General features: G+C 45.4%; 2 long non-coding RNA genes across 2 annotated transcripts in view; one reads left to right on the plus strand and one right to left on the minus strand.

Annotated features, from left to right (window-relative positions):
• The first annotated feature begins 9535 nt into the window (after nt 1-9535).
• Nucleotides 9536-29062, plus strand: LOC101908046 (uncharacterized). Its single transcript, XR_808970.4, has 3 exons — nt 9536-9680; nt 21661-23694; nt 26308-29062. It is a non-coding gene; the product is annotated as an uncharacterized lncRNA (long non-coding RNA).
• A 37381-nt stretch (nt 29063-66443) lies between these two features.
• LOC101908095 (uncharacterized) overlaps nt 66444-72089 on the minus strand; it is an 8444-nt gene continuing 2798 nt past the window's right edge. The window contains exon 3 of the long non-coding RNA XR_235943.5: nt 66444-71989. This is a non-coding gene — a long non-coding RNA (uncharacterized lncRNA). The remainder of the gene's footprint in view (nt 71990-72089) is intronic.

Consider the following 72089-nt stretch of genomic DNA (forward strand, 5'->3'; position numbering starts at 1 on the left):
AAAAAAACAAACAAACTCCAGTAAACACATGATCGCTTCTACCAAAGTAGCCTAATTCCAGACAAATTGAAAAGACCTTGGCACTGCCAACTTTGTCTCCAGTGAAAAATGAGCCCCATTTGATGACTGACCTTCCAGACAACCGCGGCTTCCACAGAAATACACAGGCTCTGTGGGCCCACAGCTGTTACCTTAGAAGAGTCATTACTAGGGCTCTCAGGGGAAAACTAGCTCTGCTCATCAGGCTGTGTTGACAGAACCCTCAACAATACAATAAAATAAAACGGATGCCTGTAAACCCTGAGTGAGAGCTTTGATTAGATGCGAAGATGAGTGTTTGTGTTCCTGAAGACTGGCACAGTTGTGCCGTGCTCTAGAACACTGGCTAACATCCTCATTTACAGGAGAGACAAGAGAGATGCCTCTCGCCGCCCTTCCTCAAGATGCCTGAGAAAAATGCACGAATGACGATGTTTATAGAATAGAACTGTGGCTGAGAGTACGTTCGGTTGTTTGGAGAAGTGAGTTAGTGTCTGTATGTGGCCTCTTGTCAACGCTCACGTGGCGGGAAAAGGTGGTGTGTTTCCCAACCTATTTCTTTCCCTGTTTTTGGCAGGATGGCCTCTTATTCCCAAGTGAACAGATGCCCCTTATCCTTTACCATCCCCGAGCAGCCCTCTGCTACCCAGACATCAAGAAACAAACAGGTGCTTTCCTTCCTTATTTCCTTGAAGGGTAGGATGTTACAGGGCTTGATAGATGGGGGAAGTGGTTCCATCTATAACCCTCCAATTTTTTGATGTCTGCTGTTTCAACCACATTATGGTGGTCACCTTGGGAAGTTTGGGGGAAATGTTTAATGATGTGTTAGGATGAGAAATTTGGCTTAGTTCCTTGACAGTCTGAAATGAATTCCCTGCCTCTTGGGTATCATCTTCATGGGTAACTTACAGCGTCTGCCATTATGTCCCTCTTCCTGCCCCGTGACCAGGTTCCTCCTTGCCCCCAGGGGGCCACTCAAGTACCATTTGGAGAATTTGGACATTTGATTTTTCAGCTGCAAAGGTAAAGCCTAGGATGCAGGGGGTTCAAGGACGACATTGCTGGGCCTCTGACAATAAGCCCTAGTAGATAAGCAGAGAAAAAAAATTTTAATTAAAACTAATTAACATGAAATTGGAGTTTCTGGTCATTAATTGCACACAGTCTGATTTAGATTTCTGAAGCTCCTTGTGGGTCTTGCACTAGTGATTGAATCTGTGGGAAGAAGGGATGCTCACGGTTTTTGTCTTTGCAACTGACTTTGCTCAGAATTTCTTTACAACTTTTATTTCCGCTCTGGGATTAGACTGAGGTAATCCACCCCTGATAGAGGCAGGGGATGAGGTGGAATAATTAAGAACTCTGACTGTGTCTTCCTAGAGTATAGGATCCAAACCTTTCTAGGTGCCCAGCAATCTTTTCCTCCCTGGCAGAAAGGCGATTGAGTGCAGGACTAATGGCCTTGAAACTATCTCAGATAATAGCATTGGAGGCATTTTCAAGAAGAGCATTTCTTCCTTTGGGGGCCCCAGGCTCTCACACTGCTGTGGAGGAGGGTGGGGTGGCTTTAGGAGTACAGCACGCTGGTTGGGGGTGAGGAGCCACATGCCCTCAGTTCCTGGTCGTGGGGGATGTAGAGACTGCCGTGGTCAGGGTCCCGTGATGCCGTGGGGAGCTCTAGCTTGCAGGAGGTCACTCTCTCCAGGCAAGGATCTGGGATTCGAGGGACTCACTCAGACTTCATGAGCCTTATTTTTATCACCAGTGACATGGAAATGATAATTTTTGTGCTTTTTATCCCAATCAAGTCTGACCTACCCCGTGGGTTCTGCTGGAAACAGAGGGATTTGTGCCAGGGTGGTTTGAGGACAAATGAGTGGCGGGAAATGCTGGTTCTGGTGAAGTTTAGGAGTCCAGGTTCCCTAGAGAAACAGGACCAATAGGTTGTATTCTTTGTCTTTACAAATTATTTTTATTAATAGTCTTCTAATCATAAATGTGATGTATGTTAGCGTACAATATTGTTAAACACAATAAAAGCATAACAAAATAAAATCACCCATGACCTCTCCCCCCAGAAAGTACCATCCTTTTATGTTACGGTGTATTTTCTTCTAGATTTTCTTATGAAAAGTTAATTTTGGTGTCCCCTAAATAGTTCTATACAAGTCCTGCTGGAATCTTACTTTTAGCAATTTTGAATTCATCAAACTTGAAACGTATATACATACATATTAGGAGAGAAAGAAGAATAAGAAGGAGGAGAAAGAGAAGGGGAAGCAGGGGGAAGGGGAGGATGAAGAGGAAAAAGAAACGGATTTGGCCCATGAGCCCATGGACCTGTCCCGGTGAAATCTACAGGGCAGCCAGCATGCTGGAGACCAGGGAAGACTGGATGCTGCACGTGGAGTCCAAAGCCCGTCTACAGGCAGAGCTCCTTCTTCTGAGGAGCTCAGTGATTCTTCTAAGGCCTTCTGCTGCCTGGATGAGGCCCGCCAGCATGGAGGAGGGTGATCTGCTTTACTCAGAGCTACTGATGCAGATGGTAACCTCCTCTCAAAATATTTCACAGCACCATCCAAAGCGTGTCTGATCCAATTAGGGTACTGTGGCCTGGTCAGGTTGACACACCAGGTTAACCGCGCACCCGGTGAGGACCGAGAAGGGGAAGCCTGCGCTGTGATTGGCTGGCCTGGAGGCAGCTCTGCCCTGAGGGGGGAACCTGAAAGTCAGACATGGGGGTGGTTCTTGGGAGCAGAGGGACTGTCTTGCCCTGGCCCCTTCTCCCCTCCATGCTGCTGACAGCGTGCTAGCAGACATCTGGTGGAACCTTGGCTCAGCGCATCACCTGCACCCGCCTCTCAGGGCGTGGGGAAGTGGCCCGAGGGGCTGTCCTGGGAGGAACCCAGGAGTGTCCAGCATGAGCTCCAGGTCGCCAGGGAGGAGTTCTTGGGGGCGGTTTGCTCACCAAACAGAAGTAGGAGCTGACTGTGCTTAGTTTACGGCTCCAGTTCCCTCCGAGAGGTCCCCTGACTGCTCACCCTGAACACAGTTTCCTTGGTAAGAAGAGGGGAGATCAACTCTGGCAGAGGAGGGTCTGTCTGAGGCTCTGTCCTCAGGAGGGGTCTCAGTTCTTCTCCAGCACTTGGTGGGGGAAGATCCATCCTTTGTTGTGGAACACCAGGTTTGCTTAGCAAGAAGGAGATGCTTCAGTTATCTTTAAAACAAAGGAATTCACTCCCACGTCCGTTTCTCTTTCTAGTTATAGATTCTAGTTGTCACTTAAAAGCTACTTTATTTTTAATATCTTAAGAATTTTATTGTTATCACTTGTTTTCCCTTAGGATTATCATATGTCATGAATTAAATATTTTGTGGTTCATTTTATCTACTCTATCATCTTTTTCCTAATGGACACGTATATCCTGCCACATTTGCAAGTTTAAAATCATGAGATGTAGAGTTGCTAAAGGTAACCTCCAGCAGTACTTACAGAGACTCATTTATATGATGTCAACATTAATTAATAAGTAAAGGCTCATTAATTAATTAATTGACGTAAGCAAAAGCTAGAAGAAAATGCAACCCCATGGACTATAGCCTGCCAGGCTCCTCTGTCCATGGAATTCTTCTGACAAGAATACTGGTGTCGGTAGCCATGCCCTCCTCTGGGGGATCTTCCCAACCCAGGGATCAGGTCTTCTACATTGCAGGCAGATTCTTTATCATCTGAGCCACCAGGGAAGCCCAGAAGAAAATGCATCATAATGTAAAAGGGTGGTAAGTTCTGTGTGAAGGGATTATAGGTGATTTAAAATATTTTGTTATGCTTCTAATGTATCTAACTAATGTCATACATTAGCATGTATTACATTTATAATCAGAAGAGTGTATTAATCAAAATCAAAATAACTCAAAGACAAAGAATATGAAATTACATTACAAGCAGACATTATCTGTGTAACAGGTCTTTCATAACTTAATGCAAAGAGATTTCTGTACTTTGCTAAGCTTGTCTTACCCATACCTGAGGTATGGGAACTAGATGGCAAGTCTCTGGTGGTAGAGATGAGAACGTGTATCGGATTCTGGGGTGGACAGCAGTCTCCCTCTCATAAAGAGCTGGTTTTATCTTTTGTACTTCTTGGCATTTGATGTTTTCGAACTGTGGTGCTGGAGAAGATTCTTGAGAGTCCCTTGAACTGTGAGGAAATCAAACCAGTCCATCCTAAAGGAAATCAGCCCTCAATATTCATTGGAAGGACTGATGCTGAAGCTGAAACTCCAATCCTTTGACCACCTGATGCAAAGAGCTGACTAACTGGAAAAGACCCTGATGCTGGGAAAGATTGAAGGCAGGAGGAGAAGGGGACAAATGAAGATGAGATGGATGGATGGCATCACCGACTCAATGGACAAACTCCAGGAGATGGTGAAGGACAGGGAAGCCTGGTATGCTGCAGTCTGTGGGGTCACAGAGTCGGACACGACTGAGCAACTGAACAATAACTTCTTGGCAAAGCCTTTGTGCACGTCCTCGGGTGCACATGCGAAATCACCCAAACCCATTGCTGTCCAAATCCATCCTGGGCCAGCGGGGAAACACTATGGCTTCTCTGAGCCCCGCGTCTCCCACTCTCTGCAGTGGGTCCCGTCGTGCAAGGGAGAGGGGACACAGTGTTCTGGGCTGTAACATCTCACCACAAACGCACCTCTTCAGCCCTTCCTGTTGGAATCACTCCCCACTCCCTGTGCATCAGGTTTGTTATTTTTACACTTTAGAATTCCTCATGCTTTGATTTATTCACTTGGCAATGTCTTATTCCCTTATTGCATGGTAAACAATTTGTCGGTGAGGACACTTTGATTTTTCCCTGTGTTCTCTGGAGTTGCTGGCACTTGGCTTCCTGTGCAGCAGATGTTGCACTGACGTTTCAGCAGTGCTACTGTGGATAACAGAGTACTTGTCTGAGGTCTCACCAATGTCACAACGAGACCCCTGGGCACAGATATCTGCTAGACACCGTCTGTGGGACTGAGTCTGGGGAGCTGAGTCAAGGCTGTTCGCTGTGAGCTGCTTGGCTAAGACCCCCCAGGCCAAGGTCAGAGGATGAACTCAAGCCCAAATCATCCAGTCCCTGCGCTCTTCAATTCAATCAAGATGAGTGGTCAATTTAGAGATTAAAATGGATTCCAGCCATAAGGGACCACTTAAGTCTTTTAAATGAATTATCCATGAGATCCAAGCCAATAAGAGGAAAAGCAACGCGAGCACTGTAAAATAACCCCGGAACATTTAGAAATGAAATTCACTCTCTTTGACATGAGGAGAGTCCAGTCCCTGCTTCTCGTTCGCTTGACAAGACCACGCCTGATGAAACACAAAGTTCTGCTCAAGAGCAAGGAAGAACAGGGCACTGATAAAAACACGAATATTAATAATTGGCACTTACATAGCTCTCACTACATGACATCCAAGTGTCTTTGGTAACTCATGAAGCCCTTCTGAGGGTGACTCAGCTTCTGGCTTTGTGGCTCCCTTCCCCAAACGTCTGTGACCCGAGTTCATACCTTGGTTAGAGGTGATTGGCTTTCCTTGGATTTTTAAGGATTTCTGATTTCTCTGAAATGATTTCTGAGCATCAAAGCTTCAGCAAAGAGTGTGTGAATCAGATTTCATCCATCAAGTTTACCTGATGGTTTATATGTTTATGTTAGAAGGCACTTCATGTGGGAATTTTTTTCCCCTTACATAAGGAGGCTCATAAGATTTTGAAAGAGAGACAGACACCTTGTGAAGATAAAAAAAGATGAGGAGGCGATGGAACTGTCATTAACAATTAGAAAAATGGTATTAAAAATAATAGATTTTAAAAAGACATTTAGATTCATGGTGGTAAGAAGAAAGAACCCTACAAATCTCAGCCCTTTATCAGCTGTACAGTGGCTTTTACAGGTTGCTGGGTGGTAAAATGTGCTTTCACTTGGCAAGAAAAGACAGTGAATCAGAGTCTTCTAACCATCTGGGTTTAAAAGAGAGAACTGGAGAGGGTCTGATACGGGGGAGGGCGGCAGTGAAGCAGAGGAGGAAATGCCCCCTAAGTACTAATGTTCTGGAAATTCGCTTCATTTTAGCCAAACTATTTTCTCTCTTTCTCTGTCTCAAAGCCTCTCAAGGAAAACACAGTCTGACCAGGAGTGTGTGTTCCCAGAGGTGGATGGAGGGGCTGTGTGGTGGGATGCAGGTTCCCTTCATCCTCTGAAGAGAGCAGACCCAGAGAAACACAGCAGGATGGAGCCTTACCCCGCGGGCTTGGCAGGAGACCTCAAGCATGTCTTACAAAGGGCTGACTTGAGAGGACTGGCTCTCCAAGCCAGCTTTGGTCATGTTGGCACCCAAGCCTGAAATGTTCTCAGTTATTCTGGGGATGGCACATCACGGCTAGAAATGTTCTCAAGTGCAGTTTTCATTAGGACTTCCAACTAGTCCAACATTTTGTTTTCTTAGATGTGTACATCATAAAAAATATTTAACAGTCACATGAGTTGAGATTTACTCAGTCAGATCATGTTCTTCTGAGTCCTAAGCGGGTGGAGGAAAAACAGCAAACATCTGTGGTGTATGAAGATCTGTTCTTCTCACTGGTGTGAAAAGGAATTATTTGTGTACAGACACTTGGAATCTGGGCATATTGCATGGGTGCTCCCTTGATATTTTGACGCAGATGGCAGCTGGCTAAAATTAGATAGCAGCACACACTAGTGGGTTCTAGGAGTGTGTGTGAGCATGTGAAGCAGAATTCTGGTGAAAGGTAAGGAGGCTTCGGGACCACATCACTGGCTTTGTTGTTGTTTGTTCAGTGTCCAAGTCGTGTCTGACTCTTGGTGACTCCACGGACTGCATCACGCCAGGCTTCCCTGTCCTTCACCATCTCCTGGAGTTTTCTCAGATTCATGTCTACTGAGTCAGTGATGCTCTCTAACCATCTCATCCTCTGTCATCCCCTTCTCCTCCTGCCCTCAATCTTTCCCAGCATCAGGGTCTTTTTCAACAAGTCAGCCCTTCGCATCAGGTGGTCAAAGGATTGGAGCTTCAGCTGCAGCATCAGTCTTTCCCAAGAAATGTTCAGGACTGATTTCCTTTAGGATTAACTGGTTTGATCTCCTTGCAGTCCAAGGGGCTCTCAAGCATCTTCTCTACTGCACCACAATTTGAGAGCATCAAACCACTAGCTAGCTAGTCTCAGTGTTAAAGATAGAAGAGGAGTTTGTAGGATGATTGTATGTGCATGCCTGTGTGTACGTGTGTGTCTGTGTGTTACACACACAAAGCCCTAGTGGTTTGTTGGTTTGCCTGCTGTCATGCTAGCTCTGCTCTTGGTAGTGCGGTCCTCTCCCAAGTTCAAGGTCCAGGACGCCTGACGTCACGGGCCTTGCCCCATGGGTGGCCTTTATGAGGCTGTGGAGCACCACGTTTGTTGTGACGGCTTTTCCACAATCACTTACCCTGTTGTCTTCTTGAGGTCCTCTTGGAGTCAGATCTCAAGAGCACAGTGGACTCTGGAGCATGGTGTTTAAACCAGAGGGATGGCCTGGGTGGTTGTCTTAACTGTGGGGATTCAAGGAAAGAAAGGAGCTTCAATGAACAACCTAAGAGCTTTGACACCATTTAAGAGAATGAGGATCTTGACATTTTCATTCTTGCTATAAATTAAGTTTCTTAATTATTGCTTTGGGGGAAAAGAAATTGCCGTAGTTGGGGTAATAGATACAGTAAAGTGTGCAAATTTTACCCAGGATATAGACACAGGCTTACGGCAATTATAGTTTTCATTTCCTTTTTCCTACACTTGATCCTCTGAATAAAGGCTGAGAGTTGCTCTTGGCTTTGACATTTAATATTCAGCTGATTCTCAGGTCATTTTCTTCCCGTCCGTCTGTGTACATACCCATGAACCCAGACAAGCTTGCACGTACCCACACACACCTTTTATTGTTATTCTGCAAGTTGCCCACAGTCAGAGTTAAAGGTCTGGGAGAAAGTTCCAGAGTTGCATTAGTGCAAGCCCCTGCCTCAGGCCATGCTAGGCACTGCACAGTAAAGATGGCAGTCAGTCCTGTGAGTGGAGATTTCAAGGACCGGAACTCCCCTCGCTGGCTTGGGCTGAGCACTTAATCATTTAGACAAGAAGTTTGCCTTATAGCGGAACAAATGTCCCTGTATTTGACACAAATTTACATTATTTAGGGTCTTTCTTTAAAGACGAGTCAAACAAACTTTATTTTGAGGGATGCTATGCCGATGCTGATGCTAAGTCGAGTCAGTCGTGTTTGACTCTGTGCGACCCCATAGACGGCAGCCCACCAGGCTCCCCCGTCCCTGGGATTCTCTAGGCAACAACACTGGAGTGGGTTGCCATTTCCTTCTCCATTTCTCTTCTCCATTTCTTTTCTTATTTTGAGGGATAGGGATTCTCAAAACTCTTAAGCCCGTTTGCAGATATAAGCTTAACAGACTGCAGAAGCCACCGACACAGGCCGGTCATCACAGGGCCTGACTTTACGATCTTTGCAAAGCATCTGTCTGCTCCACCCTCTGATTTCTCATAAAAATAAGACCACATTAAGCTTTATTGGTTTAGTCTTTTACTGCATTTCTTACCTGAATCTTCAGCTCACTACTATTTTCAACCTAACGTTTGCTTACTTCCATGCTTGTCAAAAATGGCATTCCATGAGTATTTGCGGAATGGATGAATGAATAAGTCTCAGTATTTCACGACTGTCATTAATAGATGTTGGGCAGAAATAGGGTTCCATTAATTTAGGATGTTTCGTATTAAACAAAGTTGTGTAGGTTCGTTTGCTATGGCGCCCGTCAGAGTGTAAGCGTCAGTGTGTGTTGTGTGTGGATAAGAGGAGGCAGGTGCGCCTGGCTTCCCAAGTAAACTGGTTCTTAGAACAGTGCCTGCCGTGAAGTAGTGTGTGTGTGTGTGTGTGTGTGAGTTGTTGTTAAGGTTATTATTTGTTATTGCATTTGTCATGGGAGACATCAAACTTTCATTGACTGGCTTGTCATTGCCACGGAGATAGGTCTTCCTCCCTCCTTATTCATATGGGTTAAGTTTGTCCCTTCCTAGGCCTCGGAGAATTTCCCATCTTCTCTGTCAAATATAATAACCGATGGCCCTTCAGTAGCACTTGCCTACCCGCCACCGTAACACACAACAGTGCAGACCGCCTGCCGTGTTCTCATAAATCTGGCCAGAAAGAGAGGCTTTCTGTTCCCTGCATTTCATACTGGTAGCCCCAGCGAAAGTTTCAAGTTCATAAACACACATTTTCAGTAGGGTTTTTGGCCCAGACTTTGAGTTGTCTAATGGAAGAAAAAAAAATTCAAGTCGAGTTTATTGCAGTTTGAGAAGATTTGGAAAAGGATTCAAGACAAATATTTCTGGGCTGAGAACATGTGTGAGGGCACCATGCCCTCCCAGAAGTCTTCTGCTGGTGATGCCGAGCAGTAATAGGAGACGGAAGTCTGCTGGCTATTCCTGGAGCTGCCTGACTCATCCCCCTACCCGGGAAGCGATTCTTATTATTTCTGCATTACTTGTCCATCTGTGAGATGTGATTGCACGGTAAGGCTGTAACCTTCAGGCATCCTTGAATTTGGGGTTGTCTGCTGGGATCTGTCCTTCAGCAACTTCCTGGAAGCAGCTGGGGGAAATGTGGGCGGGGTGGGCCTAGGCACAGAAGGACGTGGATTTGCTGGGTTGGGATGTTGGCAGCAGAGCCTGGGTAATCGCAGAGACCAGAAATGTTCGTCATATTATGCCCAAAAGGTTTTTTGCAGGACAGGAAGGCTTGAAATACCTCCCAAGTTTAGGGTCTGGGTCATATGCCAAGGGATTAGCTGTATGGTTTTCATAATGGCTTAGAGAAGCTGAAGACAGATGTGTTTTAAAGCCTTTACAGGGTAGTAGTTTCCTTTGACTTAAACTTGGGAGGTTAGGGTTAGCAGATGTAAGTTTTTATGTACAGAATAAACAACAATATCCTCCTGTATAGCACAGGGACTGTATTCAATATCCCACGATAAACCATAATGGAAAAGAATATACAAAAAGCATATATATGTGTGTGTGTTCGTGTGTGCTCAGTCAGTCATGTCTAACTCTCATATATATAGAGCCATCCCCCATATAACTGATTCCCATGTGGCTTGGTGGTAAAGAATCTGCCTACCGATATAATACAGGAGACACAGGAGACCTGGGTTCGATTCCTGTGTCGGGAAGATCTCCTGGGGGAGGAAATGGTAACCCACTCCAGTGTGCTTGCCTGGAAGGAGGGCTGCAGTCCATGGGGCCATGAACTGAGGCTCCGACTGAGAGACTGAGCATGTATATAACTGAATCACTTTCTGTACAGCAGAAATTAGCACCTCATTGTAAATCACTTCAATAAAAAGATTTATTAAAGTGATAACATGAAGGAACAAACAGCAAATAAGTAAAAAGCTTAGATGTAAGAGACATGTCTGCATTCCTGTAATAAAGTCATATTTTCTGCAAAAAAAAAAAAAAAAAAGAAACTTGAGTAGGGTGGCGGGGGAGGGGCCTCCAGGCCCTTTCTAGATCAGTTGTCATAACATCCTAGTATACGCGCTCAGGTATTCCAGATCAGCCAGGTGGAGTGCAACTGGGTTTCTTCATGCAAAGACTGAGCTCTTTGCTGGGCGTCTCTTCCTGCAGTCATTGTACCTGTGGTTCTGTTCGGTGCTGAGAGTGAGGAAGCTGGGAGTCGGGCTGAAGAGGCCGTGATGAGAGGGACCATCGGATATGTCAGGAACAAGGGGTGGGGGACGTGCGAGTGGGCGTCAGTCCTGTGCACATGTTTAAAGATGGCTTGGCAGCGAGTGGCTCCTCTGACATGCAGCAAGTTTACAACTAAAGCATCAAATAACCCTCATGGAAGAGACTAGAATGTTCTGTAACTTTAAGGTGTGTGACCAGACACTGCAGTAATATCTGTTCTACTAAATGAACAGTCTTACAGTGCTTACCAAAGGAAAAAAATGTCCATGGTTTAAAAACAGCTCTTCATCCTTCTATTTAATCCATTTGGTTAAAAAAAATCGGGGGGGGGGTGGTGGTGAAATCAGCATTTGTTATTTTCCTTGAATTTCAAGAAGCCGTGATTGAGCACGAGTCAGGACTGAATCCCCATTCAAGGCGCAAAGATCGAGGATTCGTCCGCAGGTTCCAAGTACTTGTTCTGAGCAAGTGATGTATCGTAATTAAGCCCTGAGATGTAGAGGACCCAGAGCTGAAAATGATTTTTGCCAATTAATTCTGATTAGCTTGTGAAGACAGTGAGGGCAGGAATCATTAACTATCCTGCTCGGCCAGCATGTAGCGGCTGCCCACCCAGGTCACGTCACACAGGGTCACCTTGAATGCGCGCCCAGCCTCTCTCTGGAGCTTTCTTCTCTGGGGCCATCTGAGCTCGAAGATGCACGGAAGTCTGCACTTGGCTTGGCAAAGTAGTTCAGACGTCACTGTGTCCTGAGGGGGTCGTGACCTTAGGACAGACGGATGGACGGTAACAGGAGTCCCAGGAAAGATCCGTTCTTTCTTATCTCTTCCTGTAGCCTTTTACAGGAGGTTTAACCACAGGGGCTCATATTCATTGAAAACTTACATTGTATGGAGTAAAAGAGAAGCACTCTACGTATGGGGTCACAATAGACCCCTGACACTGGTATTGTTAAAACCCATGTGGCGGCTATCTTGTGTGGGGACTCAGAGCCAGATTGCCTGGATTCGTTTCAGCGCCACCATCTACGAGCTGTGTGACTTCGGGCACTTTCCCTAACCTCTCTGAGTCCTAGCTGCTCATCTAGAAAATGGGGATATCGGAAGCTCTGGGTCTCATAGGTCTGTTCTAGTGATGGAATGGTAAGATGTATCAAGTCCTAAGCTACTTTGCTGTCTTTTTAATATGAACTGGTAACCTGACTCTGGCTAGGCTAAAGAAGATGAATTCAGAGGAGAAGGCACTGTGGCATTCTGTCACTGTTGGCTTTTCGAGGGTTTTAGGGGACCTGAGTGGATGTAAGCTTGTTGCTGTGGGTTCCAGCTGAGGATCACGCTGTTGGAAATGCCCGCAGTGTCTACTGACACATCACACCCAGGCCATCCTCGTGGTGGAGGATGCACTGGGTGGAAATCGGTTTGGGTTATGTGCAGAGTGAGCCGGCTTTTGCTGGCAGCAGACTTGCTCTCGGGGCTGAGGAAGAAGGTGGACGAGGTGTCATTTGCTCTCGGGGCTGAGGAAGAAGATGGACAAGGTGTCATTTGCTCTCGGGGCTGAGGAAGAAGATGGACGAGGTGTCATTTGCTCTCGGGGCTGAGGAAGAAGATGGACAAGGTGTTATTTGCACAGACTTTGGCTCCGCTCAGCTTGGACACTGTGGTCCCGAGTGTGCAGGTGATCTACACGCCTGTAACGTGATCAGCGTTTGTTAGAGTAAAGAACATCCATTTCAATTTCTGCTGAGGAATGCCCTTCTGTTGGACTAACAGATGCTGCCCAGAGCTCGGGCCCATATATCTCCCAGGAGCCCGGGACCCCGAACGTTAATGCGTCTTAACATCGATAAGATGAGTGGGAATGCGTAAAAAGTGGGCAGTGAGGAATGTGTGCGATGCAGCTGCTTTATTGAGGTAATTTTTCCTTTAGTTGAGTTATCTTCAGCAGCTTTTCAAGTTGAGCAAAAAGACAAAAATAAAATCCAATGAGCTTTGGGGGAAATATACTAATTTATCAATTCTCTTATTAGTGTCATTTGTAGCAATGTGGAAGGATCTAGAGATTATCATACTGAGTGAAGTAAGTCAGACACAGAAGGACAAATATATGATATTGCTTATAGTGGAACTGAAAAAAACGGTACAAATGAACTTATTTATAAAACGGAAATAGAGTTACAGATGTAGGAACAATCTTATGCTTACCGGGAGGCAAAGGGACAGGGGATAAATTGGAGGATTGGGGTTGACAGATACACACTGCGTATACGATAGATAACTAATAAGGACCTGCTGCACAGCACTCGACTCTATACTCTGTAATCACCTATATGGGAATAGAACCTAAGAGTGAATATATGTATATATATGTTAACTGATCCACTTTACAGCAAAAAACTAGCACAACATTATAAATCAACTGTACTCCAATAAACATGCAAAAAAAAACAGAAAAAACAAAAAAAATCGTTCTGATTATAAAGGAATGAATCTTCACTGAAGAACATTTAGGAAAAAATAGAACTATAAACAGAATAAATTAAACAAATTAAATCAACACTGTTAATGGATGTATATACATATAAGTGTGTGTAGAGTGAAAGTTGCTTGGTCACGTCTGACTCTTTGTGACCCCATGGAGTGTACAGTCCATGGAATTCTCCAGGCCAGCATACAGGAGTGAGTAGCCTTTCCCTCCTCCAGGGGATCTTTCCAACCCAGGGACCTAACCCAGGTCTTCTGCATTGCAGGCGGATTCTTTCCCAGTTGAGGCACACGTGTGTAAAACAGAGATTATGCAGTGTGAAGAAAAGTGTGTCTTTTTTTCCAATCTTTAGCATATGCAGTGAACATTTCTCCGTACCATTCAGTACTCTCCTTAAAGTGTGGTTTTGCATGCTGCCTTAGAGTCCATTGTCTATTTGAATGTGATTTACAAAATGATTGACCTGATATAAAATAATATTTAAGTGTCTCACTATTATAGCCAAAGTGGCAATGAGCATCCTATTTTATACATCTTTGTGTATCTGACTGGTCCCTTAGGATAGATTCCTTGAAGTGTATTTAGCACATCTAAGTATATAAATCCTTCAAGGATGTCCATACTTTTGCCAAGGGTACCCTCCAGTGACGTGCCAAGTTCTCGCCTCACCCCCGCAGTGGGAGAGTGGCCGCACGTCCTCACCAGTACTGCGAAGGCGCTTGTTTAGGGCTCTGAGTTCTACTCTTTGTGTCTCGTCTTGTCTAAACTTCTAATATTTCTCCTTAATTTCTAATGTTAGACAAAAGGTGATCTTCCTCCTTATATAAATTCAATCTCACTGAAATAGACTAAGTGAGAAGGAAGACCCCTTTCTCCTGTTGATTTCCAGCGACAGCTTTAGTGAGTCATCTTTCCTAATTCTTGCTCACATTTATCACACTGTACATATGCACAGGCAAATGTAAGTATTTGTGATACAATTAGAATCACATGGATACACTATCAGGTATCTTGCCTTTTTCTTTTCATTTAAAATAAAGACATCTTTTCTTTATTTTCTCAACATCATTGTGTTGAGACAATGTTTCTTTACATAGATGTAAAATGATTGTCTGTATTACTCCCTCATCAAAAAGGAGACAATGGGCACCACTGTAATTCTTTTTTAATTTTTGGACCATACCACAGGGCTTGTGCTATCTTTATTGGTTGCCCAGGGATTGAACCTGGGCCCTGGCAGTGTGGACCACCAGAGAATCCCCTATACATTCATTTTTGATTCTGCAGGATAAATTTCACATGAAGTTGTTTGATCTAACTGCTTTTGATAGCTGTCTCCAAACTGAGTCCAAAAAAAGATTGTCTACTAATTTGAGGTTCTTCCAAAAGTACACGAGCAAGCTCATTTCCCCACATCTGTATCAACACTGGGTGTTATTTATATTTTTTGCTTTTTCTTCTATGTTGGGTGAAAAATATTATCTCATTCTTTTTCTAATTTGCATTTCTTGTGTTTATTACAGCTAATTGTTCTATGTCCTTGTTGTATCAGAAATGGCTATGAGTTGTGGGATATATTTGTGGCTTCCCCACTGTATTTGGGTGGAGAAAATTATGTCAGAATATTCCAGTATTTCTGGTCTTAAGACAAAAAAGTTCACGTCTGCTTCCAGTTACTGCCTTGTTTTTCTGTTTCTCTTTCAAAACAACTTCTGTGTGTGTTTATGTGTGTATTTCTTTTTGGTATCTAATCGCTATAAATACGATAATCTGAAACTTAATTTGGACAAAGTAGAATGTTCCCCCTAAATTTACCCTCACACCGGCATCCCCATCTCATAAACTAGACCCATCAGTTCCTTATGGTAAAAGTCTTGGGGTTTTCTTTCATTCTTTTCCCCTCGGTGCTCAAACCCAACGTCATCAGCAAATGCTACCAATTTGAACTCAGAGAACCTCCTTGACCATTTACTTCTCGTCTCTGATCCCAACAGTGCTTCATCTGTATGTGCCCTTAACAGCTCTCCCCTTTTCTGGAGTCCCGGCTGCCATTCTCGTCACCACGCATCATCTCTGTCCTCCCAGGAGCCCCTCTCCCATTCCGTCTCTGTTCCAGCCACGCTGCCCTCTGCAAACAGACAAGGTCATGCCCAACTTGGGGCCTGGCTCCAGCTCTTTCTTCTACCAAGAGTCCTTCCTTCCCATGGCCAGCTTTGTAATATGCAGATCTCATCTGAATGTCACGCTCTCTCCAGTTGCCCTGTTTTGACTGTGACATTTTTAAATTGATGGATGTTGACTTATCTCTAAAGCTCCAGGAGTGTCTGCTCCATTCATGCCTCTGTTCCCAATGCCTGGAGCAGTGCCTGGTGTGACAAATGTTGACTTAACCAATGACTTGGCGGATACATTCCCATTATACCTGCATTTTCTTGTGACCATGCCTTATTTATGAGGTTACCCAAGGCTGAAGATGGCTAATCTGTTCTGTTTTTGAGATAATTCCTAAACTTCTACCCTTCAAGGCCTTTCTCAGTCCTTAACCTGACGAGGTCTCCCCATTCTCTGAATCCTTGCAGCATCTTAGGCTTCTCAATGACACTTACGCTTTGCTCCGTATTTCATAGTTATTCATGTCTGTGTCCAATTACTCCAAGAGAATTTAAGCATTTTAATGGCTCGAATGATGTGTTTCTTAACCTGGTCCTCTCGCAGCCCCCAGCAGAGCCTCATATACAGAGGGGGTTTCTCTAGGACTATGTGCTTAATTGAGCCCATTCTTGTTATCAAAGGATGGCCTAGTATTTTCTCTTCAGTTCAGTTCAGTCGCTCGTCATGTCCAACTCTTTGCAACCCCATGGACTGCAGCACGCCAGGCCTCCCTGTCCATCACCAACTCCCAGAGCCTACTCAAACTCATGTCCATTGAGTCAGTGATACCACCCAACCATCTCATCCTCTGTCATCCCCTTCTCCTCCCGCCTTCAATCTTTCCCAACATTGGGGTCTTTTCAAATGAGTCACTTCTTTGCATCAGGTGGCCAAAGTATTGGATTATTTTAGGGCTTATAAAAATATACTACTTCATGAAACAGGCTGTGATCTGGTTCTTGATTTTAAGAAAAATATCCCGACCTTGGCAGTAGTTAGAGCTTTACAGACTCTGAACTGGAGCGAGGTTGGGAGGTGGCGGGTGAGGTCATCGGAGTCCGCTACCACTTAGATGTGAGAGCCCTGGCTGGCGATTCTCTCTAAAATCATGGCCACTCTCTTCCCAACTCAAAACTCTCTGGAAACAGTCCTCCCGCCTCTCTTTTTCTTGATTTGGCAACCCCAAGTTGGCCCTGCTTGTCTCTGCACGTATCTCCAAGGGGTGTCGTATTTCTAGTCTCCTGATGAATCTGGCTGCTGGTAGCTGTGACCTCTGGACTGCCATGGCTGGTGACATCACCGCAGGCTGTCTGCACTCTGTCTAAGTGACAAGGCCTGCCACCGGCTCCGTCTTCCCCTCTGGCTTGGAGGGTTGAGGCAGGGAACGCTTGCAGGCAGGAGCGCGGAAGGCGAAGAGACGGGGAAGGCTGCATTTCGGGGCTCCCAGGGTGGCTGAAGTGGACAGCGGGCTGTGAGGGGAGGGGGAGGACCTGCTCTGACATTTTTATGAAACGCCATCCTGGGGGCAACGCCCTCCTGGGCCCACGGCTGACCGTGGCTGCGCTCAAACTTGAACACCTTGCTGCCAAGTCATCTTTTGCCTCACAAGTCTCAGAGGCTGGGCTGGACAGCTGGTCCTAAGTATATCTTTGAAAAAGCAGCATAGATTAGAAACAGAGGTATCCACCCCCCTTTTCCTAATTTCCTTTGTTTTACTTATCTTCAAGTTTCCAATACTATAATTTTATCTGCTACCAAGATGCCAACAATAAGCCATTTTCCATGATACCATCATTATCCTAGAGCTTCCTATAGAATTTGCTCATGTTGTAGGATTGATCTTTGCTTTTCCTCATGCCTCAAGCTTTTTGCTTGCAGTTCCTTTTCTAAAGGAGCAGAGACTAGACGGCGGACCTTGCCTTTGTGGTGGGGGTCGGCTGTGGAGAGTGGCAAGGATGAGTGCAAGGGGACAAAGATGCATGGGAGGGGGTGAGGCTGCTGTCATTCTACAGTGTTGGTGGACAGTGACCAGCAAGTCTCATGAAAGTACTGGAAGGAGATGAAAGTTTTTCTTTGCTGTCATTCATCTGCTTAAATTTTCACCTTTGGAGAAATAATTTTCGTTCCTAGGAGCACCATCAGACTGGAGAGAATGGGCAGGCTGGCGCATAAGAGAGTTAAATAAATGCACCCCTTGATGACGGGGACTGACTAGGGGGCATGTGACTGTGATGAATGGGAGGTGCGGATACAGGAGCAGAAGGCAGTTCAGCCAGCTCTAGCATGGGAGGCTCTGGGGTGCTTGCAGAGCTTGGAAAGGACTCAGATGTCTTGCCTTCCTTGGAGGTGGGAGTAAGAGCCCTAACCACAGAGACTCCAGCTCAGCTCATGTGTGTTGAGCTCCTTTCCAAGGAGGCAGTTCCCATTTCTAGCCCATCATGGAAAATAGGACTTTGTAAAGAGACTGCCTGCAATCCAGGACACCTAGATTTGATTCCTGGGTCCAGAAGATCCCCTACAGAAGGGATAGGCTACCCACTTCAGTGTTCTTGGGCTTCCCTGGTGGCTCAGATGGTAAAGAATCCACCTGCAATGCAGGAGACCTGGGTTTGATTCATGGGTTGGGACGATCCCCTGGAGAGGGCATGGCAACCCACTCCAGTATTCTTGCCTGGACAGAGGAACCTGGCGGGCTTCAGTCCATGGGGTCGCAAAGAGTCAAACATGACTGAGTGACTAAGCACAGCACGCAGCACCAAATTCACAGTCACATGTGTCTCCTGCTGACATTCGAGGGGCAATTCTAGCCTATTGTGTCTGGCACAGTGAGGGACAGACATGGCTTTCTGGGTTACCTATATAGTGGGGTTTAGTCGCTCAGTCATGTCCGACTCTTGTGACCCCATGGACTGTAGTCTGCCAGGCTCCAGTCTGTAGAATTCTCCAAGAAAGAATACTGGAGTGGGTTGCCATTTTCATCTCAGTGGGATTTTCCTGACCCAGGGATTGAACCAGGTTTCCTGTATTGGCAGGAGGACTCTTTACCACTGAGCCAGAGGGAAACCCAAATACACATGTGCTCAGTCACTCAGTCGTGTCCGACTCTGTGCGACCCCATGGACTGTAGCCTGCCAGGCTCTTCTGTCCATGGGATTCTCCAGACAAGAATACTGGAGTGGGTTGCCATGCCCTCTTCCAGGGGATCTCCCCAACCCAGGGGTCAAATCTGGGCATCCTGCATTGCAGGCAGCTTCTTTACCATCTGAGCCTCAGGGGAATATGTACACACATGTGCGAGTGATGATGAATCTGTATTCTCCATTGGAAGACTTCCCAGCAGCAGCACTGTTAACTTTTGAGGCCCGATCATTGTCTCTGTGGGTCTGTCCTGTGCAACGTGGGGTGCTTAGCAGTATTCCCGGCCTCTACTCACTGAAAGTTAGTATCACTACCCAGGGAGAATTGCCTATTGGAAGGGAGCTGTTGGAATGCTTTGGGGATGTTGGTGGCTCTAAACAGAACAGGGCAAGGAAGTAGGACTGGGGCAAGTGGGTTTGCAGGGTGGAGCCAAGGCACCTTCACCAGGTGGGAAGGAAGCGCCAGAACACAGAACTAGAGATGGAAGTGGACTCAGAAATAAGAAGTCATGCCTTAAGTAAAAATAGCCACTGTTTATTGAGCACTAGGTTTCTGTCAAAAGTTTTAAGTGCATTACCTCATGTAATCTTCACACTCACTCACTGAGGGTCAGAGAGATGCAGAGACCTGTTCAAGTTACTATTTTGGATTGGAAGACGTAGGAGTTTTTCTATGGGCTCTGAATCAATCAATATTCTATAACTCAATCTAACCCTGTGCCAGACGATTGCCCTGTTCCCTCTTTGCATTGTCAAGATCCCAAAGCAGTGAAGGTCAGGGGTGGGAAACTCTACCTCTAAGACAAAGGCGTCATTTGTCATTTGGGAGATGGAGGTAGGAGGGAAGGCTCATTGGAGAAACAACACATAACTGTTTTATGGATATTTGTGTGTTTCCTTGATGGGAATGCCCCTGCTCATAATCTCTCAGAACGCTTACTGTCTCACTCAGAAGAAAAGTCAAAATCTTCCCAGTGACTGCCCTTCCCCAGCTCTCAGACCCCTGCTTACCTACCCACCCCGCAACTGGTCATGAGAGTCACTGCTGCCGGGGTCCTGGAACCCCAGCCATGTCAGACCTTTGCACACTGTGATTCCTTCTGCTAGAATGTTCTTCCACAGTCAGCTGTGTGTCTCGCTTCCTCACCTCCCTTGATGGCCTATCAGCACCTCTCTTAGGACTGTCCCTGTTCTCCACACAAGTGGCCTTCTAACTTGCTATGGATTCTACTTATTTCATTTTCTGTCTGACTTCCCCTTCTAGAATGCAAATCCCATAGAGATGAGAGGCCCTGTCTGTTATTCTCACAGCTGTAGACCTTAGAACAGTGTCTGGAATGTGAGGATGTACATGTTGGATACTCAGTCATGTCTGACTCTTTGCGACCCCATGGACTGTAACCTGCCAGGCTCCCCTGTCTGTGGGATTCTCCAAGCAAGAATACTGGAGTGGGTTGCCATTTCCTTCTCCAGAGGATCTTCCTGACCCAGGGATAGAACCCGGGTGTCTGCACTGCTGGGAGATTCTTTACTAAGCTATCAGGGAAGCCTCTGGCACTTGGTAGATGCTATTAATAGTAGTTTTGAGTAAATTTCCTGGCTGGGCAGGTTGGTGGGATAGAATGAAACATTCATGTGAAAGATACATTCAAGCGCGTGAAGAAAGCTGAGCACCATCTCGAGAACCTCGTTCAATGTGTCTCTTCGAGCCCCTCTGCCCACCCGCCCAGTGAGACGCTGGTCTTGGGAACAAGGCTGAAAGTGTGGCACGGTGCGTTTTTTGAATAGTCACGGCCTGCTGGATTCTTGTGAATCTGAGGGTACCTTGGCATGAAAAGAATAATCACATTTAGGGGAATAAAAGTAATTGTTCCATATTGCTTAATACAACTAATAACTGTTTAATAAAGGATATAAAAATTTCTCTGCCTTTCACCTTAGTAAATGTCACTCAGTCTATAACCTAATTACTTCAATTTTCCATTTAGGAAATTAATTCATTTCGAAGGCATGAAAAAGCAGCTGAGAAATTTTTCCTTCTGGCCAAAGACTTAGAGACTCAAATGGGTTCAAAGACCTCCCAGTCCTCCGAGGTCAAGAATAGAGCTTTCAAGTCGGCTAAATGGACTTCCACTTACGTCCCTGCTCCTTGAGTTTGACCTGAAGTAAATCAATTAAAGCAGATACGGGGTTCTCAGGTTTCTCTCTGTACCTTTCTTACTTTCTGTTTCTTCCTGCGGGGGACTTGCGAGATACAGAGATGGCTTAGCAGCAACATTAAATAAGGTGGAACGGACCTGGTACCTCCGGATCTTAGTTCTCTAATTGTGAAAAGGAGACGAGAAATAAATTGTGTTTAGTGCCTACTGTGTGGGAGACATTCAGCTAGGCATTTGGCACGCCTTTTATTAATTCCCATACCTTTTGAGCTGAATAAATGAACAGGCAAATATTGAACACACAAATCTTGTCTAACATTTAATGGATGCCTATTATGCTAAGTATTTTACCTAAATTTTCTCAATTCACAGAAGAATTCTATAAGGTAAGAATTGTAATTCTATCATTAGCTCCATCTTCTAGATAAGAAAGTGTTCAGTGAAGGTAAATAATTTGCCCAAATCGCTTAGTTTGTAAGTAGTAGAGTTGGATTTTGAGGTGGTGTTTTTCCGCAGGTGGTTGCTATCTAGCAGCTAAGTGGTATCCGACTCTTTGAGACCCCCAGGGACTGCACCCTGCCAGGCTCTCTGTCCGTGTGATTTCCCAGGCAAGAATACTGGAGTGGGTGGCCATTTCCTCCTCCAGGGCATCTTCCCTACCTCGGGACCGAATCTGCCCCTCCGGCACCTCCTGTACTGGCACCTCCTATACTGGCAGGCAGATTCTTTGCCACTGCACCGCCTGAGAAGCCCCCTTCCTAGGCTCAACAAGGCTCAAAAGCTTTCGATACATTTTTCAAAATCACCAGGCTCGTGCGTGGCGGGTCGGGCTGCAAAGTGCGTCTTCATTGCCTGGCTTGCTCTTCTTCCAGGTGGCTGCGAGCAGCGGTCAGGATGAGAGACTCCCTGATGGAACCGGAAAGGATCCCCGGATGTAAAATTGTGACCGGCTGCAGAGAGGCCCGCCTGCGGTGAGCCGGCGTGTGAGCGGAGCTGAGGGCTGTGGCCGCCTGCACCTCCGCCCACAGCGCGGCCTTCCCAGTGCAAGCTTCCCCAGCGTGCGGCCCAGAGCCCGCGGCTGAGGTTAGAGCCGCGTCACCGCGACCGCCTCTGAGTTCCCGCTCCGGAGCCGGGGAGCCTAAGGAATGTCTCTGGGAGCTGGGCCTCCAGAGACACAGAAATCCCTTCAGAGCAGGGCATTTCCTGTCTGAAATGAAGACATTCCTCATGGGTGACCAAACCCCAGACAAGCCCGTTTCTTTCTTCTTTTTATTTTTTTATTGGAATGTAATTGATTTACAATGTTGTGTTAGTTTCTGCAACTTTGAAAAGAGAGGTATTCTCTCTTTGACAGGACCTCTCTCAACTGACTTCAGAGGCTAAGCTTGGCCCAAACCACGTCCCTGGTTGAGGCTCCTTGAGGCTGGGACTGACAGGGGGGAGCGGGTGGCTGTGGACCGGAGGGGTCTTATAAGATGACCGTAGGCAGCCTCTGCATAAAAACCTGCTCCTGTACGCATGGGTGCTCAGTCGCTCAGTTGTGTCCAACTATTTGCAGCCGGATGGACTGTAACCTGCCAGGATCCTCTGTCCATGGGAGTCTCCAGGCAAGAACATCCACCAAATACTAATAATTCCTAGTTTTCTTTGAGTAAGGAGACTCATAGTTCTGTGGCTTTTTGTTCTTTTCTTTTAGAGATAAATACGGATTGTGACTAATCTGGAGGAGGAAATGGCAACCCACTCCAGTATTCTTGCCTGAAAGATCCCATGGACAGAGGAACCCGGCAGCTACAGTCCAGAGGGTTTGCAAAGAGCACACAGCACAACTGACTGATACTTCTCTCCTTCCCCTGGCTGCCCCTCTCTCCCATGGCAAGGGCACAGCTGCCCAGAAGTGAACCTGTGGGTCTACCTGGTTCTACATCAACATCTTTCCCAGGGCCCAGTCCCTGCTGTCAACAGAGAGCATCCTTAGTCAGTGCCTGTCACTCACCCCGGGAGGTGGGGCCGTCTAGTCGTCCAGAATGATGCTCTTTTCCTTAAACCGCCTGACACTGCTCCCTGGGAGGGTGTACAGACTGAGGAGTGCAGGAGGGCTGCCAGCAGATTGTTCAGACCTCACAGGCTTTGTGGCTAGAAGGGGAAGGCTGACAGCTGAGGGAATTCAACAGGCAGTGCTCAGGGGACTGGGTATGTTTCAAGAATCCACTGATGGAGATACAAGCACCACCCCCCTCTCCCTCCTTATGTGCCAACATCAAATGCAGACAGATCAATGGGCTATCGTTATTAAAAATAATCGTCAAAAGGATTTTCCTCAAAGAGGACATTCTTTTCAAACTATGTTGGATCATTCCTTTCTAAAACCTAGGAGTTGCCGGTGAGAAGATCAGGGGCTTTCCCCCTTAATCTACGGATTTAGGAATTCAGACTCTTGTGAGGCTTGTTGCAGGAGGTGGAGGAATAGGCTCTGGGATTCTTGATGTGAACCGGTGGGTTTGTCCCCAGTTCATACTGCTGACAGCAGACTCTTCCTGCGCTCTTCATCTGGTTTCCCAAGATTCTCCACTGATGATGTTCACCACTCGAATTTAAAGGATTAAAAAAAAATGCACAAAATGATGAGACAAGGCAAGCTGAGCTTGATGAGCAAAAAAATGTGTCATTTACTGAGGTGAGGATGTATGTACAATGCATATCTTTAACAGTTATGTTTCAGGTGGAGCATATGCCCAACAGTTATCAGGTTTAATATTTTAAGAGTCAGAGAAAGAATTGTAATTAATTTCTGTTCATCAGGATTGGGAGCCTCTCAGGAACACGTGTAGTGCTGGGAAAAGCAGTTCGCTGAGGTAACAAGAAATTGGCCTTTGGTTCTGCATAAAGAGGAACCAGGAGGCTGGGTGAGTGTCTGGCATGGTTAGTGCCTCAAATGCCGCTTATCTGCTGGAGAAGGGATGGGCTACCCACTCCGGAGCTCTTGGGCTTCTCTTGTGACTCAGCTGGTAAAGAATCTGCCTGCAATGCGGGAGACCTGGGTTTGATCCCTGGGTTGGGAAGATCCTCTGGAGAAGGGAAAGGCTGCCCACTCCAGTATTCTGGCCTGGAGAGTTCCATGGACTGTATAGTCCATGGGGTTGCAAAGAGTCGGATGCGACTGAGTGATTTTCCCTTTCACACCATTTCTTGGACACATCAAGACTATGTTTTATTTATTTTCTATGTTTATGGTGAGAGTCTGTTGGTTTTCAAGAGAATGATTTGTTTTATAAAATACGCAGTATGTATTTTGCATCCTCTTCAAAATGTGGTGCCCCTTGCTGTACCGATGTCTGCTCTTAGGAGGGACGAAGGCTCAGCGATGGAGGCGGAGACAGGTGGACAGCACGCAGCGTGGAGCCGGGATGTGGCAGGGACTTCAGAGGTCAGAACTAGGCCAGCTCTGCGGTTTTATTGGCCTTCTTAGTTTGTACAAAATATCGTGCATTACAGTCAGTTGAATCACTTGAACTTGGTCATATTTGCTTCTCTGTGATCTACGAAAATGTCAATTTCATACAAATCACCCTCAGAGTAATAGGTTATTATAACAACAATATGGATCTCAGTAATCATAACCTCCTAATAACAAGTTATCTGTGATTGCCGGGTCCAAGGAGTCAAGGCAGGAGCGGGGAAAACCAGATCCGAGGAAAGTGTGGAGCAGTGATGGAGGGGCTGGGACTGTCAGTGGGGTGGAGTTCTTTATGAGTTCTTCTCCAACTCTTCCACCCCCTTGCCTGTCCTCGGGAACCTCAGGAGTAAGACCGGAGCAGGCGTGGTTAACTGCTTATTCCACTGCAGCAAGGAGAGCCAGATGCCTCCTGGGGCCTGTGAGACGCAAACAAGTTTCCAAGTGAGGGAAAGCTGAGGCTCCCTCACTGCTTCTGGTCCACGGTAGACATTTCACAGCCTGCGCTCAAAGCCCTTCAAGAAGGCGCTTCCTGTGTGCACGCTGCCGCTCAGTTGTATCCAACTTTGCAACCCCATGGACTGTCGCCCGCCAGGCTCCTCTGTCCATGGGATTTCCCAGGCAAGAATACTGGAGTGGGTTGCCATTCCTCCTCTAGGGGATCTTCCCGACCCAGGGATTGAACCCATGTCTCCTGCATTGCAAGCAGATTCTTTACTGCTGAGCCACTGCGGGGGGGAAGCTCAAAGCGGTCCAGCAAGATGCTTCTGCTGTTTTAATTATCTCTGCTACCTTTCAAGCCTCATTACTTGCTTGGAGGTATTTTGCTGCAATGGTAATTCCCCAAACAACCTCCCCACCCCCAACAACATTCTAAAGCTCAGCTGATGTCTATGAAGTTCCACTGAAGAATTATTTTTTCTCAATCTATATGTTGCAAGTAGTACATACAGAGCTATATTTTCTTACAAAAAAAAAAATTCCCTATACTTTCTTGTGGCGTATTTCTGAGTTGAACTTGGGAGCTTTTTGAACCATTTTTAGAAAGTATTTTCTATAAACAAGAAGCTCTTTCCCTGAAAAGGTCCTGCAGAATCAACACGGATTCTTAGGGTGAGGCATACAATACACACCTTCAGAGTCTTTTCTGTGTCGAAATCAATTCCACGCCAACACACACACCTTTGAGCTTTAAAGATTGGTGACCTTAATAACTTTGGCAAAATGCCTTGTGAGAAGCTAGTGTGGAGGATTCTTTATTGCTACAGACCACCCATGGAAATGGCTCCACATTGCCCTTCCAGGTACTTATCAGTATTGCTGCCAAAAGCTGTAAGACATGCTCCTCTTGACCTTTTGAATGCATGTTTTGATTATGATAATGCTACCAGCTAGCTGTAACAGGTTTAACAAGACAGACCCTGAAATTCCAGGGACTTAAACACAACTGAACCCATTGCTTACGTAATCGTCCAACACTGTGTTCAGCAGACAGTCTTCCACACAGTGACTCAGGGGCCCCAGCCCCTTCCCTCATGTGGCTCCATGTTTGCTGGGGAAAGGGGACACAGCAGTAGTGAGAGCACATTGACCTCCTAATTCAGCCCAGAAAGGGCTTCCCTGGTGGCTCAGATGGTAAAGAATCCCCCCTGAATGCAGGAGGCTGGGTTCAATTCCTGGGTTGGGAAGATCCCCTGGAGCAGAAGATGGGTACCCACTCCAGTATTCCTGCCTGAAGAATCCCATGGACAGAGGAGCCTGGTGGGCTAGTCCATGGGGTCGCAAAGAGTCAGACACAACTGACTGTACTATTCTATAACACTATTCTACACTTGGCACAGAAAAGACGAGGTGACTTCTGTTAATAATCTCCATTGGTAAGAGGTAGTATCGTGATGGAGGTGGTTTGGTTGCTCAGCCATGTCTGACTCTGTGCGACCCCATGGACTGTAGCCCGCCAGGCTCCTCTGTCCATGGGATTCTCCAGGCAAGAATACTGGAGGGGGTTGCTATTTTCTCCTCCAGGGGATCTTTCTGACTCAGGTATGCATCTCCTTCACTGCAGGTGGATTCTTTACTGCTGAGTCACGAAGAAAGCTCTAACAGCTAATATCATGGTCCCATCTAAATGTAAGAGGACCTGGAAAATTCTTTTCCTTGCAGTGCTACACTTTGGAAGAGGAACACACATCTCTTTGGACAGCTGACTGTGTGATACAGTAGAGTATCATTCTTCTGTTTCATTATTGTTAAAGAATCAAGATATTCTAATGACATGTGCTTGGATTTTTTTCCCCCCAAAGGATTTGTAAGAGTATACATTCTTGAAAAGTTGCTCTTCTTGCAGAATCTGCCTTCTCCTTGAATGAGCAAACTGCCTTTGTTTGACCGTCCATAGCCTCCACCGAGGCTTCTTCACTTTGCTCCATTGACCCTCTGAAGGAGTCACCTGACATCGTGTTGGAGCTATTATTTCTATTAGAAATGACACTTTTGATTTCTGTGGCATGCAGTGATGTGATACCATTAGGGAGATGCTTTTCTTGGGCCATTATAAATGTCAAATTCGGTTCAGTCTGAAGGTATTGTTGGAGGAATTCACTGTGAATGCTGCATGCAAGGCAATTCCACAAACTCATCTAGGAAATCTCCAATATTGCATGGCCGAGACAATTGACACGGTTTTTCAATGACTCGGGGACATGGTCACTAGGTTCTTGATTTCATTTGTATAAATTGAATCTCTAAACAATGACTGATGGCTTTGGTTCACTGTGTGCCATAATTCGACTACTGGAATAAATACTTTATTCTCTAGTTTCCCTGGCAGCTCAGATGGTGAAGAATCTTCCTACAATGCAGGAGACCTGGGTTCAATCCCTGGGTCATGAAGATCCCCTGGAGAAGGGCATGGCAACCTACTCCAGTATTCTTGCCTGGAGAATCCCCTTAACAGAGGAGCCTGGTGGGCTACAGTCTGTGGGGTCACAAAAGAATCAGGCATGACTTAGCATCAATAACAACATAGCAGAAGCATGGAGGGATCTTCATGGATAAGCAGTAGCGGATGGGAGCTGGAGCTTTGAATTCAGCTTTATAACCTTTTAAACTTCAGTTTGCTCTTCCAATGGGAACCACAATGGGGCTCATGTCCTAGGAGGACCCCAAGGTGTGAGGGAGGTAATGCAAGTGAAATGCTCAGCCCAGGGTTTGGCACCTCGTACCTGCTCAATAAGGACTTCCCAAGTGGTGCTAGTGGTAAAGAACCCACCTGCCAATGCAGGAGATGCAAGAGATGTGGGTTTGATTCCTGGGTCGGGAAGATCCCCTTGAGAAGGAAATGGCAACCTACTCTAGTATTCTTGCTTGGAGAATCCCATGGACAGAGGAGCCTGGTGGGCTACAGTCCATGGGGTCCCAAAGGGTTGGAGACGATTGAAGTGACCTAGCACGCATGTACTTGCTCAATAAATAGGAGCTCTTCTTTTCTTTTTGTGCTAGTTTCTTACTGATGCTTCAACAAACCACTTCAAGCAAATGCATTATCCTCCAGTCCCCTGAGCTGGAAATCCAACATGGGTTTCAGAGGGTTGAAGTCAAGATGTGGGCTTCGGTGCTTCCTTCCGGAGACTCCGGGAGAATCTGGTCCCTTACCTTCTCTGGCTTCTGCAGGTGCTCCTGCTCCTTGGTCTGTGGAGACTTCTTTCATCTTCAAAGCCAGCACCAGCAGGGAGGATCCTAGCACAGTCATATCCCATGGCTACAGCCTACCCTTCAACCTCCCGTGTGGAAGGACTCTGATTACTTTGATAAGCCTCGATCATCCAGAATTAACTCCTCACTTTAAGGTCACTTGATTAGATACCTTATTTCGTTTACCATCTTAATTCCTCTCTGCCCCTAACCCTAACCCTAACCCTCTCTGCTGGACATATTCACAGGTCTTGAGTATCAGGATGTGTTCATCTCTAGGGGCTATCATGCTGCCTGCCACACCTTCTCTTTGTTTTTAAAATGTTTGAACCTTTTAAATGCTGACTCACTCGGTACATTGCTCTTTTTGTCTTTTTAGAGTACACTCCTCTCACTATTGGAATCTGCTGAAGCAGTTTTTTGATGTCTAATTCTTGTCTTTGCTCCCCAGCAACTATTTAAAGCACAGTGGGCCAGAAGAGAGGTCGAGTTCTATTGTTTACCCGTAGCTATTAAAAGCAAAATAATAATGCGTATTAGAATTTATCCCCCTCAGAGGTGCTCGCATGGCTGGAATTCACGTCAAGTTCTGCGGGCGCCAATAAAAACCAGCAGGGGATGAGCAAACATTTGATAGGCAAGGCGTGAGTTTCCACTAAACAGATCTGGAATGATGCCACGTGAGCTCAGGGTGCTATGTAGGATACTCGAAAGGACAGAGCCAAAAATTAAAATAAGAAAAACCTACGGCTGTTGAACTTGCTATTCTCTCCCTCACAGCCCCTTCTCAGGGTATTTGCATCTGCACAGTCATCCACATGTTGGGCAAATCCAAGGGCGACTCCGATGGTGGGTGTCCAGGCCAGCAGGTAGGGGAGGAGGCAAGGGCTGGACGGATCATGTACCAGGGCTAGAACTGCTGTTGGTATTCACGCCCACTCCTTCCCTCCTCCGCATCCTTTCATGGGGCTTCAAAGGGACTTGAAAGGTAGTTCCTTGTCCAGGAAAGACACCCTGCTCAGTGGGAAGGGAGGACAGTTTATTAGCCCCGAGCATCTCCCCAACACCTGACATCCACACGCCGCAGCAGCCGCCCCGGGATTGTGTCCAGTTTGCTCAGGCTGGGCTGGGCTGCGGGCCCCTGCCCGCCGCTGTCTGAGGTTTGTCCAGCCCCAGGCCTCTGTGCCTGCAAACGGGCTGCTGGGCTGGAGCGGGAGGTGGGAGCCGCGCAGCCCCGGGCCTGGCTGGGAGAGAAACCCGCCGCCCTCCGAGGAGGCAGAGCACGGCCGGGGAATTGGAGAGATGTTGATCAACTCCATTTAGCAAATGACACAATACGTGTTCAGGCACAATGGCCTTTTCGACAGGCGGATCAGTCCCGCCAGAGGCACCGCTGTGTGAAAAAGGAGAGGAAAGAGCGCTGGAGGGCTGCAGAAAGGGGGGCCGGGCTGCGCGGGGCGATCAATGGCGGCCTTTGTGCCTCCTGACATTTGAGGGGCTTGTTATCGGCGATTGCGGCTGCTTTATCTAAATGTATCTCCCCAGCTGCCAGCGCGCTGATAGGTGGGGGCGCGCGATGCCCGGAGATACCGCGCCTCCAGCGGGCGGCCGCTGTCACTCTCCCGCTTTGCTCTCAAAGGCGAGATGCGACGCGTCCCTTCTCTCTTTGTTCCTCCTGTCGGCTCGAAGAAACAGCCAAACAGAAAATGCCCACCCCAAACCACGCTGCCACCCGGTCCCAAACCACCCAAGCCTACGCGGCGGGCCACCAGGGTCCCGAGAGGGGCAGACGTGCGAAGGAGGCCTGCGTTATTTCTCCGTCGGAGGAGATGCCGTTCTTTGCGTCTGTCCTTGCGTCTCCGGCTGTCTGAGTGCACCCAGCTCCTCTCTCTGCCCTTCAGACCCTGAAGCGAGGCTCTACGGAGGACCACTCTGTGCAGTTTTGACTTTCCTTCATAAGGTCTAACTTTTGTTCAGGCCCTCGTCTGCCTGACCCAATGTCCAGCACACACCACTGGTGACCAAGTCACTTACAGGTGTTTGAGGGGCACACAGGCCGGGCACCTAGGGTGACCCGAGGCCGTTGGCACCAGGGACATCTCATAATGGTTAGAATGACTTCTGACTAAAATCAAAAACAAAGATGAGAATTGTTGAGGATGTGGAGAAACGGGAAACCTTGCACACTGTTGGTGGGAATGCACAGTGGAAAGCAAAATGTGTGCGTGCCAAGTCCCTTCATCTCGTCTGACTCTGTGCAGCCCTGTGGACTGCAGCCCGCCAGGCTCCCCTGTCCATGGCATTCTCCAGGCAAGAATCCTGGACTGGGTTGCTGTGCCCTCCTCCAGGGGATCTTCCTGACCCAGGGATGGAACCTGCGTCTCTTGTGTCTAGGTTCTTCACCGCTAGAGCCACCTGGGAAGCCCTGGAAAACAATATAAGAGCTTAAAAAATTAAGACTAGAGCTACCATGTAATCCAGCAATCTCATTTATGGATATTTATTTCAAATAATTGAAATCAGGATCTTGAAGTGATGCCTGCATTCCTGTGTTCACTGCAGCATCACTTACAGTAGCAAAAACATGGAAACAGCGCCAGTGTCCATCAGTAGGTAACTGGATAAAGAGGATGCAGTGCAGACATACAATCGAATATTAAAGTGAAGTGAAGTCGCTCAGTCATGCCCGACTCTTTGCGACCCCATGGATAGTAGCCTGCACCAAGCTCCTCCGTCCATAGGATTTTCAAGGCAAGAGTAGTGGAGTGGGTTGTCATTTCCTTCTCCAGGGAATCTTCCCAACCCAGGGACTATTACGCGGCCATAAAAAAGAAGTCAGTTCTACAATACGCAACAACATGGATGAACCATCAGGACATCAGGCGGAGTGGTTTAAGCCAGTCACAGAATGACAAATCATGTCTGATTCCACTTATATGAGGTCTTTCAAATAGATAAATTTAGAGAACCTAAGAGTGGCATGGTAGTCGGGGGTGCTGGGAATGGGGAGGGCTAATCAGTGGGCATAATATTTCAGTTGTGCAAGATGGATAAGTTCTAAATATCCTTTGCACCACACTGTGCTTACAGCCAACACTGACATCATGTCCACTTAGGAGTTTGTTGAGATCTCATGTGAAGTGTTCTTACCACAACAACATAAAGTTAAACAAACAATACTGTGGTCTCTAGCCCCAGGCAGGCGCCCACCTTCCACTGTGACCTCAGGCAGTGACTTAGCCTTCTTAGTCCTCAATAGTCCCATCTGTAAAGCGGCAGCAGGGCCCACACTTTAATGTCATTGTGGAAATCAGATGAATCATCACTGCCTATTGCAGGCTGAATGGCTGTTTCTCAATGTGTTTAATTTTATTATCTTTTATTTTATTATTTATTTATTTATACTTTTTATTTATTTATTTTTAATATTAGTTTAATTTTATCTATTTATTTATCTTTTTAATTTTATTTATCTTTTATCCTAATATAATTTTAACATCTGATCTATTTTCTTGCACTTCACAGGTGGCACAGTGGTAAAGAATCTGCCTGCCAGTGCAGGAGATGCAAGAGATGTGAGTTAGATCCCTGGGTCGGGAAGATCCCCTGGAGAAGGAAATGGCTACCCACTCCAGTATTCTTGCCTGGAGAAGCCCATGGACAAAGGGGCCTGGTGGGCTACAGTCCAGGGGGTTACGAAGTGTCCAGCATGACTGAGCATACATGCACACACACACACATACACACCATTTTCTTAGAAAAGGTTGCATTAAAAGTATTTTAAGCATACAGTTGGATGTATCTTTATCATTTGGATATTTACAAAAAATGAAGTTCTTCCCAGGACCATATGGATGAATTAATGTGTGGCTAAAGTAATAAGTTCTCATACTGATCTATTTTTATGCCCCCTTTCTTGGCCCAAGATTCAGACACATCCCTCCCTACATTTAAAATTTGTTTCTCCTGTCATCAATCTATAAGTTCTTGCATTATGCATGCTGTTATCAAAGAAAAATAAATAGGAAGAGTAAAGAAGTATCATGTTTAGAGAAGCCCTGTGTGGAGTGTGCCCTTTGAATGGATGGGGAAGGCAGCTGGCAGCCGGCGGGTGAGGTGTCCTGCCACTGACTGCCCCAAATTTACAGATCTGCAGATGCGATTCCTCCACGCCGTGCCGGGCTCTTTTTTTGAAGACAAGATTAAAATTACCACTGTTGCCTAAAAAGGTTTGAGGAGCTGTGTGGGAATGTCAGCTCCAGCTGAACATAGATTTACACTTGCTTAGAGGTAATGAATCTGATAGGGTGAGCATTACTGATGAAATAAATCATTTTCCTCCTGATGTGAATTTCTGCTATTGCCTTGTCTGAGAAAAACATCACTTAATGCCAAAAAAAAAAAAAAGTTTTAACGTCGATAGATGGAGTGATATTCATCATCTCTATTATCTGCTTAGCTACAAAAGGTTCTTTGCCAAATATGATAATTAATTAGCTGCATACTTCAACTGCCAGTTGATTGTCTCTCATTAGGGGCTGAAGTGGCCCCTGTGTGTGGCCGCTCAGCTGGCTGGGCCGCTCAGCTGATGGTGCTTAGGGATGCTAGATACAGAGAACAGCATCAGTATAATTATAAGCAGAAAAAAAAAAAAAAGCCAGATGCTTATGATGTGATTTAAAAGCTTGGTGTTTTCTTTTTTTTTTTCTTGACAGATGTAGTAAATAGAAGACTTGAGACTGAAATTCGGGCTATTACTGGAATAAGAAAGCAGTCCCCTTGTGTTCGTATCATTGACAATTCTGAACGCAGGAGAAAACGGAAACTCGAGCCCTTTAAAATACATCTGGCATTTTAAAACGCAGCGCTGCACTTTGCTCTCCTGTAATTCGGTTTTCGACGTGGTTGTAGGGTCTGATTTGGTCCGGAGTGGCTGTCTGCGCTCTTTGGTTCCTGTTAATGCTCTGCTGCGGAGATGCCAAGCGTAAAAGGCCATCTTTGTTCTCAGGGCAACAATGGTTTCTGTATCCTGAAGGTCGAAGGAACACGGGGGTATCTTGTTTTGTCCTCTGGAACACCCCAAAGAATCAGATAGACAAGTGGTGAAAACTGTCAATGCGGGGGGGGGGGGGGGCGCGGGGAGGGGGTGTTTAAAAAGAGAGACCGGCAGGGTGTGGTCCCCTCAGCAAAAAAGTCGCGTGCGCCCTGCTTGGTCCTGCCTGGGTGCCCGCAGGGTCCCCCATGAGCGCCCTTCCCTCCGCCACCCTCCCCGGTGATGCGCGGGCGTCCAGCCACACACGCATGTGCAATGTTGCCTTCGGGAGATTTCTGTTCCTGCAAAGCCGAGGAGCTCCAGGGAGGCAGCAACTCCCAAGACATGTTTCCATCAGTCCGAACTTCACGGCAGCTGAAACATTCATGACTTTTCCGTGTATTCCAGGAAGGATCGTACTAGCTCCGGGGGCAGCAGATGGAGTTGGTGACCCCCACCGACCCTGTTCCTGTTCCGGGTCCCCATCCACCTCATGCACTGACACCAGACATTCGTCCCCAAGCTTTTCTTAATGCTGTAATATAATTCACGAGGACAGCCTTAATGAGCTGATCACTAGTCTGGTAGGAGGAGGTATAGAGGGAGGGGGCCAAAATGCCAGACTCGGAGAATGTTGAGCTGGTGGGCATCTGGAAGGGACCAGAAAGAGCTTTCTATCAACCAAACAGATTGGGCTTACAGGCTGTAAAACTTTCAGATGACCTTCACATCAAAATATTAGGCTGCTATGTTTCGCTGGATGGTAGTTTCATAAACATAAAAAGCACACACATCATTCAGAGTGCAGCAAAATGTGTCTCAAACAGGTGAAGCACCCCCTTTTTCAGAAAGACTGATGTGGGCTGTGTATCGTGGAGAACATGATGCAACGTGCCCGCCTCTCGCTTCGGCTGAAATAGGTTATTTATGGCCGTTCCTCTGGCTCTTCTTGTTTTTAAAGGAAAACTCTAAAGGATGTACACGGATATATATAGAGAAGAGATAGATGTAAATCCTAGAGAAATTTTGCTTATTTTCATTCAGGAAAATTGCCCACTGAGTTCTGCAATTTACGGAAAAAGCGAGGACATTAATATTCCACTAACAGCCAGAAGACAGAGTTATGATGAACTGTTCAAAGTAACTCTTCTTAATGGGAGAAACAATTCATCGCAACTATGAACAATAGATATCTTTACTTCATTGAAATAATTTTCTTCTCAAGGTTAAATGGCAGGAAGGCAGATAGATGCTCGAATTTGCACAGTTTAAATGAGAGCAAGTGTAAATATGTTCCTAAGAACCTGTAGCCTCTCTTCCACTGCAGCTCTGCTGAGCTCCCTCACCTGGGGGTGGCCAGGGATGGGGGACACACAGCATCTGATGGGGTAACAGGACCGCTGAGGCTCTGGGAGTCCAGCTGCACCATCAGGTCGAAGGAGCCAGTCCAACAGTATGTCACCAGGTTTGGGGGATGATTGAAGAAGGATGGGAAATCCGGTTACTCATAGAGATCAAAACAGTAATTATGAGTCATTTTCAAATAATTCCCTGGTTACCAGTCAATAAAGGGAATGCACATTAAAAGTGCTTTTCCAAGACAAATGCAATAAACAAAGGTTGTGCTCTAGCGTTGCTCTCAGAATGGAGAGGTGATTACGTCCTTGCGTTTCTGTGGTCCAAGGAACAACTGGCCCTGCCTTTTTCTGTTGCCTCTGACATCCTGGTTTAAATAGAATTTCTTCCTGCACTTAAGACTTGAATTAACCAAATGTACTGCTAAGTAAATCCTGAGCCACAGCCTTCACAGTTGGGAGCATTTGTGAAAGCAAGGCTTCCTAACACATCCACCTAACTGACCGCTTGGCAGATAAATGGCTCTTTGCCATAGCCACCATCAGCTGAGCTGGTGACGTGGCCGTGTTGCCGGGTGACGTCCATGGAGTAGTGGATTTGGGTCTGGGACCCTCGGTCTCCTTTCCTGTCGAGTGCTTGTCCAGTGCTGACGCCCATAGGAGTGACCAGCAGCGAAGCTGGGAGTCGGAGGGTCTGCATCTCTACCGAGCTCTCAGGATGCCACCGCTGCAGTCCAAGGACAACAAGCATCTGCTGTTGGCAGTCACCTGATGGGTTTCGTTTCACAAGACCACTGTTTCCGAGACCGTTGTCCATCCTGCAGGCTTCAGCTGCAGTCTGAGCCCCGACCAGCGGGCGACGGAAGGGCACATGGCTGGAGGGGGCATGGGAGTCACAGCTCCAAATAATAAATCAGCGTGAGCACAGATTCTTCACCACAGCCCTGTTGCTTCTGCTTTTCTAGAGCTTTGATGCAGTAAGGCCTTGTTTATTCTCCCAATCTCCTCTCAGGTTTCACAGAGGCAGATTCCTTTTCTTTGATGGACATGGTGAAACTCTTTAAAATAGAGTATGACGCAGTTTCTAACGTTAGAAATAGATACACAGAGCCGTTTCTTCACTCCCCAAGGGAGTAGCTGACTTAGGAGATGGGCTGGGGCTTGGTGGGGTGGGGCCTGCTGGGGCGGGACTCAGTCTAAAACCGGGCCTTCCCTCGGAGAGCTGGGCCTCCCAAAGGACCAATTACGGTTCTAGTCTGACAGCTTGGGAGCCAGTCCAGACTTGCAACGCTACTCGCTGGTTGAATTGTTTTATCAGAAAAAAGTTGTTTTGTGCCTGAGCAACACCATACAGTCCTCCAAGCCATCAGCATGCCACACGTCTTTGGGGTTGTTGTGGTCTGTGGTCTGCAGCATCCGCTGTGGTCTGCTTCTGGGATTCAGGGTACCCTGGGCAGCCTCTCATCCCTTGGAGCCGCTCTCAGGCTGTCTAAAGGGAAAGGGCTCAAGGCACCTTCCCTGGGTGCTGCCTGGCCATGGGTCATGGTCTCTGCAGAGTCAACAGACCCATGCCGCGTGGCTTCTGTCCTCTGTGGCTGACTATCCAGTCACACTGTTTTCAAGCTCTAGAACAATCTAGTTCCTAAAAAACAATTGGATTGCCCAAACACATCATTTTATTCATTGAAGCAATTCACTCCAAAAATCTGAGTAGTCAACATTAGCAACCTGGAAAGGTGTAAACCTGAAAATAATACATCTTCATATCTTGAAATAGAAAAAAAAACAGATTTTCCTCCTAATTCAGACTAGCCATCTTTGATTTGTCTGTACCAAGCTCTGTTCCTCTCAGGATTGCTGACGTGGCCCATTGGGCCGAGAATTCTGCTATTTCAGTAGTTCTTCTGACCAACTGGGCTCAAGAGAATTAACTCTGGATCTTAAAGTTTCCAGAAAGCTGGAAGATGTAAATGTTTAAGTTTAATCAATTGAAGTGAGTTGGAAAACTTAAGCAAAATTGAAAATTTTTCTGTTTGATATGTAAGGTGATCAGCTCTTCTGGTTTGTGCAGAAAGATCGCAGTGTTTGCACTGAAAGTCCCACATCCAGGAAACCACTCAGTCTTGGACCAACAAGGATATTAGGTCTAGAATATCTGTGTCCACAAATAGATAATACTCAGAAGAGCTGGTGGTTCTAGCCATCTTGTCAAATCAACATCATAGTGAGGTCCACTGTGATCTCTTCTGGTGGTGGACAGTGTATCAGCTGAACTCATCTCTGCCTTGTTCTTTGTCTCTTCCAGAGCCACAGTGGGCCATCTAGCTGCTCATTGCCTTCCAGGGGAAAGGGCATGCTCATTAATATGCCAGCTGGGCATGGGATTGGGGAAGAATGCGCTCTTTGTGAGGACTGATTCTGGAAATCGGTCCATATGCTGTTGGGGGTTCATATGTTGGGCTGCCAATCCGTGGTCTAGACCTGTCAACAATCACGTCCGATCCATGGTGGCCCAGTCTGATCTCTTTTGGGCAATGCCTGCTCTTCGGTTTATTCACACTGATAGGAACTTGGCTTGTCAGGCTGTTGTGTTGAGTGAGGAACGCTGTGCGAGAGTATGAGCAGGTAGGACCAGGCACTTTTCTCCTGATGGCCAGAGTAGATCTGCCTACAGTTTTTAAAATTAGGTCAGAGGTTGGTTCCAAGAAAATTTTTCTCTGCAATACCTATTGTAATTAATCTTTCCTCCGTCCCCAGCAAAGAAAGTCAAGCAAGGAAGAAAACCCCCAAACCCATGGCACCAAGTTCTGACAGCCCTTCCTCTACGAGGTATGTCTGCTCACGTCTCATCCTCTGTAGCCAAGACCCCATCATGGCCCAGAGCTGCTCCAATCATCACCTCAGTGGAGTCTGGTACCCAGGCTGTCTCTCTCACAAACACCCTCCTTGTAAGTTTATCCTGTAGAGTCTTTTGACATTTAGCTTCATAAATGGTCACCTTGGTCATATTCCACCAGTGACCCAGAATGTTCTCTGCTTCCTTCCACATTTAAGTTCTGAGCCTTTAGCTTGATTAACTGAGGTCTGGAAGGCAGTGAGAGCACGGTGGTACTCAGAACTCCCTGGTTCCAAGCTAACGCAGGCAGGTAGTGAGCTGGAACAATAAAGGGAGTGTCCTGATTTTCTGGGCAGGGAAGGAAGCTGAGGCCCTCACAGGAAGGCAGGAAAAGCCCCAGATCCAGGTCCTGAGGCAGAAGCGAACACTTGGGAGCTGGCCGTTTTCATCAGCCTTGGGCCACTCGAGTAATGATACACCCTCAGGGTGAGGTAGCCCATCTCCTTGGTCACCTCGAATCTTGTTTGCAGTATTTCTATTCTCCACAGAATAAGTTTCTACAGAAATGGCTAAGGTTATCTTTCTATCACCATTTTTCTCGTACATTCCATTTGTTGAGATTTTATCACGGTTTCTGCCACTATTTTTTTCTTCATCATTTGTACATTATCTCCTTCCTTCCTGCTCTGACGCCTTCCCTCTTCCCCTACCATCTTCCCCACGCTTGCTGTACCCCTTCCAGAGCCCACTGCCGGCCACCCGCGCACAGGCTCTTCCATAATCTGCATCATCAACCAGAGGGCACACTTGTTATAGCCGATGCAGCTACACTGGCCCGTCACAATCACCCGGAGTCCATAGTTCCCTCTTGGTGTTGCATGTTCTGTGGAAACGTGTACCGTGACCTGTATCCATCATCACAGAATCACACAGAGTATTTTCACTGCCCTGACACTCCTGTGTGCCCCACCCACTCCTCCTTCTCCCTCTCATCCAAACCCTGAGGCAACTACCGATCTTCTTAGACCCCATGGCTTAGACTTTTCCAGAATGTCGTATAGTACGTAGACTATGCAGGTGTCTCCATAGACTATACGGGAGTCGTACAGTACACAGAGCTTTCATGCTGGCTTCTTTCACTTAGTAACATGTATTTAAGTTTCCTCCATTTTTTTTTTTCTTCATGGTTTGATGTGTCATTTCTTTTAGCGCTTAGTTATATACCATTATCTGGATATACCGCAGTATATTATTTATCCACTCACCTTCTAAAGGATATCTTCCAGTTTTGGTAATTATGAGTAAAGTTTCTGTGAACATCTGTGTAACAATTTTTTGTGTGTGCACTCAAGTCTTGTGGTGCTGGAGAAGCCTCTTGAGAGTCCTTTGGACTTCAAGGAGATCCAACCAGTCCATCCTAAAGGAAATCAACCCTGAATAGTCATTGAAAGGACTGATGCTGAAGCTGAAGCTCCAGGTCTTTGGGCACCTGATGCGAAGAGCAGACTCATTAGAAAAGATGCTGATGCTGGGAAAGATGGAGGGCAAGAGGAGAAAGGGGCAACTGGATGAGATGGTTGTATAGCATCACCAACTCAATGGATGTGAAATTGAACAAACTCCAGGAGATAGTAAAAGACAGGGAAACATGGCTTGTTGCAATCCAGGGGGTTGCAAAGAGTCAGACATGACTTAGCAACAACAACACAAGTCTTCAACTCCTTTCAATAAATACTAAGGAGCACAATTGCTAGATCACAGGGTACAAGTGCATTTAGTTTTGTAATAAATAGCCACACTGTCTTCCAAAGTGACGGCACTGTTTTGCATTCCCACCGGCAGTGAATGGGAGTTCCCGCTGCTCCACACCTTTGCCAGAATTTGCTGTGGTCAGCATTTCAGATTCGGTCATTCCCATAGGTGTGTAGTGATATCAGCTTGTTTCAATTTGCATTTCTCTGATGACATATGCTGTGGAACATTTGTCCATATGCATATTTGCAACCTGTATATCTTTTTTGGTGAAGTGTCTATTAAGGTCGTTGGTCCATTTTTCAGTTGGATTGTTTCTTACTGTTGAATTTTAGGAATCTTTGTACATTTTGAATTAGTCCTTTATGAGATGTGTCTTTTGCAAGTATCTTCTCCCCATCCATGACTTATCTTCTCTGTTTTTGACATTGTCTTTCACAAAGCAGAAGTTTTAAATTTTAATGAAATCCAACTTACTTATTCTTTCTTTCATGGATAGTTCCGTTGGTGTTGAATTTGAAAAGTTGTCAAATACCTAAAGTCATCTGGGCTTTCCCCTATATTGCCTTCTAGGAGGTTTATAGTTTTGCAGTTTACATTTAGGTCTATGGCCCATGTTGCTGTTCAGTTGCTCAGTCATGTCCGACTCTGCATGACCCCATGGGCTGCAGCATGCCTGGATCCCTGTCCTTCACTGTCTCCTGGAGCTTGCTCAAACTCATGTCCATTGAGCGAGTGATGCTGTCTATCTATGACCCAGAGAATATCCCAAGTTTAAGTTAACTTCTTGGAAGGGTGTAAAGTCTGTGTCTAGATTCTTTTTTTTTTTTTTTGCATGCTGATGCCTAGTCATTCCAGCGTCATTTGCTGAAGAAGCTATCTTTGCTCCATTTTATGAATTCTGCTCCTTAATGGAAAGTCTGTTGATTATATTCAGGTGCTTCTATTTCTGAGCTCTGTATTCAGTTCCATTTATGCACTTGTGTATTCTTTCATCAATACCACACTGTCTTAATTACTATGCTTCGTAGAACGTCTTAATGACCCTTTTTTCACACCATTTCCTCCACATGCTTGAGTAGAAAGTACCCTGCATGCATGCTAAGCTGCTCAGTCATGTCTGATTTGTTTCGACCCCATGGACTGTAACCTGTCAGGCTCCTCTGTCCATGGAATTCTCCAGGCAAGAGTACTGGAGTGGGTTGCCATGCCCTCCCTGAGGGGGGTCTTCCCGACCCAAGAATTTAAGCCAAGTCTCATGCATTGCAGGTGGATTCTTTACCCACTGAGCCACGTGGGAAGCCCAGAAAGTATCCTACACTTATGTAGTATCAGCTTTTTGAGTTGAGAGCTTCCATGCCATTATGATGCCTATTTCACTTTATTAGGTGCTTGAGAAGCTGAGAGTCTATCTCTGAAGGAAGAATATCTCTGACTTTTTACGTGTGTCAAAGGACTGCAGCAGTTGATAAAATGAATGAAAAGGAAGAAGGTTTGTGTGTGCTCTTTTCTTCAACTGCTGGCTGTGTGGACACTGAATTTTCATATCATCTTTTCAGTTTGGGCCCATCCTTTGGCCTTGCTTTCAATATCAAATTGACAATTCAAGACTTCCTTTAAGCCAGGAACTGAGAATTTGGGAAGAAAGGTGTATATTTTAATCGACTGTGAGGACTTTTCCTTTGTGATGCTGCCTTAATGTGGAGGTCATGTTTCTACCGTAATTTCTCTTCTGTTTTCTCTGTATCTCTCCCCTCCTACGCATTCACACATTTCAGGATTTTGCTTCAAAACTGTATTATCTAGCAAGTTGTCTACATTACCCAGCACAAGAACATCAGAGTTTTTTAAGTTGCAAGGAAGCTTATCTGCAGGTTTGTTTCAGGTATTGAGATTCTTTTCCATAATCTCTGTTAGGAAAGCTTTCTGCAGTTCTGTCTTGCTTTGGAACACCTGTGTAAGTGTCTCCCCTTTTCAGTCAGATGCAAAAAAGCTCATATCTGAGACTTCCCTGATGGTCCAGTGGTTAAGACTCCTTATTCCCAATGCAGGGGGCTTGGGTTCAATCCCTGGTTAGGGAACAAGGGACCCCACATGCCATGCAGTGTGGCAAAAAAAAAAAAAAAAAGCACACATCCGTCCCCACTAAGGTCCGTTAGGTGACTTATCTCTCAGGGTCAATCTCAAGAAGACCTCTGCCATCCTGTATCCCAATCCCTGAGTTGCAGAGTGGGTTTGGTCTCACCAGTTGACACAAATCACTGGAAGCAGTTAGCACTTTCTTTTAGACTGTTCTCAGTCCATGACACTGGATAAAAAACAGTTTTCACTTCCTTTGGTTATGGGTAAAATTTTATGACATGGTTGCAAACTCTTGGAAGTGTGTGTTTTCGATGCAGGTATTGCCTAAATCATACTTATCACAGCACAAGGGGTTCTTAAAGAAGATTGTAAGGTAAGAGTAAAGTAAATGACAGCAGATAATTTGGGGCCATATTAGAAATAGTCAGATGGTTGAAATCCAGGTACAGAGGATACACAACATAAATTATATAATAAATGGAAATTGTGTTTTTGAAACACTGAAAGGCATAAAAACTGAACTGCTCTCCTGATTTGAGCTCCACGGGCCGCAGCTTATTCTTGGCAGAGCTATATACCTAGTGCTGAACATGGCAAAATGGAGAGAGGCCCTTGTTGGTTGGCAGCGTGAAAATTAAACAAAGACTGCTTTATTCCCCTATAGAGATGGGGAAAGGGTCTCTGAACGGTTGCAAAACCAAGCTGTGATGCTGAAATTTCATAAACTCTGAATTTTCAAGTTCTTAGGCAGACACCCAAGCTCTTCATGTTGGGGTCACTTATTGTAAAAAATCAACCTGCTTCTAGGGGCTGTCAAAGGCAGCATTATTTGGCAAGCATTCACTCATGGCTGGGATTTTTGGCTTTGTTTTATGTTTTGCTGCCTGAGATCTCAGCTTCCATCATTTTGCTGGGGACCGATCCTTTTCCATTGGAATCTGGAGGTGATAAGGGCCACAAGCCTAGATAACCAGATCTGCCATCTGTAGAGGTAGGTGCTGGAGACTCGAGAGTCTTGTGAAAGCTTACGTGGCCCCTGGATCCACTTGCAAAGCCTTCCCCTGTGGTCTTATCTGTCTAGTTCTGAACTGAAAAGGAATTGGTTTCAGTTAAAAAAAAATTGTAAATAAAATTTGAAAGCTTGTTCACTGAAGGTTTCTGTGTGTATATTAAGAGGCCAAGGAGTTTTGTGTGCTTACCACACACTAGGATACAACTTATTTTTCTCCCTGGTTTGGTACTTGTTTACTTCTGGAGGTATCTGTGCATTTAGACCGAGAGCTCTGCCATTTAGATCCAGGGCTGTGAGTGGTCCACTGTTCTTCGGGTTGTATTTTATGCTGCTCAAAAGTTATGGTATTTAAAGGCACACTAATGAAAGACTTCGGTGTACTTACTATAGTATGTATATTATACATGTATAATATACATACTATAATATACATATAGTATAGAATGTCTTCTTCAGTCGCTCAGTCATGTCCAACTCTTTGCAACCCATGAACTGTAGCGTGCCAGGCTCCTCTGTCAGTGATATCATCCAACCATTTCATCCTCTGTTGCCTGCTTTTTCTCCTGCCCTCAATCTTTCCCAGCATTATGGTTTTTTCCAGTGTGTCAGGTCTTCACATTAGGTGGCCCAAGTATTGGAGCTTCAGCTTCAGCATGGAGCTTCAGCTTCAGCATCAGCCCTTCCAATGACTATTCAGGGTTGATGTCCTTTGGGATGGACTGGCTTGATCTCCTTGCAGTCCAAGGGACTCTCAAGAGTCTTCTCCAGCACCACAATTGAAAAGCATCAATTCTTTGGTGTTTGGTAGGGCTGTGTAACAAAAATACAATGGTATTAATTTATTTTCTCTCTGTTCTGGAGGCCAGATGTCCAAGATCAATGTGTTTTGAGGTTCATTTGTGGTGAGACTGCTCTTCCTGGCTCACAGATGACCACCTTTTCGTTGTGTTCTCATGGGACCCTTCCTCTGTGTGAGATAGGAATAGAGAACCCTGGGTCTCTTCCTCTTCTTGTAAGGACACCAGTCCTGCTAGATCAGATCCCACCTTCATGACCTCTTTGGACCCCAATCACCTCCCTAAAGGCCCACCTTAAAGTACAGTCACTTTGGGGATGGGGCTCCAGTATATGGATTTTGTAAACACAATTCAGTCCATAACAGGAAAAATCAAACACTGAACTCATAGGACTGGCATGAGGTTTAAACAGATTGACTCCTAAGAGGGGCTTAGCACAGCGCCCGGCATCGAGTGAGGACTGCCTCATTTGTTGGCTGTTTTTACTTCTGGAAAAAGTCAGCTTCATAAAATCGATCACATACTTTGGAGCAAGTGATGTTTTGGCAGGCGGAGGTCAGAGTTAGTCTCTGTCTCGTGCAGCCTAAGCGTTGGCACCCCTGGGATGCCAGGGGGAGGTGGGGGCATGGAGACACTCGACGCCTTGGCAGCTGGGAGTGGGGTTCTATGATCTTCTGCACTGTTCTGAGCAAGGCAGCCCACAGAGCGTGATTGGAAGGTGGCTTGGATGGATGACTGGCCCAGTCTGATCTGCTCACTTCAGGTTTGCTGGGCAGGGCTGGCCTGGCAGGGCTGAGTGTAAACATTCAAGCTTGGTTTGGGGTGGGAGCAGAGTTTCATTATCCTCTGTAGCCCCGGAATCCAGCCCGGTGTCTGTGGATACATCGTTAAGTGATGGATGCATGGAAAGGTAAATAAATGATGAATGAATGACATCCTTCTGTTAGTTCAAGATTCTGTGAGATGCTAAGGATTGTTGGCTGCTTTGGATCTGGCCACAAAAGAGAAGGAAAGGAAGGAAGGAGAAAGAAAAGAAAAAATACAAAGAGAGAAATGGAAGGATGTACAGACAAGGAAGGGTAGAAAGAAGGAAGGAGGGAAGAGAGAGAGAGAAGGGGGGAAGGTGGGAGAGGAAGGAAAGGAGTAAACGGGATGTGCTCAGCCGCCTTGAAGGGCAGAGGCACTCAGGACCTGGCTGCTGTGGGCTTCGCCTTCTCTCACCGCGTTCGTCACCACATTAATCCCTCTCTGCTCTCCATGTCCCCGGGGTGGTGCTGAGTTTGGCTCCTCCTGGGTCCTCTTGCCAAGGAGGATGGAGTGTCTGCAACCCACAGGTGTGAGAGTGCGCAGTGTGGGGAATAAAGTAGCCAAGACAGGAGAGAAAGAGACAGAAACGGGAGAGCTTCTGGGCAGTTTCCACCCTCATCCTTGTCATTCCTCTTTCCTTGTCTTTCTCTTGTGCCTTTTCTAATTGTGGAAAGTCTTGTGCAAAAGGGACCCAGAGGAGTCTGGCTGGGCACTCGGTGGGCACACACTTATGGTGCAGGCTGAGCCCTGGTCCTGGGATGAGCTGAGCAGACACACAACACACACACACACACACACACACACACACATAACTGAGGAAGTCCACGGGGATGGGAGTGGAAGGATCACATCCTGGAAGACAAGGGCTCCAGGTCAAGGCAAGCACTTATCATTCACTCTCAGTGATCTTTGCACGTAGCCTGATTTCTCCACTTCCTCATCTAGAAAAAAAGACTGATGATCTCCAAAGCCCCTTCTGGCCCCTAGATCTTATAATTTAGCCGCATAATCTTACTCTTCCGCTGACAGGATTCTCTCATCCCAGAAGCTTGGAAGGAGGCTTGGTGCTGCCTTTGACAGATGCAGAAAGATGTGGGATGCTGAGCGCTGGGGGCAGGAGTGGGGGAAGGGGGCTTAGCTTCAGATTTCTTGGGATTTCTCAGGCATTTCCCAAGACCACAGCCAGCAAGATGGTGTCCCAAATAGTAGAAATTAGTGCCAAAATCAGGGGACAAAAAACGTGTGTAAACAGACTAAGAAAATGGCTGTGAAGACTTGGGGGTGAAAGCCCGGGAGGACCTGGGCATGAGTGATGCCCATGAGGTGTCTGTGCCCCCATCATTCGGGTCATTACCCCATCGGCTCACTGAGGTCGGCGTTCAGACAGAGAACAGGATGGCCCAGGAGGGGACAGACTGACACTGCCAGGGCCAGAGCTTAGACACGTCTCTGAAACAGAGAAAAGGGATTTGGGATCTAGGGGTTAAAATTCCCAGCAGCTTCTAAAAAACTGACCCCCAAAATGAATAATCAAAGACACTTTGGCCATTTGCTCATAAATAGAGCAGCTCAATAGCATAAGAAATCATGCTGGCAGTGCAGGGAGGCATAAAAGCTCTGAATTATGTATTAATGTGTCATGTGAGAAGAAAAAGTGCTGAAGAAATAGTGTAAGAAAAATAAATAAAACCACATTAAAAGTGAGCGTGTCCCATTTGGTCAGTTATGTCAAACATAAAGCAACAAAAAAGCAGTGTTCGGAAGTTAACAAGATTTTTAATTTCACTGCTGCCTTTTCCATTATAGACTGCATCAAGGTGTGAATGGGGCTGAGGCCGCAACATTGATTTTTTATGTGCACATTAAATATACATATATTTTAAAAGAATTTGCAAGGTAGGGTATGTATAAAAGTATTGAATCGGAACTGACAGCCCCCTGGCCGTTGTTACTTCCTCGAAGAAACAGGCTGTTCTCCTGGGATGTCTTCTCACTGGATGTTCCAAGGACTTGACTCCAAGATCTGCCCTGTAACTGACTATGGTTTGTATAGTTTTTTGGGCCTTAATTTTCCCATCTCTGAAGCTGGAATTTTTTTCTTGTTTATTAACAATAGCAACAATGGAATTATGGTTCTGTGAAGCCTTGTATTTGTTGAACTAAAGATTCCCGTGTATATGAAGGCGTAAGAACCCCAAATACTAGACCATGGTCCCAGGCACCCAAAACACAGAGAACTTGCTTTAAATGTGGTCTTGGAGAAGCAAACGCACTGCATGACCCCTGTGTTGTTGCCGTTCCTGTGGTTGTTTGCTTGTGCCTTCGGCTGAACCACTAAGATTTTCTGTGTTAGATTTCAAGGAGGACAAACAATGGCACATGAATATGAAGAAGCGCCCGTTTGGAAATGCTGAGTGCAGTTGCCACAGGGTTTAGGACTCAGGTTGAAGAGCCATGTATGTGCCAATGGGGGTCTCCGTGCACTTTGCCCCGGGGTCCTTCTCTCCACACACTATCCCCTCATCTACCTCCTACCTACATACCTCCTCTCCTTTCAACTGGATTCTGATGAGCAGAGCTACAGGGAAAGGGGTGGGTTTTGAGAATAAGCGCTGTAAGTAATGTCCACCTTCTCCTCTGCAGTGATGACACTCCATCCTTATACATGGATGGCTCAGATTTCATTATAGAGTTTTTTTGACACTGGAAGCTTGCTGATACTCTGACAGTTGCTGGCAGTAAATATGTTGCATTAAACCATAATTATGAGATGCTAGTCTGTCTACAAACCAATATAATAATACTGAAGGGAATAAAAATTCCATTCACACTTTCGTCAGTCTTTACTATTCACCAAACACTTTCACAGGCATTATTATCTTATTTTGATTGGGACACTTACAATGCGTCATGAAGTGGTTGAAGCCAGTATCCACCAGAAGGTTATTTGTAGCCTGAGTGACTAGCATTCCACTTCCAATTTAAAAATAAGCAAGCCAACAGTTGGTATTCACTCCCATATTATTTTGTTGCTTTATCAAGGTTAGTAATTTCCATTTTAGTTTGTAAAAAAGTGTTGAAACCTTTCATTGAGGTTCACTGAGGTCATATTCAAATTAGTGCAAATAAACATGGCACAGTTGCAGTTTTGAACTGACAAGACCCCTGTGTGCAAACTGTGTCCTTTTCCTACTTCATATCCTTAAGGATTAATCGTGGTGGGCAGACTGGATGCAGTTTCACTGGACTGGTTTCAGCACTGTGCAGGCTGGATTTTATCTGTCCTTATCAAGTCTATGATAGAGAGTCCTCGTTACTAATCCAGGTCCTAGAGCCACTGCAAGGTGAGGAACAGTGGGGAAGGCCAGCTTGGGTTGATGTAGGCTTTGGTCTCAAGTTGAAATGAACAAAAATTCCTACTTTTTTTTTTTTTAAATCAAGGCTAAGTGGCTTAGAGGATAATGCATCCACCTGCAATGCAGGAGACCCAGGTTCAATCCCTGAGTCGGGAAGATCCCCTGGAGAAGGAAGTGGCAACCCACTCTAGTACTCTTGCCTGGAAAATCCCATGGAATGGAGGAGCCTGGGAGGCTGAAGTCCATGGGGTTGCAAAGAGTCAGACACGACTGAGCGACTTCACTTTGACTTTTTAAAGAAATACTTGGAGGCGGCTACAGGGTTGTTGAAGGAAGTTCAAATTTGGAATAAAGTTTTTAATAAAGTCTTTGTGTCAAAGGATTAGTCATGAGACACGAGATCACTTCACATAAGGCTATAAGATACCTCCATAAGGTTGTCTTCTTCTTGCTGAAATAGGATGATCAAGACCCCCCCCCACCCCAGGTCATTAAAAACCTTTGTGGTAGGGGGCGACAGGGTCAAATGAGGAAGTAAACATGGAATCCTGCTGTGAAATGTCACACTGGAAAGAAATGTAAGTGGCCGTTTTCTGTGGCAGGGACAAGGCTCTGCTGGGGACTGAAGTGAGAGACGCTGCATAAAGACACGTGAATGTGAAAGTGAAGCTCGGACTCTAATGCTGTCCCCCGGGAAGCGTGCTGCCACTGGGCCTCTGTTTACACTTGACTCCTCTATGGCTGTTTATCATCGAGCCAGCCACTGTGCTACTGGCCAAATCCACCTTTTATCCCCTTTTGAAGAGCTGATCGCAAACACTTGTATTTCGATAAATATAGTTCGATAAGTATGTTCTATACAAATATACACCCGTTCTTCTTGGCGGCGGACTTCGTGACTATTGCTTCTTATTGCTACGCGTCCATTGCGGAGCTCTAAAAAATAATTCTGGTCCACTTTCTGTATTTGCTACTGCTTTGAATCACAGAGAGTTAAGTAGGAAAATAACTGACCTGCTCTCTAAAGTCTTTTCCCGGGATGAAATTATATTACCCAGACAGGGCGTGTTCACAGTGGATTCTTGCAAGCTTATCTATATACTTGTTTATTTTATTATGCTGCTGCTATAAGAGGTGTGTATGAAGGGTAAACCTGCAGTCAGCCAAGAAGATAAGGCAGGTGGCTGCCTGTGTGTGGGCTCCAAGGTGAAGAAGTACCCTTACTGGGCTATGGGTCAGAATCCAGATCTGTTAGGATGGGGGGAATGGTGGCAATTGTGTCAAATGCTCATTTGGTTTTGTTTTTTACCAAATGTATTGTTGACTGTTTTGCCCGAGATAAAAAAAAAAAGAACAACATTACTAATGGTTGGTATCAATCTTTCTGTCATCCATTTGAAATCCCCTAGAAGAGGGAAAGGATGAAAATAAAATGTGTTTAGTTGCAAATGCCTCATTTGAAAGCTTTATTCACCCAAGAAATATCCTGAAAGTTGCATTTAGCTGACTAAAGAGAAATGTGGTAAATAACGAAAGGAAAATTACTGAGACACGCTTAAAGAAGGCTTAGGTTAGCTGCTTGGGGACTAGCAAAATAGCAATTAAGTTTATAGAATGAAGGGATTAAAAGAAACGTAAATGAAAAGTAGAAGGAAATAAACTCTGTTCTAATCTCTAAAAATGGCTTAAATAAAATGCTCATTATAGAACGGGTTCATGAAGCACACACGAAGCTGCGGGGATTAGCAGGCACGGATTTAAAACCTGCTTTTGACGATGCTGACAAAACGCTGTGCGGCGGCTCCATCCTCGGGAACCTCTGCAGCCCATGCAAGAGGAATTCTATGTAAAACCAAGGGACTTTTCAGCTCTGTACTCAGAATTAATTAAAAATGTTTTTAACTGATTTATTCTTAGGTGACATTCCACACACACATAACACACTCACAGATATGCAAACAAATATATATATACACACAAATATATCTATATTTATATATGTACTGGAAAAGGAAATGGCAACCCACTCCAGTATTCTTGCCTGGGAAATCCCATGGACAGAGGAGCCGGGGAGGCCACAGTCCATGGGGTCTTAAAGAGCTGGACACGACTGAGTGACTAGAGCAGCATATATCTCTGTGAGTATACATATACATAGGTATATATATGAATATACAAACCACCAGCATCACCATATATGAATATGCATGTGTATACATAGGTGTATATATATATATATATATATATATATATATATGTATATATGCATAAGGTTGATGGTTTAGTTTCTAAGTCGTGTCCAACTCTTGCGATCCCATGGGCTGTAGCCCGCCAGGCTCCTTTGTCCATGGGATTCTCCAGGCAAGAATGCTGGAGTGAGCTGCCATTTCCTTCTCCAGGGGATCTTCCCGACTCGGGAACTGAACCCGGGTCTCCTGGGTTCAATTGCAGGCAGATGGTTTACCAACTGAGCTATGAGGGCAGCCCATATATGAATATACATGTGTATAAATAGGTATATATATGTGTGTGTGTGTGTGTATAGGTATATATGTGTATATCTGTTGTGTGGACATCTATGTTATTTAGTCGCTAAGTTGTGCCTGGCTCTGCCACCCCATGGACTGCAGCCCTCCAGGCCTCCCTGTCCCTCACTATCTCCCAGAGCTTGCCCAAGTTGAGTACTTCTATACATAGAGACACATATGTGTGTGTGTGTGTGGCATACATTTAGTTTTGAAAGTCCCTTCATGTTAGCAAATTGTACCAAAGTGTAGATGGGAGGCTGCAAAAATGACTCCTGAAATGAAATTATTGCAATTCAGGGATGGAAAGGAAATGAATAACCAAATGTACCTCTAATCTTAACTTGAAGGCATTTCCATAATTGATGCTCCCCGAGCCCTCTGTGAGCGCCGGGCTCCAGAGCTGAGGGATTTGACTTGAAAAGGCCCTGACGCTGAATGATTCATGGCCCGGCCCTCCGTGAGCCGCCGTATCTGCTCTGCACAGAACACGCTGGGCCTGGGGGTGCGGAGGCCTCGTTTCCTTAGGCAGGGAGCCTGATGCTGGGGTGCTGCCTGGGCCAAGAGACCAGGAGGGGAGCCTGTGTCCCCCGGGGGGTGAGAGGTCCCCCTGAGACCCCAGGGACGGGTTGGTACCGGGTTTATCTGCGCCCGGGTGGGCAGCTGCTTCATCCGGACCTGACTGTCTTGAGAGGTCTGGAGAAAACACCCATTTATCTGGCAAGCCCCATTGCTTTCTGCGTGAAGCTATTTTGTCGTTTTGAATATTTTATCACTCTCTGATCATCTTCCCTTTGGTTTGTTAAGCACTCTTATTAGACAAACCCCTTGGTGCTGAAGGATCTGAAGCTGATTCACCCCCTGTGAAATCCCCATTTCCAGCATAGAGAGAGATTTCTGCCTTGTGAGAATTTACCCACCACATGTGCTGTTGCCAAGAGGACCTCAGAATGGGTGGTGATTCCACCGCTTGTGGAAATCTGTGATTGAATAAATGATAAAACAGTTACAGACAGATACAGCTACGTAGAATAAGACTTTGATCATTTGACATGTGTGTTAAATCAGAAACGGCCAGGGCCTGTCTGCAATCTGCAATACTCGGGTTTGCTCAGTGGATAAATCAACATTACCTAGGAAGTGTTTAAACACTAAGGGCAGAAGACGTTTTAACGTATTTAGGCAGCATCCATTCAGGTAACGAGGCCCATAGCAAATTCTGCTGGCCAGTACTTTTTAAAGCTAAGTCATGATAATTTTATTATCCGGAAGCTGCAAAATATAAGTTTTAGAAGTCCAAATTAGTGAGGTTTCACTGAGTTAAAAAATGAGCAAAACTCTGCATCTCTTAGGTACACACATTAAAAATTATTTTTTCCTACACCATAATTAAAATTTAGTTTAATAAATTTTACACATGTTTGTCTCTCCTTTCGTCTTTTTTCTCAAAGTTTGTCACACCAGTTTTGGGCTTCCCAGGTGGCACAGTGGTAAAGAATCTGCCTGCCAAGCAGGAGAACGCAAGATCTTCCCTGGGTCGGGAAGATCCCCTGGAGAAGGAAATGGCAACCCACTCCAGTGTTCTTGCCTGGAGAATCCCAGGGACGGGGGAGCCTGGTGGGCTACAGTCCATGGGGTCACAAAGAGTCAGTGCTACTGACGGCACTACAGGGATCTCATCTGCGGTGCCACATATGAGCCACGTCTGTCTCCAGTGTTGGAAACGTTAAGGGGAAAGCAGAGAGTGCTGGACATCAGGGGCAAGACAATGGGAATGAGGATATCTCAGCGGGGCTTCAGTGCATCAGGGGCACATGTCCGCTGGGGACACCGGATCATTCAGAAGATGGGCCCTTGGAGAGAAGACAGGAAGAGTCATATTCTAGCTCATGGCCCAACGCAGAATTAAAGCTCCTCGGCATTAGGCAAGTCCTTGAAGTCAACACACAACGTGGGGAGGACGTTTGGCTTTCCGAATCGGCCAGGCAGTAAAACTTTTCACAGAAGTTTAGTAGTGGAAATACCCTTCGAAAAATTCTCTCTCACACCTGAGTTTGTGGATGGATGTGTGGAACTCTTAATGCCCTGCCTGTAGCTAAGCTGTTTCAGACAGACCACATCCCCCTTGTTAGGGCTGAACTGTGCCCCCAGATGGGCTGTGTTGGAGTTCTAACCCCCCACCCTAGGATGTGGTCTCATTTAGAGATGGGGTCTTCACAGAGGTGAGCCCGTCAGGGGCGGTGCTGGTCCGGATGACTTGTCCGCATAAAAAGGAGACAATTTAGGTGCAGAGACAGACGTGCAGGGAGGGAAGATGAAGCGCAGACGCCCAGGGAGAAGGCCACGTGCAGAAGACATCAGCGATGGGGTGATGGTGCCGCGAGCCAAGGAAACTGGAGATGCTCAGCGAATCCCCGGGAGCTGGGAAGAGGCGAGACACGGGCTGTCCCTCCCGGCCTCAGGAGGACTCAGCCTTGCCGACACCCGGGTTTCTGACTTCTGGTTTCCAGAGCTGTGAGAGGGTGAATTTCTGTGGTTCCCGCCCCTGTGATTCAGTGAGGGAAGCCCTGGTAAAGCAACACACTTTCTGGGTTCGCTGGTGCTCCGTGTTTTTTTCCGGAAGAGTTGACTATAGGAGCACAGACTGCTTTGTTAACAACCCTTGCCTGCCTTGGGAGGAAGGAGTTCCACAGTCACCGGAGTGAATGGAGCTCCCGTGGCACACCTTCTGAGCTGGATCTGGAAATTCCTGGAGAGTCACTGAGCTGCGGATCAAGTTGGCTCGGTGGAGGGGTTGCCTCCTCTGCCGCTTGGCCCTCCAGGCGTGAAGGCAACCCTCGCCCGCTGTCCAGGACCCCCGCCTGCAGCGCAGGCTCCTCAGGCAGGGCCCCGACCTCTCTCTTCTGGATGCTGGGTGGCACCCAGGAGCCCCTGCCTGCCTGCTTCTGTCCCAGCAGCAGCCCAGTGGCCTCAACCTGGGGGTGTCCCCTAGAGGCTGGGCAAGGTCTGGCTCCCTCTGCTTCTAGACTCTCACAGTCCCCCAGAGGCAGAGCCACAACTAACATTTCAAATTTTCTACTGCTTCCATTAGAAGAGCAAAAAGAACAGGTGAAGTTAATTTTTATAATGTATTTCACTAAGCTCCATGTATCCAAAATACTATCATTGAACCCCTAATTCTTATAAAATTGTATTGCAGAGACATTTTACTTTTTTTTTTTTTTGCTTGTTTGTACCAAGTCTTCAAAATCCAGCGAGTTTCTCACACTCAGGGCCCATCTGGATTCAACCAGCCACGTTTCAGGTCGTCTGGAGACACAGGTACCTAGTGGCTGCCATGCTGGACAGAGTATTTCTAGACCAGAAAATGATTGCAGACCTCTAACCCGGTGTTGCCTGTTTTAGGGCCCTGTCCCTAGGACTCTGGCCTGAGCACAGCAGTTTCTCTACAGGACAGTCTGAGCCCCGGACCCCGGTACATTGGATCCCAGGCAGCAGACCGAAGGCTCATTCTTCGTGCAAAGGTGCTCCTGGGAACCCAGCGTGCTCCTCCTCCTCACCCTCCCATCTTCTTCCTCTCTCTCCTCCTTCTCCTTCTTCTTCCCCGTTCCTGTTTTTACATGGAAATACCTTTGCTCCCCAAAGATATCCCTGATAGGACATTATTCAACACCCCTAAAAGTGTGGTTTCTTGGTTGATTGAGTCCCACTCTGTTAGTTAACTGACAGCGCTCTGACTGCCCCTTACATGAAGGAATCACCTTAAGGCAGGCGCATCTTTGATAAGGAGAGAGGTACTTCCCTAAGAAGGGCGTCCCAGGTGGCTCTAGTGGTAAAGAATCTGTCTGCAAGGCGGGAGATCCAGGTTCAGTCCCTGGGTCGGGAAGATCCCCTGGAAAAGGGAATGGCCACCCACTCCAGTATTCTGGCCTGGAGAATCCTGTGACCAGAGGAGCCTGGCGGGCTACAGTCCATGGGGTTGCAAAGAGTTGGACACAACTGAGTGACTGACACTTTCAAGAAAATCTCCGCCCTTGTATGCTGACACGTGTTCTCTCTTTATATTTACGTAAAAGCTCCCTCGTGTCTTTCCCTCCACCAGGCAGGGCAGTGCTGTAGATCCATCCTCAGGTCATTTCCTCTCTCTGTACCTCAATTATTCTGGCTTCTGGGACTTCATTCCCTATTAATGGGGTTGCTTGAACTCTTGGTGGTGTTTCTTCTTGGTTTATTTCTTTGATTTATTGAAACTGTTTCAGTTCCTGTTTCACACTAAATTCTTCTCTCTGATTCCATCTGACATCTTGTCCCCATCATTTCATCCTCATTGATGAATGGGGACATTTGTTAACTACCTTGTGTTCCAGAGCTGAGCCACATGACTCAAGTCACCCATTAGTCCATCAGACAGCTGGGGGAAGGTCTGCTTTCCACTCCTGGATTTGGGCACTGGGATGATGCTTCTTGGGCTTCCCTGGTGGCTCAGATGGTAAAGCATCTGCCTACAATGTGGGAGACTTGGGTTCGATCCCTGGATCAGGAAGATCTCCTGGAGAAGGAAATGGCAACCCACTCTAGAACTCTTGTCTGGAAAATTCCACGGGCGGAGGAGCCTGGTAGGCTACCATCCATGGAGTCACAAAGAGTTGGACACGAGTGAGCGACTTCACTTTCTTTCTTTATGATGCTTCTTAATGCCGTTTTAGCTTTAAATGCTGGGGAGCTTGCTGCAGTTGGGTCTCAATTGGCTGTGACACAGTTGCTCGTTATGTGCTAAGGGACAAGAGCAGAGATGCAAGAAGACGTGATGCCCATGCCAGAGGGAGTTCGTCATTCTCTTTATACCCAGGAGGGCAGAGAGGCCACATCTGCTGCTCTGCGACGAGGGCCTCCCGAGGCTGCTCCGTCTCTCCCCAGCGCCTCTGATGGAAAGTTGGGTGGTTCTCTTTTGTCCTCACGGCACTGGGGTTGCAGGATGCTTCTGCACACTGCCCCATGGCACGTTATCAGAAAAGCTGCACCTCCCTGAGCCATTTCCCGTGCGCACTGAGGCCGCTTCTGCTCTGGGTTTTGAGGATTCTGGGGACCACTTAATGACGACTTTCCCAGAGACCCACTCTCTATGCTGAGCACCGACACTCCAGTCCAGCCGTACAGAATTGCTGCATTTGAGACTCAGCACTTGTCAAATTTCGGCACGTTCACATCCTCCCGCCTGATACCATGACCCTCCTGCACTGTGGGGCCCAGTTATTGTGATGCCCGCTTGTGCACCCCCCGTTTTCTCACCTGAATCTGGCTGAGCCCCCAAAGCTGCAGCCATGAGTGGGGTCTGAAGTGCCACTGACAGCTGAGAACGTCAGGCGGAGGGTTGACCAGGATATGTAGCCTCCCTGGGGACGTGTGACCGGGAATCAGACAGAGAGCGGCAGGTTATAGAAAACACGCTTTGCTTGAGTGAGAAGTCCAGCCTGCCTTCTCCAGCTCTGTCATGGGTAAGCGCCTCCCGTTCTCTGCTCCCCCCTCCCCAGATGGGTAGGCTGTCTTCCGTTGGCAGTTGCTGTGCAGGGGTCAAGCCCACATGGGAATAAGACTGCGCCAGACTGAAGTTCTGGCTCTGTCATCCACCAGTTACATAAACATGAGTAAGTTCCTTAGACCTCCGGGCCTCAGTCTCCTCATCTGCAAAATGGACATAATATTCTAACTACTGCCATGGCATTATGAAGACTAAATGACTTAACACATGAAGTGCTTAAACAATGTCTGGCACTCAAGAAATCTTGGGTATTAATTCATTATTACATGAAGAAAGGGGAATGGTTACATCCAACTCACTACACACTCTGAAGCTTAAACAAGAGAACAAGCAAAGATGTGTTTGCTAAGGAACTGAAATACCCCTCCAGGCACCTTGACACACATCCTTTGGTTTAATAAACAGTGAAATGCTCTACTAATGTAGCATCTTTCTGGATGCTGAGGTTGTTTAATGAGGCTTAGGGCTTCCCAGCTTGTGCTAATGGTAAAGAACCTGCCTGCTAATGCAGGAGACATAAGAGACACAGGTTTGATCCCTGGGTCAGGAAGATCCACTGGAGGAGTGCATGGCAACCCACTCCAGTGTTCTTGCCTGGAGAATCCCATGGACAGAGGAGCCTGGAGGCTACAGTCCATGGGGTCACAGAGTCAGACACGGCTGAGCGACTTAGCACACACAATGGGGCTTAAGGTTTGGGCATGAGAAGGTTACACAGGGCAGAACAGGAGAAAGGAATATTGAGAGAGATACAAGCTGGTCGATGAAGCTCCAGGGATCTAACCATGCCAAAGGAAGGCTGTGTGCCCAAGGAACCGGTCTGAGGAAGGCTCTTTCCTCTTTGGACCCTCATCAAGGAAAATATAAACAGGCAGCTTCCTGTTTGGATCAAGACAGCAGTCTGAGGGAACAACTGATCAAACACCCAGAAATATCAACATCCATAATCTATATTGATATTAATCCATAGATTCCCAAGGGCTCCCATGACAGATCTCTCAGACAGGTACGTTGCTTAACTCAGTTGTGTCTTGGTAACAGAGATATATGTATCTTGGTCTTACATTTATAAATATGGAGACTAGAGGAGAGAGTTGTGGATCGCTTCACCGGAAAATGAAAACCCAGTTTCGGTTATGAAAATTCACAGGGCTCCTTCCTATACAAATGGAATCCAAAAAGATTCCTGTTCCTTCAAGTCAGTTTTATGGGTTAAAAAAGAAACTTGGTGAGGGACATACCTAAAGTAAAATGAAATAGAAGAATGCTTTGCTGCTGCGTTTTTAGAGACGCGGCCACGTTAACTGTTAATGACATTCTAAATAATACACTATTGCAAATTTCACGAGGGAAAATAATTATATGCATCTTAAAATTTAAAAGAATCAATGTCTAAAGAATTAGATAATCAGCTCTTTGTTCCAATTCTTCAGTCTAGTTCTCTCTTGCGCTAACTAGAATTTTCTAGGTTTCAGGAAATTAGGATGTTAAATTTTCATGGCTAAATTTTTCTTTTCACCTCTCGTTTTTCCTCTTCTGGTTAAAGCTGGTACGTCTCCCAGATTAGTTGACCTGCCTCCTGCCTCTGAACCCTATGCTGTATCCCTCAAGGGTGGTTTCTTGCTTCTACCCAGCGGCGTGAGTCAGTTCTGAAACAGGGCCGAGTCTGACTCCTGTTTGCACCTAGCATCACTCCCCACAGCTCTGGAGAGGCCTGGTGGGAAGGACACATGGTCCCCATTGGATCTGGGGTGACTGGGTTATCGTAAGGGCTTATCACGTTTGTTTCCTTTACTGTGTTTTCTTCATTCACAAGTCCTCCTCTAAATTTTTTAAAAAATTTTATTGGAGTACAGTTGATTTGCAATGCTGTATTAGTTTCAGATGTACAGCAAACTGAATCTGATACACACACACACACACACACATATATACACTCTTTTTTTAAAAAGATTCTTTTCCCATATGTTGTTGTTGTTTAGTTGCTAAGTCATATCCGACTCTTTGCAACTCCATGGACCGCAGCGTGCCAGGCTTCCCAGTCCTTCACTGTCTCCAGGAGTTTGCTCAAACTCATGTTCAGTCAGTCAGTGGTGCTATCCAATCATCTCATTTTCTGTTGCCCTCTTTTCCTCCTGCTCTCAATCTTTCCCAGCATCAAGGTCTTTTCCAATGAGCTGGCTCTTTGCATCAGGTGGCCAAAGTATTGGAGCTTCAGCTTCAGCATCAGTCCTTCCAATGAATATTCAGGGTTGATTTCCTGGCAGTTCAAGGGGCTATCTCTAGCATCTTCTCTAGCATCACAGTTTGAAAGCATCTTTGGTAGTGCTCAGCCTTCTTTATATGGTCCAACTCTTAACTCTCTTTTCCCATATAGGCCTCCTCCAAATATTTTGATTTTCTTTTTTGACTGTGGGAAAATCCAGTAACATCTCAAAAAGGCAACTTCACAGTGAATTAATTTGTTACTTTCATTCTGGTAAGAAGTTAGCAGACTTGAAAGTTGGAGGTATCACTGTTTAGCTTTTGGAGGAATTTGATGGTGCACTGAAATGTGGTGGATGAGTCCCTGGCGTCTTAACGAATCTGAGCTCACAGCGTCCACAGACTTGCTCTTCAGCATCTGGCATGATTGGGAACCGTAGCCAGCAGGTAGCAAGTGTCAGGATAAATTGTCTACTGCTGCGTGAACATTGGCTATGAAATTGATTTGTTATCTTTTGGGGAGTGTAGTTTGTAATAAGAACCAACAGATTATCATTTATGCAGGCGTTGTTCATATGCATAATCAACAGCAATTTCAATGAACTAATTTGATGGATGGCTCCGTTCCTGGCTCAGTGAAGGCATTTTCCCATGTCTTTAAAGGGTTGAGCTGCGTGAATCTTTGAGAGCACATTCTTTAGAATGCTCCCTAAAACAATGGATTAAAACAACAACTCTTCAGTTCACCGTTCAGTGGGTGGGAGATTTGTGCTAAGCTGGGCGAGTCTGTTTTTCTAGTTTTAGGTGTGTTCACTCCTGCACTTGCAGCTCTGGGATCCGTGAAGACAGCTGGTCCAGGAAGGCTTCGGCTGTGATGTCTCATCTCCTCTGGCTCTGGAGTCATCTCAGCTGCCAGCAGGTGAGCTTGGGCTGGTCCACATGGTAGCTAGACAGGGCTCCAGACAGCAAGTGGAAACATGGAGGGCAGCTAGATGCTTAAGCTTGGAGCCATTGTGCTTCCATTTCAATTGCATTTTATTGGCTAAAGCGAATCATAGGACCAGCCTTTATTTAAGAGAAAGGGAGTGGACTTCACTTTCTGATGACAGGATCCTCAAAACCACATTAAAAAGGGCAAAGATACAAGGAATCAGATATGTGTGTGATTCACCACAGAGGTAAATAAAACAGTTACAATATATAGGCTTCAAGGTACAGATGGTGGATTGAATGCGGACATTTACTTTTGCTTTTCTTAAATCCCCACTAAAATGACAAAACGTAATCCCACAAGGACAAAGAGAAAGAAAGGGAAAGAATGTAACACATTCCGGAAGCAAGAAGCAAAGGGATAAATGAGAGCAGAATTGGAAAAATTGAATCCTAAAGCCTCAAGGAGATTAAACCAGTCAGTCCTAAAGGAAATCAACCCTAAATGTTTATTGGAAGGACTGATGCTGAAGCTGAAGCTTCAACACCTGATGCGAAGAGCTGGTTTATTGGAAAATACTCTGATGCTGAGAAAGATTGAGGGCAAAAGGAGAAGGGGCTGGCACAGGACAAGATGGTTGGATGGCATCACCAACTAAATGGACATGAATTTGAGCAAATTCCAGGAGATAGTGAAGGACAGGAGAGCCTGGTGTGCTGCAGTCTGTGGGGTCACAAAGAGTCGAACACGACTGAGTGACTGAGCAACAAAAGTCCTCAGTAGGAAAAGCCAGGAACCCTGTGCTTTATAGAATCATGGGACTCTTAGGGACTAGAGACATAAGGGGACTCTGGAAGTGCAGATGAGGAGGGAGAAAAATCTGGAGGACTGACTGCAAGTCTGGAAAAGGACAGGATTCCCAGGTTCCTTCTGTACCCAGAGGAACACTGGAGGGAAAGTTGATCTCTAGAAAGGTTACATGGAGAAGGCAATGGCACCCCACTCCAGTACTCTTGCCTGGAAAATCTCATGGATGGAGGAGCCTGGTATGCTGCAGTCCATGGGGTTGCTGGGAGTCGGACACGACTGAGTGACTTCACTTTCACTTTTCACTTTCATGCATTGGAGAAGGAAATGGCAACCCATTCCAGTGTTCTTGCCTGGAGAATCCCAGGGACAGGGAGCCTGGTGGGCTGCCGTCTATGGGTTGCACAGGGTCCGAAACGACTGAAGCGACTTAGCAGCAGCAGCAGAAAGGTTACAACAGAGCGTCTTTGGGTTTTCGGGCATGTGTGTCTCGGAAGAGAGCTCAGGTGCTAACATAAACAAGATGATTAAATAGAAGTGCAGAGCCTCAGCCTTCCCTTCACCTGGCTTCCACAGTCTTGTAACAGCGATTCTTCAGCGGACAATCTGATCAGCCCACAAGGAAAGATCGGAAAGCACTGGTATCAAGTGAAAGATAGTTGCTCAGGCGGGTCCAACTTTTGCAACCACATGGACTGTAGCCCACCAGGCTCTTCTGTCCGTGGGATTCTCCAGGCAAGAATATTGGAGTGGGTAGCCATTCCTTTCTCCAGGGGATCTTCTCAACCCAAGGATTGAATCCCAGTCTCTGACATTGAAGGTGGATTTTTTACCATCTGGGCCACCAGGGAAGAACCTGTATCAAAGGTTCTTCAATGAACAAGCCTGACCATATACACAGGGACTCCACCCAGCTTTTGGAGCCAAGTCTTAAACACAAACAGATAACCAAGGATTACAAGACATCTTAAGATAACCCGTAATATGAAAGCTAGGGATCAAGATAAGTAAACAAACAAAAACAACTGAAGCAAAGGCAAATTCTGAAGAAAGAAAATATGTTTAAAAAAACCCCTTCAGTAATATCTATAGTGTAATGAAAGTAATTGCACCCACTCAGGAAGAAGAATGTCCTATAAAAAAAAGTACATATGGAGAATTAAAAAGTGTTCCCGGAAGTTAAAATAGGATAGTAACAACAAACATGTTGACAAGATGGAAGATAAAGTGGAGGAAATATCCCAGAAACTGACACAAAAAGACAAGGTGATGGAAAATAGGAGGAAAAAATACAAGAGAATCAGAAGTCCAATCGGAGAAGTCAAACATCTTGATGACAGAGGTTCTAGAAAGAGAAGATAAGGAAGATGGGACAGATAAATCATTATTAAACAAATCAGGGAAATAAACTATCCCAGGAAAGAAAGTGAGGACTCTGTACATTGAAAGGCCAATGAAAGAACTTTGCCCAGTGAATTAAAATAGACTCAGGCAATAAATTGTATCGTCATGCTCTTTTGGAATATTTGATACAAAGAGAATATCCTTTCCGCTTCTGGAAGAGAAATGAAAGTTTTGTCCATATGACCAGGAATCAGAAAGGCTTTGGACTTAACAACTAGATGGGGGGTTTGAAGACAAACCTTTCATGACTTCAAAGTTCTAGAGATAAATGGCTTCTAACTCAGAGCATTACGTTCAGCTCATCTCTTAAACAAATGTGAGTGTAGAAGAAAGATGTCTTCAGACAGGCTGGTTCTTGAAAGATCTACCTTCCGCACAGCCATGACAGGAAGCCACTGGAGGGCTGACTCCACCAGAACGAGGGAGGAAACCAGGAAATGAGCAGACTTGGGATAAAGGGAGCTCAGAGAGGTGAAGCAGACCCCAGGGGAGGCACAGGGACTGCAATATGACATTCGTGGGGGCTGCGATGGGGTCCCGAGCCCAAACTGGAGAAGGAAGGTGAGAGAACATTTCAAGAAAATGAATGGATAGAATTCCTGGTGCGTCTGGGTTTCAGAAAAGATTCTGATAAGAAGTGGAAACTCTAGGATTGACATATTGGTAAATGCATAGAAAACTAGGCCAATAACAAAATCTAGGTAATTATTATTAATAGCTCAAGAAAAAAAGGTACAGGGCATAAAACTTAATCATACTACATAACTAGAATCATCAAGATCAGTTCAGTCGCTCAGTCATGTCTGACTCTGTGACCCCATGGACTGCAGCATGCCAGGCTTTCCTGTCCATCACCAACTCCCAGTGCTTACTCAAACTCATGTCCATCGAGTCAGTGATGCCATCCAACCATCTCATCCTCTGTCATTCCCTTCTCCTGCCTTCAATTTTTCCCAGCATCAGGGTCTTTTCTAGTGAGTCAGTTCTTTGCATCAGGTGGCCAAAGTATTAGAGTTTCAGCTTCCGCATCAGTCCTTTCAATGAATATTCAAGACTGATTTTCTTCAGGATTGATGGGTTGGATCTCTTTGTAGTCCAAGGAACTCTCAAGAGTCTTCTCCAACACCACAGTTCAAAAGCATCAATTCTTTGGTGCTCAGCTTTCCTTAGAGTCCAACTCTCATATCCATACCTGACTACTGGAAAAACCATAGATTTGAGTATAGGGATCTTTGTTGACAAAGTAATGTCTCTGCTTTTTAATATGCTGTATAGGTTGGTCATAACTTTCCTTCCAAGGAGTAAGCGTCTTTTAATTTCATGGCTACAGTCACCATCCACAGTGATTTTGGAGCCCCCCAAAATAAAGTCTCTCACTGTTTCCATTGTTTCCCCATCTATTTGCCATGAAGTGATGGGACCAGATCCTGTGATCTTAGTTTTCTGAATGTTGAATGTTAGCCAGCCATTTCACTCTCGTCTTTCACTTTCATCAAGAGGCTCTTTAGTTCTTCTCTTTCTGTCATAAGGGTCATGTCATCTATATATCTGAGGTTATTGACATCACCAGATAGTCAATACTGAAATCAGATTGATTATATTCTTTGCAGCTAAAGATGGATAAGCTCTATACAGTCGGCAAAAACAAGATGGGAAGCTGACTGTGGCTCAGATCATAAACTCCTTATTGCAAAATTCAGACTTAAATTGAAGAAAGTAGGGGAAACCACTAGACTATTCAGATACTACCTAAATCAAATCCCTTATGATTATACAGTGGAAGTGACAAATAGATTCAAGGGATTAGATCTGATAGAGTGCCTGAAGAACTATTGACAGAAGTTTGTGATATTGTACAGGAGCCAGTGATCAAGACCATTTCCAAGAAATAGAAATGCAAAAAGGCAAAATGGTTGTCTGAAGAGGCCTTACAAATAGCTGAGAAAAGAAGGGAAGCTAAAGGCAACGGAGAAAAGGAAAGATACACCCATCTGAATGCAGAGCTCCGAAGAATAGCAAGGAGAGAGAAGAAAGCCTTCCTCGGTGATCAATGCGAAGAAATAGAGGAAAACAATAGAATGGGAAAGACTAGAGATCTCTCCAAGAAAACTAGAGATATCGAGGGAACATTTCATGCAAAGATGGGCTCAATAAAGGACAGAAATGGTATGGACCTAACAGAAGCAGAAGATATTAAGAAGAGGTCGCAAGAATACATAGAAGAACAATACAAAAAAGATCTTCATGACCCAGAAAACCATGATGGTGTGATCACTCACCTAGAGCCAGACATCCTGGAATGTGAACTCAAGTGGGCCTTAGGAAGCATCAATACAAACAAAGCTAGTGGAGGTGATAGAATTCCAGTTGAGCTATTTCAAGTCTTAAAAGATGATGCTGTGAAAGTGCTGCACTCAATATGCCAGCAAATTTGGAAAACTCAGCAGTGGCCACAGGACTGGAAAAGGTCAGTTTTCATTCCAATCTCAAAGAAAGGCAATGCCAAAGAATGTTCAAAATACTGCACAATTGCACTCATCTCACACGCTAGTAAAGTAATGCTCAAAATTCTCCAAGCCAGGCTTCAACAGTACGTGAACCATGAACTTTCAGATGTTCAAGCTGGATTTAGAAAAGGCAGAGGAACCAGAGATCAAAAGGCCAACATCCATTGATTCATCGAAAAAGCAAGAGAGTTCAAGAAAAACATCTACTTCTGCTTTATTGACCATGCCGAAGCCTTTGACTGTGTGGATCACCACAACTGTGGAAAAGTCTTAAGGAGATGGGAATACCAGACCACCTGACCTGCCTCTTGAGAAATCTGTATGCAGGTCAGGAAGCAACAGTTAGAACTGGACATGGAACAGCAGACCATTTCCAAATAGTGAAAGGAAAATGTCAAGGCTGTATATTGTCACCGTGCTTATTTAACTTATATGGAGAGTACATCATGAGAAGCACTGGGCAGTAAGAAGAACAAGCTGGAATCAAGAATGTTGGGAGAAGTATCAGTAACCTCAGATACACAAAACTCAGTATACATGCATACATATATTTATAATGAAGACACCACAATATAATCATATAATTTAGAGATATGCTATTGTTTTTGAGTTGTTAAGTTGTGTCCAATTCCTTGTGACCCCATGGACTGAAGCACGCCAGGCTTCCCTATCCTTCAGTCTCTACTGGAGTTTGCTCAAACTCATGTCCATTGAGTCAGTGATGCTATCTAACCATCTCATCCTCTGTCACCCCCCCTTCTCCTGCCTTCAGTCTTTCCCAGAATCAGGATTTTTTCCAGTGAGTTGGCTCTTTGCATCAGCTGGCCAAATTACTGGAGCTTCAGCATCAATCCTTCCAATAACTAACCAGAGACTAGGTAAATACATTGAAAGTAATTTTGTGGAAGATAGGGTAAATGGTAATGGGAGAAGTTTCTGTTTTTCATAACAAATTTGAGGACTGTTCGACTCTTTATGTGCATAAGTATGTATATATATATATATATGGCATGCACATATACGTATATGGCATATGCGCATAAAAAGCCAGAGTCCTTGAAGTTGTTATATACACATATCTATGCACACACAGACACACGCACACACATATACACATGTAAAACTTTGATAAAAATAAATCTCTAGTAATGTTATAAGGACAAACTACCTTATCTTTCAGACATCAGAGTATATTTAAATAGGACCAGGGGAACAGATCATAAAATTTCCACATCCATTCTGTTGTCCTATTATGAGTAGACAAGACAAAATAAAAAATATATATATATTTTCAGATCCAACTTCTCTTACTTCCAGTTAAACCGGGGAGAGTGGGTGAAGATGAGACAAGGTAAACAGACTCATTCAGTTCTGTGTTTTGGAAGCAGAAGATTCCAGTTAAAATTGGCCCAAACCTGTCTCTGCTCAGACTGCTCAAATGAAATTAAAACCTTGGCAAGTTTCCTTGAGGTCAGGTGGGTCTGTAATGGGGTACTCCATTTCCTCTCAGACAAAGTCTCCAACTTGGTAACCTGTACAGGTAGTTAGTTTCCTGGGGAGTATTATAGTCACTAGGAACCAGAAAGTCTGGATGCAAAATAAAGCTACTACTGTAGCCTCATTTTCAAAAGTCCATAGCTGGCATGTGAAGATTGAAATATGGAAACTATGTTATAACAAAGATGTAATTTTATACACAAGTACACACTTCCTGGGAAATAAAATATTTTATATTTTATTAATAATAGCATATAGTATTGATTTCAGTGTATAGTATTGTTTTTAATGGTGCGACTAAGATTGGACAGATACACTTTCCATCTGAAAAGGATGATGGGTGGTCACAGGATTTGGTTGTACACAACAGTCTGCAAGCTACATATGTTCATGTAGCTATTTTACTTTTTAAACCATGCACGTGAGCAATTCACCCTGAGAAGAAATTCAAGATTGGAATCAGGCTCCAGCTCGGTCACCGTGTGTCTCCTGCGGGCTGTCATCTCTCTTAAGTCCTTGGTAACATCACCCTGATGACCGTGGGGTCTGGGGTCAAAAGCCAGGCCTGATGGATTGGACATCTGTGTGCTGTCACACAGACACTGGTGCGTATTCCAGGGCAGCGTCATGCTTCCCAAGCCATGGGACTGGGGCTAAAATCGGATGGCCACCTTATAATAAGGAACCGATTGTTCCAAAGGTAACACTGATACTCTCACATCTGGCCGAGATGAAGTAACCGTACAAGATTTTTTTCTCTCAAAAGAAACTTAAAAACTGGACAAAATGTGTGAAGCAATGGTTTTTAGAGATTGGACATCAGAGAGCATGGGACAGAGATCCCCGAGAGAGGGACAGCAAGCAAGAGCAATTGATGAACACAGACAGCTTATTCCTCTAGCAGGCAGAGTGGAGAAGACTCCCTGTGTTGAGGAGATGAAGCTAGACGCTTAGGTGGACCAAGGCAGCTGGGGCTCCCGGGGCAGAGCACTGGGAGCAGAAGGACCCTCCAGAGGTCCGCAGAAGCCCCCTCTCCAGTCCTGTCCTAAGCACTGATCAGCACTTTTGTGAGGAACCTGCCCCACGCCGAGAAAGCAACCACTTGGAAGGAGCAGAAGGAACGATCCTCAAAGCTCATGTAACAGCAAGAACAATGCTGTTCACCCAGGCTGACTGGACAGTCCTAAGAGGGACTCGATGAAGACTGCTGTGTTCTTCGTGGGGCGACCTGAATGTCCACAGGTGGAGGGATGGGCAAGGAAGCCGTGGGACGTGTATGCAGTGGAATGTTACCCAGCCATTTGCAGCAACACGGATGGGCCTAGAGATTGTCACACCGAGTGAAGTGAGCTGGACCGAGAGAGAGAAGTATTACATGATATCCTCTACATGTGGAAGCTAAAAAGAAATTATACAACTGAACTTACTTACAAGACAGAAACAGACTCCCAGACTTAGAGAATGAACCTATGGTTGCTGGGGGGAAGGACAGTTAGGGAGCTTGGGATGGACATGTACATACTTCTATATTTAAAATGGATAACCAACAAGGACCTTCTGTGTAGCACGGGGAACTCTGCTGAATGTTATGTGGCAGTCTGGATGGAAGGGGAGTTTGCGGGAGACTGGATACATGTATATGTATGGCTGAAAATTTTTTAAAAAGAGTAGATAAAAAAGATTGCTCTCTTCCTGCCTAATATGACTTAAAGCAAGTCTCAAAAGGATACAAGTACTGCTGAATTATTTAAGTGTATCTTCCTTCCTCCCCCATCCTTCCTTCCTTTTCCCTCCTTCCTCTTCCTTTTTTTCTACTTCTTCTTTGCCAGTATTTTTGGCATAGTTCTGCTTTGTTCACTCTGTGCTGATATTTGTAGTTTAAAGCTCATCGGGAGGCAACTCTTCTTCATTCTTTTGTCTGAACTCTGTGTTAAAAGTACAAAGTACTGACAATAGTTTATACTTGTAGACTTCTACCTGACTTTAAATCTAAATTTAAAAATTTTCCATGTACTGCCAGATCACTGCTTGTGTAGATAACTTTGCGTATGTAAATGTTTACATAGTTTGTAGGAATTATTTTTATTTGCATGCAATTAATTTTTTGTGCAAAAGTGGTTTATTTCTGGCCATAAATTATAACCGTGCATGAAGAAATCACAGTGTATTTCAGCATTAGTATGTAATTAAAGTAACAGGTGCTAGGGTACTTTGGGTTTTGGACAGAAAGAGACCAAAATGTTGGTGTTGGCTTTGCCCTCATCTGGCTATGTCAGTTAAGTCAATTACCTTTCCTTCTCTTAGCTCCTCACAAGTAGGATGAGCAGATGGACTTGCTGAGGCTCTGTGAAGGTGATAAGTCACTAGTCTGGTACCTCTGGTACCTGGTATTTTATTCCATTTCTCAGGCTGTCACACAGAAAGTGACTAGAGATACATCAATATATAGGAGTTGCCAGATGCTGCCATTTCCAATGACATTCAGTATCTTGTTGGCTGAATAAACACACAGCATGATCTGGGGATAAAATGTTGTTTTTACGGCCATTGTTATGACGGAATTCTGTAGGGAGCTTTCAAAGTCTCTGGAGGATTGTTTATTAGGTGATATTTTGACTGAAACTATTTTCTGCAGTTTCTACTGTCTATAGTAATAAAGAGAGAAACATATACTATACTAATTCTACAGTTTCAGGGCTCAGGGAAAATGGGGTTGGCTTAAATTATGAGCCCCAGTTTAAGAGAAACAGGAAAATGGGATAGGATTAAACAGTTCTCAGCTTATTAAAAAATCAAGCTCAGCTAATTTTGCAAGGAAGGAGCTCTAAAATTAAAAATGAAGAAATTGAGTAGAAATGTGGCCTGAGTCGATGGTAGCATTATTCCAACTGTTGGTATCAGGGTGCGTGTGTGCCAAGTCACTTCATTTCAGTTGCTCAGTCGTGTCCAACTCTTTGCGACCCCATGAACTGTAGCATGCCAGGCCTTCCTGTCCATCACCAACTCCCAGAGTTTATCCAAACTCATGTCCATTGAGTCGGTGATGCCATCCAATCATCTCATCCTCTGTCGTCCCCTTCTCCTCCTGCCCTCAATCTTTTCCAGCATCAGGGTCTTTTCAAATGAGTCAGCTCTTCGCATCAGATGGCCAAAATATTGGAGTTTCTGCTTCAACATCAGTTCTTCCAGTGAACACCCAGGACTGATTTCCCTTGTGTCCAACTCTTTGCAACCCTGTGGACTTTAGCCCGCCAGGCTTCTCTGTCCATGAGATTCCCCAGGTAAGAATCCTGAAATAGGTTTCCATGCCCTCCTCCAATTAAAAATGAGGAACTTGTGTAGAAATGTGGCCTAAGTCAATGGCAGCATCATTCCTACTGTTGATATCAGCAAGAGTCCCCAAATATTAAGGATTAACTGTAATACATTTGGTAGATATAATAAGTGTAGTTTCTAATATTCTGGTAAAAAATCAGAGAAATACATAGAATCACTTGTGGAAATTAATATCTGAATATCCAGCCCTACCCAAGAACTATCAAACCAAAATACCTGGGTTGAACCTTAGCTAGTGTGTTTTTTTTTTTTTTTTTTACTTTAAATATTGTATTGGTTTTGCCATATATCAAAATGAATCTGCCACAGGTATACATGAGCTAGTGTGGTTTGACAAGATTCCATGGTGATTCTAGCCTCTGATCACCAGACTCTAGGGATGATTCCTCTTCTTAAAAATTCAGAGCAGGGGAACCTCCGAAATCACTGATTTGGATGCTTGGTTTCTTTAAGACCCTGGCTTATCTCTAAGTAGATTAAGGAGGGTTTCCTGGGCAGCTTGCCTGCTAGGTGGTGAGCTCCCTGGAGACAGGGAGCCAATCTCAGTCAACTCTGAGTCATGGAGACCAGCACAGTTGCCTACCCTACTGTTGGGTTCAGTTAGATGGTTCTGTGACTTCATGGGGCATGAAGATTGTAAAATATGTGATTTAAGGGCAATCATTTCAGAGAAAAGCACTCTTTATATCTTTTGAAATATAATATTTATTATCTTTTGGCCACACTGTGTGGCATATGGGATCTTCGTTCCCCAATGCAGGGATCGAACCTGCCTTGGGAATGCAGGGTCTTAACTACTGAACCACCAGGGAAATGTCTCCTTATCTTGTTTAGAAATATGTTCTTCCCAGATGCTTAAGGAATAGTAATAGAGCTTATCCATCATTTTATAAAAAGACATTTTATACTATTTTCAAATAAGCATTTTATGTGATTCTCCAAACAGCCTTGCAAGGTGTACGTCTGAAAAGCTTCCTGTACAGGCAGCCTGTGCTCAAATCCCAACTTGGCTACCTATCAGTTGTGTGTTCTTGGCCAGCTTAGTTCATTTCTCCAAGCCTGAGTTTCTTCATCTAAGAACTGAGGGCTACCTGCCTCATTGTTTTACTGTTAATTCAATAATCAGACACTTGTGTGCTTGAGTCAGCTTGCATTAATTTCGAGAAGCAATTGTTAGACTGTTAGTAGCTTGAAGTTGGCTGTGGTGGAAGAATTTACACCATAGGCATTGGCAGGTGGACATCCCTCCTCTCCACCAGGAAACTGATTTACCAGTCCACTACGGGGTGTAAAGCCTGGCACACAGACCTCTGCAAGTGCTGGGCATTGGTATTCAGCCCACAAGGTGTCAACGGAGCGAGGGCTTAATGGCTAAACAGCTCTAGGGGTATCAGTTGTCTGAGTGGCTTGATAAAGAATGCGCCTGTTGATGAAATTACGTTTAGCAGCTACTCATTACAAAGCAGAATGTACTAAATGTCCCAGAGAATAACTCTTGGCATAGGTAAATCAATCAGTTAAGAGTTTTATGATGTGAATTAAGTTTCTGCACAGTCTTTGTTGACTTGGATGCTGGTCCATAAACTCAACCTTTAGACACTTTAACACAAGAGGCCTTTCTGTTCCACAATTAATTTCTACTAGTTCATGGTCTCCTCATATTTGCAATTTGAATTATTTTCAATACATGTAGCATCATACTAAACAACCAAAGCTCAGAGCAGCAGCTACTATACATTTCTTTCTTATTGATCTTGTGGACACTGAGTAGTCTGTATTGAATTAATCTATTTCATTTCTTCAGTGCTAAATATTTTTTGTTAGTGCTGCCTGGCTATTTTCTAACTGAGGGAGTTTCTCTGTACAATATAGCTATTCTGTAATTTTGCTCCTGGTAAGTTTCTCTAATTCATGTGAGATCATAGTATGACTACTTGTGAAGTACACAGAGGAAGGAAACTATATTTATTGTGACCATATGTTCCAGATTATCCAAGACAGTTCCAATTTTACATAATTTCATTCACTTCAATTAAGAAGACGCATTATATGTCAAATCATTATCTAACTTTTTACCCATTTAGACTCTAATATGAATGAATTCATATATTATAAAAACAGTGTAATTTCTTAACATGAAAGTAGATGATTTATATGAAGATCATCTAAAGGTGTGACACCTAATTCACATTGTTATATATTTAATACTTCTCAAGTATTGAAAAGAATAAAGTTACCGAATATTAAAACTGTCTTGGCAAATTAAGCACCCATAGTCACATACATGGCCTTGGGTTTGGTAATGGAACATGATCCATGTAATGCATAGTCAAGCATGAAGGGCTATCTGATAATGATCAAAGGATTACGTTTGATAATCCATCAGAAAAAGAACTAAAGCAAATCTTTATATGGATACCTTATTTTGGAAAGTTAAAGTATAAAGCTTTCATTAGAGCAAAAAACCCCAAAATGATTAATTTTGATATATGGAATAATCTGTGGATTTCCCTGGTGGCTCAGGGATAAAGAATCTGCCTGCCAAAGCAGGAGACTCGAATTTGATCCCTAGGCTGGGAAGATCCCCTGGAGGAGGAAATGGCAACCGACTCTAGTATCTTGCCTGGGAAATCCCATGGACAGAGGAGCCTGGCGGACTACAGTCCATGGGGTCTCAAAGAGTTGGATGTGACTGAGTGGCTAAAAAACAGCAACAAATAATCTTTGGGAAACGTGGCCACTTTTTAAGAAATACCTTTCCCCCACTCAGAAAAGTTTGTGAGATTAGAAAGCAAAAAGTCCTATATTGCTTACTGGGTTAGCAAAAGAGGCTGTCTTAGAAGGGAACGTGGTGCTTTGCACAACGGGAAGTTAGTCTCAGTAAAGGGAAAAGAGAAACAAACAAAGTAGTGGAGATGGGCGAGGTTACGGGGGAGAAAATTCACATTATTTTGGTCACAGTTATGTCCTAAGGACTGTTTAATGGAGTTGGACATATCTTTAAGTTTTGATTTTCAGAGCCATCTTGCAAGGCAGGTAATATCACCAACTGTCATGATTGCCTACATTGTGGAGCTGCCAGAATTTGAATTTAGGTCTGTCGGATTTCAAAATCCACACTCTTTCTGGGACACTCCACGGCCTCCCAGCCACTGGCTGGGCCTCTGTGATGGGCCAGCTCCTTTGCAGGCAACTTCTCATTTTAGACTCAGGAAAACAGTTAAGATTTTTTTCAGACAAGCATGTTTCATTTATATATAATATCACAATTTTAATTCTCAAAAGCTCTTTCCTTTTATCCAGATGCTCCTTTATAAGATTTTTATTCTTAAAGATGAAACCCATGCTACTCATAATAGCAGAGTTGCAAAGCAGAGAGCAGAGAAAAACAGCCTGAATGGCATCTTAGAACTATCATTTGGCTGGCTGATCTCAATAATTTACACCTAGTTGAGCAGCGCAACCTAACCCATGCTTTCCAGCCTGGTCCTGCCCTTAGATTGACCCAGGGAATCCATAAGATCACCAATTCGTGAGTCTCATGACTGGAGATTTGATTTCAGCTACTCTGGAGTGAGCCTAGGAGTGTGTGCTTCTCGGTTCCCCACAGTCTCTGAGCCTTTCTCACGCACAAAGTAGCCATGAACACACACGTCTCCCAGGACCATGGTGGCATGTGAGCTGGTGGGGGCACAGCACCTGGGTGGTGCTTGGCACGCCTGCCAGTGTAGATGGGCTTCCCTGGCAGCTCAGACGGCAAAGCGCCGGCCTACAATGTGGGAGACCCGGGTTCAACTCCTGGGTCAAGACGATCTCCTGGAGAAGGCAGTGGCAACCCATTCCAGTATCCTTGCCTGGAAAATCCTATGGACGGACGAACCCAGTAGGCTACAGTCCTTGGGGCCGCAAAGAGCTGGACACGACTGAGTGACTTCACTTTCACCAGTGCAGGTAATCCACAGCAGACGGTGACCCTAGTGTTCAAAACATGGCCTCGGCTTTATGGCAATACCTTTTAAAAAATGTTGTAGGTGGTGCATGCTATCTTCATTCCTCCTTAAGTTTTTATTTGTCTTGAGTTTTTATTTCTTGAGGACAACCCTCTTCCAAAGCTAGGATGAACCTAATCAGTCCAAGCTGGCCACATGCTGTCTGGGTGCTGTGATGAAATGCCAAAAGCATTCTTAGGTGGTTGTTACTGTTTGGTTGCTGAGTCGTGTCTGCTTCTTCTGCGACCCACGGACTGAATCATTTCGGCCCCCTGAGTATCAGCCCTGGAAATGGAACATTTTGGATTAATGATGTTTAATATTCCTTTTCCTCCGACATCCCATGACCCTGTGGTCTTTACTCTGCCCCACAGCCACCCTTGGG

Source organism: Bos taurus, chromosome 9 (assembly GCF_002263795.3).
Source record: "Bos taurus isolate L1 Dominette 01449 registration number 42190680 breed Hereford chromosome 9, ARS-UCD2.0, whole genome shotgun sequence".
NCBI classification, from domain to species: Eukaryota; Metazoa; Chordata; class Mammalia; order Artiodactyla; family Bovidae; genus Bos; species Bos taurus.